The 65,004-nt window shown below is 40.9% G+C and overlaps 1 protein-coding gene across 1 annotated transcript; it reads right to left on the minus strand.

Moving 5' to 3' along the window:
* Positions 1–23,571: 23,571 nt before the first annotated feature.
* Positions 23,572–60,349, minus strand: PDXK (pyridoxal kinase). The gene is made up of 11 exons (XM_065741627.1): positions 60,189–60,349; positions 44,823–44,877; positions 38,120–38,224; positions 35,214–35,297; positions 33,422–33,468; positions 31,176–31,261; positions 30,445–30,490; positions 27,715–27,826; positions 26,285–26,421; positions 25,696–25,762; positions 23,572–24,927 (listed from the first exon to the last, which is right to left on the minus strand). The coding sequence occupies exons 1-11, from the start codon at positions 60,279–60,281 to the stop codon at positions 24,815–24,817; spliced, it is 945 nt and encodes a 314-aa protein (XP_065597699.1). The 5' UTR covers positions 60,282–60,349; the 3' UTR covers positions 23,572–24,814.
* Between the last annotated feature and the right edge of the window lie 4,655 nt (positions 60,350–65,004).

Consider the following 65,004-nt stretch of genomic DNA (forward strand, 5'->3'; position numbering starts at 1 on the left):
AAAGGCAAGGGGAAATCCCATCTGGGATGAAGGAGACAAATCTGGAGCAAATAAAATATATATATACTTTAAAAAATCCAGAATCAAGGAAAAGAAGGAGGAAAAGACTTTTAGAAGGTGGCAAATAAAGAAATGTGTAAGCATGGTGCAATTATTAAACTATTCAATGAAATAGTATTGTTTTTCCAAGACCAAATAGTATTTTGTTCAATTTAAGTAGCAGTAACAAACAAACAAACAAATAATAAAACCTCTCTGATCTTCCCTCCACTTTAAGCTTGGTTTGGCTATTTACATCATATTTTCAACACTGCACCTATTACAGCAGTTCTGCCACAGCCTTCCTATTCCAGTGAAGCCCTGAAGAAGGGAAGCTGGCCAAAAGGGAGAGTAATAAAACCCATATCTTCTGTTTAACCTTATTATTGGTGGGTCTATTTCACATCATTACTATTCAGAGGTAGAGAGCCAAGTTCCCTTTCTCATTTTTTTCCAGGCCCCTATTCCTTGAGACTGCAAACTTGACCAGGGCAAGGTCACTACACTCTAGACTGCCTCCAGACTTAACCTCTTTTGATGAGCTCTTCCACACTGGCAAGCAGCAGGTCCAGCTTCACCTCTATTTGGGCCATCAGTATCTGGATTAGGAAGTTATCCTCAACAGACTCCAGGAGTCTGCTGGATTGCTTTCAGCTCACTGTGTTGTTTTCCTAGCAGATATTTGGGTGGTTGAAATCCCCCATCAGGATGAGAGTCTATGAGTGCACCACCTCTTACAGTTGAAGCAAGGTCTTGTCAACGGGCTTCCTTTGATCATGCAGACTGTAGTAGACCTTGACCACCAGATGTCCTTTTTTAGACTGATCCCTGATTTTAAGCCACAGGCTCCCAACCTGGTCATGGCTGTTTCTCAGAGGCAGCTCTTTGCAATCTATTTACTTTGCAACAGAGAGGGCAAGTCTCCTGCCCCCACTGCCTTGCCCACCCCTTCCAAAAAGCTTGTAGCCCGCAAATGTAGTTTTCCAGTTGTATGATTCACCCCACCATGTCTCTGTGATAGCAATTACTGCATAGTTTTCTATTTGCACCATATTTTCCACCTCCTTCTGCTCATTTCCAATGCTGCATTATGGGATGAATAAGATTATTATATAAATAAATAGATAAGAATGTTAGCACAGTGTCTTGACTGAGGACAAGCACTGTCTCTCTCCTACTTACAGTGACTAGAGCACCCCCAGAACTGATTGGGCATCTCCAGTCTTCCTGACAGAAAATAGCTCTCCCAGGGAATGCCTAGTAAAATGAAAACCTGTGAAGACAAACTGTGAAGTATGCAGAAATAGTTCTTCAGATGTAATATTTGGCAACAGACTTTTTTAGAGTTTCAGTTCAATTTCAGCCCAGAAAAAACTGTGTATTTCTTTCACCAAGTAATAGTCGTTTTGATATTCTTATGCTTACTTCATTGAGCATTCTGTGTGCTATTCATGATAGAAAGATATTTTTTTTGCTCTTGGCAGATGGAGAATCCTGAAGCCGAATACTTCTGGGTGTTATCCCAGGCCTTTTTTTCTCCCTTTCTCATTCCCCTTCTATCCTACATCTCCCTCAGACTGAAGCAAGCTTTGCACAGATGTGGAGGATTTTTGATTTCACAGTGTGTTTGAAAAATAAGGGTGACTTGGGGGATACAAAACATACAGTATGAAGCAGTGTCTTCAGCTATGAAAATAAGAAAGCCAATGCCTTCTTATGGAGAGTCTACATTCATTTGGTTCAACAAGCTACCAGTTGTGTCTGTATTACAGTTACTCTTGCAGATGCAATCTTATCATAACACCCAAGAAAGAATAAAAGTAAACAAATTCATTTTCAGTTATTCCATATTCTACTTTTCCTAAAATGTCTTGTAGTTCCACCTCTCACCTTCACTGCTCTAATGGCTAGCAGGACTACCTTTGGGCTTGGATTTAAGCTTGATTTTCCAGACTCTGTTTTCTAGATTGGCGTAAATTCATATAAGCGTAGTACACACTACAGATACATGAAATAGTGAGTTAAAAACAAAAGCCAGAGTTCTATTCTTGCTGTGGTGATGATGGCTCTAACTTCTTCCTTTAATACCTTTTGCACTAGGATCCAGCTTCACATCTCTTGCAAAGGTATATATCTCTTTCCATGACTCAATGGAAAGAGCCTGATTTGTCCCAGTAATCAGCTAGTCCTGCATTTTATGGTTCAGTGAAATTACACCTTCCTCAGCTATTCCCCTCATTCCCTTTTGTTTATATACATTTCCTCCTGTCAAACATTTTCTCACATTTTTAGAGCAACTCAACATCTTACACATCTTATCAACATCTTATCAAATGTATCTGTGCTCACCTCAGATTTCTCAAGCTCACTTCCTCAGGCATTCCTTCTGAATGTACGAATTCTGTGCACATTCTAAAATTAAAAATAAAAAAATAGCAAGAAACAGTTTTCCCATCACCTCAACATACTGCATTTAGTGCCCTATTTGCTCAGTTCACTAAGGCAAATATTCACTTCAAAATTCCTTAAGAGCTACAGGGGACAAATGATTTTTTTCTCCAGGTTAACAGACTCTGAAACTAACAGCATTTGCTTTCACTTTTTGTTACAGAGAAAAGCCATGAGATATCAATCCAACTACAGAAAAATAAAAGCAAGTAAGTGAGAGGAAGGGAGAGGATGTCAGGACAAGGAGCCAAGAACTTTCTACTTGAAAACAGGAGATATTTAGTGATGTGTTACAGCTGTTCAGGAGCTTTAAGTGGAGTTCCATCACTGAGGAATTACACTGTGCCATGTTTGAATTTCCAGTGAGTCCAAGTCCATTGTCTGCACTGGGAATCTTTCATAGCCAGTCTTTCACCCAGGCAGCCTGACTATCCAGGCAGTGTACACGCAGTGACCCTCTGCTGTCTTAGACTCTTCTCCACATCTTGAATGTCACCTATTTCTCCAGCCCCTTGAGAAGAAGTCCCACAGACTGTCTGCATGCAACAAACTGAATCTCAGAAGCCTCCCAGACATTATTTCAGTGGTGCTCAATTATCTGCCCCCAGTGATGGTTGATCAAATCTGACTACAGGCTGAATTTTGACCATCTGGCTTGCGTGACATGATCATAACATTGTTTTTAGCTATTAAAATCATGCTGTGTTGATATTGAAAACAATCCTATCAGCATACACAGTACACTCTGCAGGCGCATTCTGATTACCACCACCAACCTTCTCTTACATCCCATACCTCTCAAAATCCTAAAAATAAAAGGCGTGTAGAGTGAAATGAGTACTGTAACATTATTTACAAGGAGGTACTCCCACATACTCATGCAGTTTCTTCCATCAGAAAAATGATTTCTGTGAAAGGGTTCTCCCAGTTGCCCTACAAACCAAGGGTAACCAAGATTCTAGCTTGTGGATTTTGTTCTTTCCTTTTCTCCTTGGTTCTCCCTAACCAGTTAGATCCCTTTTCTTCTCTTTTTTCTTTTTCTCATTGGTTATGAATACACTGTAACAAGAACAGAAACCAGAACAGGCAGCAAAGAAAAGCTACCGCATATCACAGTCCCATCCATGCCTTTCTGGAGCTGTACCAGGTGTAGAAGCAAGGATAAAAGGAAAAAGAAGAAAAGGCAGTGATTCAGAGGTTATCAGTGACCATCACCTGAGGGAGCATAGGGAAATACAGAGAAGACTGCTGCTCTTCAGAAGCATACTTCTTAAGTGTACTGGAGTACGTGCACAGCTTAAATGTGTACAAAAGGTTATTAAAGAGAAGAGGCCTGGAAGGAGGACACTATAAGGGCAAGCAATTACTATGCTTTATGGGGAGAGAAAATAAAACCCACAAGTTTTCCTCTCTATTTACAAATGTTGTACTCAGTAGCCTACAGTTTAAAGAGGAATCTTGCCTTCCTTTACCATTTTTGTAGCCCTCCTTTGTTTGCTCTTTAGTAGCTTTATGCTTTCTTATATTACTGCACCCAAACCTGCACCTGCACCCAGTGCTCAAGGTGAGGTTGCACAGCACAGAGCTGAGTAGTTTCGGAGTCAGAGGAAATGTACAGGTGGCATACACTTATTATAGGAAGATACTGAGCAAAGAAGCATATTCAGAAAGGCAGCCTAAGCCCAGCAGTCAGAGTTGTGAATGAAAGGGGTGCATTATCCAGCTCCCTGCACTCAGCCGTGGCACGCTGGCTCAGAGCAGAAGGAATAATTCATTCATTTATAGAAAGATAATGTGGGTCCAAGTTGGGGAAAGGATGTCTAGAAAATAACCTGTAGCTATTTTAAGCCTAACAGTTGTTTCTCTGCTGGCTGAGTAGCACACTGATGAGATTGACCTTACGCCAACTGCCTTCCGCCCACCAAGAAGCACAGCAGGGGAACTTCTAAGACCAAGTAATTGTTTCCTTCGGTTCAGTGTTTCATGTTCAAAAGCAGCAACTTTAAAACCATTTTGTAAACCTCCTACTTATTCCTCCCTTTTAAGTTTAACCAAGTATCTCTACCGGCAGCTACTCCATTGATGTTGATGCTGGGGAAAGAGGTTGGAAGAACACCACGAGGGAAAAACGTACTCAGCGTGTCTGGAAAGCAGTTCCTGAGGAGTCCTTCCTTTCAAAACAAGATAAGTGGCCTTCCCCAGAGATGAATAGGAGACAGCAGAGCTAATGAGGGTAGCTCGCTCCCTCTGATCACATGCTCCTTGACTTCCTTCCTGAGATTAAAACGAAGAATGGCTTGGCAACTCTGATAATTGTGTTCCTCATGCTGCCTCATTTGCTGATGGTAAAATACAAGAAGCTCAGCTGCTGGAGCTTGCTGTAATTCCAGGAGGGCAGGTTCTGGGTGTTTGGCTTTTTGGTTGTTTTTGTTTGTTTTTTGTTTGTTTGTTTTTGTTTGTTTGATTTCTTTTGCTACCAGGCCACTCCAATTTATTATTTTCTTATAACAGCGTGTGAGACTTCTAGGAGCCATCTGACATGCATATGGCTTCCACTTCACCTAGCTAAGCATTGTAATAATGGTATCAGGAAAGAACTCAGTCTAATACTTGATAGAATTCTCACAGTTACTGACATAAACAGCCCTGTGCCTGATCATTCAGTCCTGACCATTGTTTCAACCATCTTACACCAAAATCCCTCAGTTACACGGGAGCACCACCACAGCTGTGCCTTTGCCTGTAGCTGTAGATAGTGATGCTTGTGCAGAGGTTCACAATTAAGGCCTGGAGAAATTATCTCCTTGAGAAAACAAAAATCAGACATTTAGAAATGTTTTTGAAAAAGTACTGTGATTTTTCATTTTTCTATCTTTAAAAAGTTACCTCTGCTGATATGTATCTTTTAATCAGAGAAGCACTGTTACCTTTTCTGCTGGTTATTACTTACCAGCCCTGAATTTGACCTGATAAGAACAGGATGCACCATTTGATACCAGCTTACAATATGGTTGAAGGATCAGCTGCCAAAATGATCTACATATGCACATGTGATTTGATCATCTTTCAGTTTGGAAGAAGGTAGTACCTATTTTTTGTAATTCTTTTGCTAGTTGCATAGAACTGTCATATACTTTACCTTATTTCAACAGTATTTGAATAATGGTTATGCCTGACTGGATAAAAGGTGACTCTTTCAATATTAATATTATCTAGACAGCATTTTCCATTAAGCACTCCAATCCACTCTTTGTTTTGTATTGAGAACAATTGCTTTTTCCACACAAAAAAGAATATCCTTATGAAAATAATGGTTTCTGTAAAATGTTTTGATTTACAGGTTTCATTTCATAGAAATGTGCACATATGGAAGATTAATGCACTGAAATGAATACAGCTTTTAAAACCAATAGAGCAAGAATCAGGAAACATCCTGTAAGCTGCACGCTGGCATCACTGTAGTCTTTTAGGAAATATAGGAGGAAGTTACATAAATTACTTTAAAACTGGCATGACTACATAGAGAATAATCCAATTTTTGCACCTCTCAACCAGCCTAAAGGAGCAAGGGTGTACTTAGCAATCAGTATATGACATAAAGCATTTCTGTTAGTAGGTAACTCTGTTTTGTAGGTTGATATTGCTTTATTGCTTTGATTTATTGTTTTATTTCTTTCCGTTAGCTCTCCTGATAAAGAAAAATCATTTTGTTCATTGAAATACTTCAACGCTATTCAAATATAGACCAGTATTCCAGCCCTGCTGAATCCAATGGCAGAATCCCTAATTAGATTACAGTAGGACCAATATGTTATTTATAGGTGGAAAATAAAGCCTCTCTTTAGTGTCTGACATTTTTATGGAGCTAGAAGATAAAAAGAGACCTGAGAAGGATAACAGTGAATCAGATCTATCCTGTGTGGCAGAGCAACAAGCAAAACCCATGAGCTCCAGGCTGTGTGTGAGGCTTGGGGCAGTGTGGGTGATGCTTACTCACCTTGCTGCTTGGATCCCAAAGTAAGGGATTCTCAGGGGAGTCATGCAGGAGACCAGGGATGTAGCATGTGAAGGTGTAAAATTCAACAGCTATTGTAGTGAGAGAGGGTAATTGCCCATTTTATATCAAAGGATGGAGCATCAGCAACCTCAGTAATCATAACCAGAGTGAAACCTGCAGGCTCCCTGTGGAGCTGTTTAGAAATAGATTCCTCAGAAGTTATGCAAAGCAGGTCTAGGCATGGTATATCAGTATCACAGCTTTGGCCACTTGAGTGTCTGCTGGGGAAGAGAAGGGAAGAGGAATGTATTTGTCAGGGGAGAAGTAACCTGGATGAAGCCATCTCATTTCCTAGCAAGCCATGACTGTTCAGCCTTTTTTTTTGCCTGGACTGCACTGAGTGAAGAGGAATTGGCTTGGGCCATAAGCACGTAGACTGCTCCAGAACTAATGGCACCTATTTATAGCCATGGTAACTACAACAGATACGAGGAGAAAAATAATACTATTTGATAGAGCGAATTCTCAGCTACAAAACACTATTTTTCATCATAGTCACTACTACTAGCTCTGCATTTTTGCTGGCAAGGAACAAGAGCCTGAATGTCCTGCTCGTAAACATCTACACCAGAGGAGGTGACCCACTGTCACCACTACTGAAATGCATCATTCAGTGCCTCATTGTGCTCACACCTGCCATTTGGTCTCCATCATTCAGAAAGCATCAGTGAATGCCAACAGGTGTCATTTTTTCTGCACGGAGGAATTCAGTGACACACCTTTGCTTCATATGAACTTCTGTGTCAGATGCCACCGTGTCAGACTGCCCCTCTGCTGCCATCTGTCACACAAAAACATGTAATGGGATACTGGCAGGAAGGTTCAACCTCTACTGGCATCCCATCAACATCCACCTCTGGCATTGTGGGTAAATATTGTAACAATGGAGGAATTGCTTGTGGAGCAGTCTCCATAAAGTATACAATATAGTTAATGTGCTTAATCCTTGAAGACAATTGTTCACAAATGTACATACTGCTGAAAAGAGATGTTATGAATAAGGCATGACTGTGAAGTGAGAGGTATTTCTCTTTGGTAAGAGAGGGCTTATAAAGTCTGGTAAGGAGGTACAATCACATATTTGAGTTGAATATCTTATTGCAACTCCATGCATTCCATTTGAAAATTCACAGGTAATTTGTTTATGTCAATTGACAATTTTTTTGGCCACCTTGAAACCTGTTCTCAAGTGCAGCCCATGAGCAGAGGGTCAGGCATGCCTGTAAGTCAGCAGTCTTCTGCAGCATTCTGCCTTGTTACAGTTTCCTCTCAGTGCAAATGTTCAGGCTGGGCATTCAGAGGGAAAACACTTACGAGCATGTGGAGTAGAAAATGTTACTAAAATAGCACTGGAGGTCACAGGAAAAGCCATTTCTAAGCTAATCAGACTGCCCTGTTGCAAAAGTTGTCAGGTTTTGTAGCAATGACCAAGGTATTGCTGGAAACTGTGGTCTGTGGAGCTAGTTGTGAGCAGCTTGGCAATGCCGTGCAGTTTCTGGCAGCTGGACAAAACGTTCACGGTTGGCAGAACCTCGCAAGAACATGGAAGGAAAGGATATAAAAAGAACACTGTTTTTGGATTACCCAGAGAGACGGGCTGCACTGGCTGGTCACTGCACAGTGCAGGAAAGAGTGGGCTGAGCTCCATCATTCACCACATCCGCTGCTTCTGTGGAGCCAGAAGAAGGCAATCGAGGGCTGCTACCAGGAGAGCAGAAGGTTTACATGAATCTTCCAAAGTAGAAAAAGTAGGGAAAGTGCATTCATTTTATTTTTTATTTTTTTTATTTTTTTATGCCAGCCACCATTGGAGCAGGCTGCCCAGGGAGATGGTGGAGTCACTGTCCCTGGAGGTGATCAAGAGCCGTGTGGATGTGGCACCAAGTGACATGGTCAGTGGGCATGGTGGGGGTGGGCTAACAGTTGGACTTAATGATCTTAGGGGTCTTTTCCAACCTTAGTGATTCTATGAACCCACAATCAGTTAATGGCAGACCAGATTCTCAGTTTAAGAACTCCACCTGAACACCCCAGGACTCTAATTTCCCCATGAAAGAGATACATCATTGTTTCTTTAATGAACATCAGAAGCAAGGCTTGGTTTTTCGTTGCTGATTAAAGCAGAGCTCTATTGGCTTTTGGATTATCTGTTTTCCCAGTCTTTTTATTTGTTACGCTTTTTGACTGATGTGCTCAGGCTATTCTAGCTGTGAGAAGAAAGGGGAAACAGCAGCAGATGACTTTGCTGTCAGGTTATTATTTGTCGACAAGACCACAGAAAGCCCGTCTTTCCTGGAGAAATTGAATTTCGCTGACAGCCAGGCTAAATGCTTCCAGTCAGTATCCTTCCATCTCCAAGCTGATAGGATCTTAGGTTAGCAAAAGCTCTTTCAGTCTCCATCAAACTCTTTCATACGCTCATGCGAGTATACTTACACATTCCATTCCCCAAATAATATTAATTAAAAAAAATCTATCCAAAGCATTAGATTACACTTGGTGGTGTGCAGCGATAGGACAAGGAGTAATGGCCTAAAATTTGAACATAGGGAGCTCCATAACTAATAGCAGAAGAATTTCTTTAAGGTAACGATGATGCAGCATTGGAAAAGGTTGCTCAGAGGTTGTGGAGTCTCCTATGGAGATATTCAGCACTCATCTGGATGTCTGCCTGTGCAACCTATTGTAGAGTACCTGCTTTAGCAGGGGGTTGGACTTGATATCTCTTGAGGTCCCTTCCAGCCCCTGTGATTCCCAAGCATTTGTCTTTAGTGAATTAAAATTACCAAAACAATTTCGCATGGTAAACTCTGAAGAGCAGTGTTGAATTCAGTCAGAAAAGTGTTCAATCTGTAATAATACTTTGAAGGCAAAAGGCCTCTACTCTCCTACTCTCCTCTGTATGTCTCTGCTAATGAGCACATGCATCAAGAAGCAGAGCAGTGGCCATGCTATCTGCCCAACTGATTGCTGTTGCTAATGAACTGCCCTTATTAAAAGCTGTTCTCTCCATAGTGGTGCTCTGAAGGAAGATCCAGTAGTAAATGAGATCATCAGTGAAATGTTCATTAGTGTGGCTGGATTGTTAAAACCTGTCTGAAACCTGCTATAATGGGGCTAGAGTTGAAAGTACTTTAAATTAATTTGGTGTCAAATAGTCCTTGCGATGTGAAAGTGATCTGTCACTATCCCCCCAAAATTATACATCCATGACAAGGGCATGAGGGATGTCAGGACTGATTCAACAACAAATGGCAGGAGGTAATTAGCTGCTCAAATTCTAAGGAAGAGGTGGCAGACAGTACTGTGAATGTGAGTGTGCAGAAGGCACACAAACAATCCATGGCCTGCCACTGCTCAGGGTCCCACAGACCTGGTTCAAGGCATGTGAGTGCCTTTTGGGGTGCCAGGTGTCTCTCAGGGGCTTGGATTGTCTACCAGCCTCTTCCATTGACAAAAAATTGCTAGGCAACAGAGGGAACTAATGAGCTCCATAGCAGCATAAGGGAGAGAGAAAGAACAGAGGCTATGGCTAACCTTATATTCCCCAGTTTGCCCAACACAATCCCATTTTGCCACGTGGGTGGCTTGTGATGAGCTGGTATGGTCTCCAGGAAAGCTCCTTGAGAACCATGTATGTCTGAGATCTGAGGGAAGCATAATCAAAAGCACAGATCTGAAGGAAACAGGAAATTTTATGTGCCGAGATATCCCCTGGGTTGTAATGGAGGAGTCTACTAGCCTGCATGAATGGACAGCAGAGCATTGCACTGAAGAATGAGGAAATAGTAATGTGTGAGTCCCCTTGCCTCAAAGGAGGCACCTCTGTCCTGCAGTCCTTTACCCAGGTAGCCAATCAGTCCTTCTAGTTTTGCAGAACAGCAGGAATTAACTTGCCTTGCACTAATTATCTGAATATGTTAACACATTCCCTGCCAGGCTTGACATTGTAGGAAGCCTCTAAGACCTTCAGAACTGCATCTATATAACAGATGCTTGGTTAATGAGGCCTTCAAGAAGCCCAGCTGACAGTCATTAAACAGAAAACAAGATTAACATTTAAGTGCACCAATTACTGATTTACTTCTTTAACAAATTGTTAATAAATCAGAAATTCTCATTGCTTTCTCTGTTCTTTTTTAAACTCAAAGTCACATCTGGGGGAAAAATAAGAAAAAGTAGATCACAGAGGCCACTGGAGCAAGCATCGGATCCTGGCATGGTATCTCCCATCTCCAGCTGCTTTCTAAACTCTCCTACTGCACAACAAGGCTGCTACAACCATCACCAGGCATACTATAACTGCATGTTCAGGCTGTATGGCCACCAGCAGCTGGTTGTTTGAAGGAGGGACTTGACTCTAAGCCACAAAAAAGAATACAGAACTAATTTTTTCATACTACTTCACTGATGCTGCAGCTTTTGTCTGGTACTGAAAAGCACAGAGCCACGCAGGCAACCACCAGTATGTACAAACCAGAAGACAATTTATCTGAAGGGGGTGTCAGCAGGTAAGCAGAAAGCCTGACTCAGATAAGACTGTGGATAGGATTCCACTGCTAAAATGTTCTCTGGACATGCTTCAGGGACTTGACATCTTTCTTGTAGTGAGGGGCCCAAAACTGAACACAGCACTGGAGGTATGGCCTCAAGCAGTTTTACCCTGCAGTCTTCCATTACCCAAGTTATTGTTTAGCCCGCTCCTGGCCCCCAGAGTGAGCACAGGACAAAGTGTCTGCTTCACCTCACCACACACTGTGAAAGGTCGGTGAGGTAGAGAGCTGCAGGCCTAAGCTCAGGGTGAAACTGCACCTCAACCAGTTGCACATCTTCAAAAGTTTCCATGAACAGGGCACTGAGACAGAATGCTAGTCCAGCATGGTGGAGAGCTTTGCAGACCTGCTAGCCTACAAGATAAAAGAGATTTCTCCACATTGGGCAACATATGGGAAGCAACTGAGCAGAGCTGGCTGGCTATGGCTGCAGCACTTTTCAGAGGCAGCACTGCAAGGTGATGCATGCTGTGACCATTCCTGTTAGTTTCATCTTCCCACCCCATGGCCCATAAAAGGATTTCCCCAGGCTGATCTCACCATACTGAGGTGAAGCGAGAGCCTTCAAGAGAAAGGCAAAAAATGACATCAGTCATTTAACAACAAATTAAGACCAAAAATAACTTGCAATCATTGAGTTCAAGATTTAATGCCTTGGATTATGTGTCACCTCATTTTAAAACAAAAGGATTAGAGAATCACTAAGGTTGGAAAAGACCTCTAAGATCATCTAGTTCAATCATCAGCCCATGCCTGTGACCACTCCAAATCATGTCGCTCAGTGCTACGTCCACATGGCTCTTGAACACCTCCAGGGATGGTGACTCCCCCATCTCCCGGGGCAGCCTGTGCCACTGCCTCAATGCTCTGAGAATGAATGTTTCCTAATATCCAACTTGAAATCAACTTACAGCTCTTCTCTCTCAGTCTTGCCTTGGCCCTTTCCAAGCCACACAGCACAGTACCTGATTAAAACAGCACATTGAGAGGCAGAAAGGGTCAAAGGATACGCTAAAAGTCAAGCTATGTCTCCTGTACCACCTGCACTGCATTTTCTGCATTAGGTAGAGCACATGGGGTCATGTGGTGACCATGTCAAAGGCATATCAAAGCCAGCACTTCAGAATGAAGTTCATGAAATGCTAAGCCACAATCCAAATTCCTCAACACACAGCACCCTTAGGTATGTGCTCCTGGACTGTCATGGCAGATTCCACATGAGCTTCCCACACAGGATTAATTTTCAGGCAACTAAACATATGCTTTACACCTCAATTTTATAGATACTTATAGACATTCAGCTATCTTACAGATAAATAAGGCCTGAAACAGTCAGGCAGCCACTCACTCATGGGCTCCAAATTAACAAACATGAAGGACAGCACCCCAACCATACCCTGATACTCCATATTCATCCTGTTGTCTGCCACATGCTTGCAAATCCTTCTGTGGTATTTGAGTGTTTTGCATCGAAGTGAGCTTACATAGCTTTTCTTTACAACACAGAAATGCTATACCCTGTTCAAGGGGGCAGAAGTATGGTACACAGAGATGGCACTGACTGTGAAAGAACACAAAAATATGCTGCTTTCCTCTACCAGAATACCTGCCTCTGGGAATCACAGAATCACAGAACTGTAGGAGTTGGAAGGGACCTCCAGAGACCATGGAGTCCAACCCCCTGCCAAAGCAGCTCCCTAGCCCAGGTTGCACAGGTAGGCGTCCAGGCGGGTCTGGAACGTCTCCAGAGAAGGAGACTCCACCACCTCTCTGTGCAGCTGTGCCACTGCTCCGTCACTGCACTGGGAAGAAGTTCCCATGCACATTTGTGTAGAACTTCCTATGCATCAGTTTGTGACTATTTCCTCTCGTCCTATCACCATACTCTGCTGAGAAGAGTCCAACCTCATCCCTTTGCCTCCAGCTCCTTAGATATTTATAGCTGTGGATCAGATCCTCTTGGAGTCTTCTTTTTTCAAGACTGAACAGACCCAGGTCTCAGCTTTTCCTCATAAAGGAGGCATTCAACGACCTTTATCATCTTCGTAGCCCTCCACAGGACTCTTTCAAGGAGATTCCTGTCTTAAAGGAAGGAGCACAAAGATGCCAAAAATCCTTCCATCATATTCTGAATGCTGTGTAGATAGCTTATATCATATAAGCTCACAAGTGCGTGACTTCCAGCAGAAAAGAACAATTAACTTATCAAGGGAACAGCTCATCAGCTTCAGTTCATGCATGCTGTTTTTATGAGACTTTGGGAGGGATGTTCAGTCAGAACAGCAGCACTGCCACCAAGTGCTGAGCCTGATCACACTGCCTGCTCTGCTTGGACCAAAAAGGTTCTAGCCCACGAGCAAGAGCATCAATGCCCTAATAGGCCAAGACAACACAAACTAGCTCATCTGTGGTATTTTCCAAACTATTCCAATAGATACACCATAACAGCCATTTCCTTTTGAACACTTGAGAACAAAGCTTGGAGTTTTTCAGAACTTATTTTAAGACTTTTTTTTTTCCCCTTTTGGTTGTGTTTTTGTCTGTTTATCACTGCAGAGATTTTTATTTTCCATTTTCTTTTCCATTCCCAGTACCCTCATTGACTTGCTTGTACAAAGCAGAGGAGGGGAGGGTCTTACTGTGAATGCTGCCATGGAATGCATTCCATCTTCTGAAGAGAGCCTTTCTGTTGAGAGCTGAACTTATGGCCAGGTCTGTGTGGATGGAGACTCCTCCACTTCCCTCGACAGACCACTCCAAGACTTGACCATGCACTCTGTAAAGAAATTCTTCCTGATATCCACTGTAAACCTCCTCTGGTACAACTTAAGTCCACTACCGCTCATCCTATCACTGTTACCTGGGGAAAGAGACTGAATCTTTTTGGTTGCAGCCTCCTTTCAGGTGGTTGCAGAAGTGATGAGTCCTCCCCTGAGCCTCCTCTTCTCCAGATAATACTACCTCAGTCCCCCCAGCTGCTCCTCATAAGCTGTTTTCTACTCCCAAACAGCCCAAGTCTCCAGAATTGCTCAAGTCCAGAGAACAATGCTGGTGACCCCCAAAAGCAGGCTGTGGATTACTGTGCTGTGTTTGCTCTTCTGACAAGGACAGCAGTTCTTCCACAGCAGCAATTTAGCCAAATTTGGTTTAAACATTAATCACAACTCTTAACGTTGCCAGATTTAGTTGCTGCTGCACTCGGGCTGCCTGCTGGATCAGCGGAAAGCTCACAAGTCAGCCATGGGGTCAGCTCTGCCTCACCACACTCAGGCCCTGCATGCACTGCCCTCACAGCCTACCCACCATGACAGACCAGATGCACAATGCTGGTGAAGAGGCTGTTGTTGTCCTGATCAACTTCCCTGCAGTTAATGTGTTCCCAAAGGCAGGAGATAGGATAAGGGGAAACGGCCTCAAACTAAAAGAGGGGAAAATTAGGCTGGATATAAGGAAAACGTTTTTTACAGTCAGGGTGGTGAGGCACTGGCACAGGTTGCCCAGAGAGGTGGTGGATTCCCCATCCCTGGAAACACTCAAGGTCAGGCTGGATGGGGCTGTGAGCATCTGATGAAGCTGTAGATGTCCCTGTTCACCGCAGGGGAGTCAGACCAGATGGCCTTAAATGTTCTCTCCAACTCAAACCATTCTAAGATTCTATGAGATTTGCCTTTATCTTGGCAGGCCCAGCTTTCTGGCCCTTTTGAGTCCACTCACAGTTCCTTTACTCATATTTCAGTTCAATTCAGGCAAACTTACTCACTTTTCAACTCGCCAGGATGATCTGCGGAAGAATTTCACTGCACTGGTAACCTCCTGAGCATGCACATAGGAGGGAAATACTCTTTTTGAGGACGCTTATGAAAGCTGAGGGCCTCAAACAGGGTACACAAGTCCCCCAGAGGCAGGGAACTCCCCACAGATCCCAAAACTGGCACAAGGGGATGGTGGGACTTCACAAGAGAGGGATAGCTACAGACATGGTGCAAAACACCCCTCATCTCCTGCAGAAGTGGAAGCTGTGGCAACTCTGCTGGATTGCCACAGAAGGCACCATGCCAATGAAGTCCCTTATTTATGTTTCTATTAGGCAAATTACAAAGGACACAATGAATATAAAAATGTCACTGCCCATGAAAGGAAAGAGCCCCAACTGGTGCAGTGAGGACAAGAGGGTTCTGAAAAGGATACCAGCTTAAGGTTGCCTTAAATTGTACCAAGGGACATTTAGGCTGGATATTGGGAAGAATTTCTTCTCAGAAGCGGTGAGGCAGTGGCACAGGCTGCCCAGGGAGGTGGTGGAGTCACCATCCCTGGAAGTGTTCAAGAACCATCTGGATGTGGCACTGAGGGACGTGGCCAGTGGGCATGGATGGACTGACAGTCAGATTTAATGACCTTAGAGATCTTTTCCAGTCTTAATAATTCTATAATTCTGAGTATCTTTTCCATCCCTTCCCTGGTTCTCCACCTCTGCTGCTCTCTGGAGTCAAAAGGTGGCAACTGAAACCAGGCTGTGCTCCCTTCCCCTCCAGGCTCCCAGCTGCAGCCAGTCCCCAGATGCTGTCAGCTGAAGGATGCAGCCATGCATCTTCAGAAGAGGTGCTGAGAGGCCACTGCCATAAGTCACATCCATGCTGGAGTGTGGGCTGGGAGAAGGAGAGCTGTCACCCTGCTGTCAGGCAAAGGTGACAACAGCTCCTGCAAGGCAAAAGGTGAACAGGTCAGCAGTAACGCTTGGCTGAACAGGCACAAGGCTCAACTCTGGGTAACAAAAGGGGTATCTGTGAGAGGTGGGGGGGAAATGCCAGCACATCCACCATCATGACCTCCAGTACAGCTGAGTGCTCTCAGTTAACTGGAGAAAGAGAAACATCAGCAAGGAAAAAAGAAAACATTTAGGAAAGGAAATTTATTTTATTGAAAAAAAAAAATTCACTTGTACACCATGAAAATATTTAGTTGTGTTATTCTCAAAAGAAGAGGTTAAGACTTCCACAAGAAAACCACATTCTTTATTACAGCATTACTCTACGAGATGAGGCTCTGGTGGTGTCTGCACTGGGCATTTTTCACTAAACAGTAGCGCAGCGCTAAATGTGCTTTGGATAAAAACCCTAAATATTGCCCTCTTCCAGGTGCTACTCCTTCTTGAAGACATGACACTTATTCTTGATTTCTGAATTAGACACAATTGTTCTCTGCTCCCATAGATCTTATGGAAACTCACAGCTATCCTTCTCCACTTTTAAATCTTGATTCATATTTCCCATTCAGCCAACTAGAAGCTGGTTAAAGTGGCATACACAATGTCATGCCCCCTCTTCTGGTAAGAAAACAAGACTGAAATGGCTACGTGACACTAACAATCTCAATCACTGACAATGAATTATGGTATCAATGGATGGAACTGAATTTTCCAGGACTTCCTTATGTCACTGCAACTCCAGCAACAAACCCTACAGCTTCCTTCCCTATCGAGGCATGTATTCACAGTGGCTGTCAGCATGGGAATACATGTGCTTTGCTCAATGCACAGCACAGAACAGGAGCACCTGTCTGTGAGTGGTATCCCTGTGCTGTTCACAACAGTCATATGGCAAGCACTGCACTGTGCTCCCATCACATGTATCACACTTCTTGGCAAGGTATCTTCTGAAGACTCCTTATGAGCCAGAGTCCTTTGGCATCATCACAGCCTTATTATATGCTGCTTTCTACTCTGCTAGGCACAAGCATTATATAGACTACATGAACAGTCACAGTAACTCTTGTTAGTAGTGTAATGTTTGTACTGGTTTTGCAGCTAGATAGAACACTAAACTCGGATTCCTACATATGTAGCTCTTCTTTCAAGTACTTAGTTGACCAGGATTATTTTCATTACTGCTAACAGCGCAGCTCTGCAATTTGGCTCTGCTTGCCCATCCTCTCACTGCCTGGAGAATCCCAAGCTCCCAAACCCTAGCCTGGTTACACCTTCCCAACCCCCCTCCCCTATAGCAGTACTCTTATCTGCTCCCTGCATGAGAATGTTGAAGGAGATAAGGAGCTGAAAACTTAGGTGTTCTGGAACAGATGAGTTTCCCACTGGATTAATTCCCCCAGTGCACTTGGTATAGGGTCAGGCAAGAAGCAGGGCCAGCACAAGCGATGGATGAGGAAGGTTATATTTTTATGGTGTAGCTGAAATCTACCACAGCAGCTGATAATTCTGTACTTTTCCAGAGGACAAGAATCTAGCATGCAAACAACTCACTTGTAGTGTCTCTTTCTATCCACGAATTGCAGAGGAAGTCTAGGGAAACCTCATGGCAAAACAAAGTTCTTAGGGGGGAGGGAATGAGCGTCCTGCTGCCATAAATCCAAGCTAGGACAGCAGTGTGCTGCTCATTGCATGCTTTAACTTCAAGGCGAATAGAGCTGTGCTAAATCAAAGTTTCAGTACTGCATTTAGGAAGGGACAAGCTCACAGAACCCTCAGCATGCACTCACTTAGGGCCACTCTTCTGTGTTTCCCCAGGGGAGGTGCATTCTGTCACTGCCATGGCCACCATGCATCCACAGGTCCCCAGGGCAGGAAATCACAACACAGCCAAGCAATGCAAATGCTGCTGCTTTCCTGAATTTCTCTCCCATCAATACATTACTCACCTAAGTGATACTTTTTATTTTTTGCTAATTCAGCAAAGCGGAATCCAGAACTCAGAAGATCTTGACAGGAAAACTGACAAATTCTCCCCTACTTTTTTTGCAGGAGTGATTTATTCAGGAGTGTTGCAAGGACGCTGCCTTGTTTCTCAAAAAGAGACAAGATGAATAATGTTCACAGACCCTCCAGATCACTAGCTATTGTGGTAGGAGCACAGCATACAGCAGAGGGCCTTGCCCTGCAAACTGATTTATGCCGCAGACCCTCTCAGACTTCCTACAAAATTCCCAAATGACCAAAGAAAAGGAAAACAAGAAAGAAAACAAGACTGAAGGACTTGAGCCCGTCTCCCAGCCATAAGAAAAAATAAAAGACTATAGTGAGCTAAAAAAGAAAATCACATTCTTGTTTTCAAACATGCCAGCAGCTTGCATTGTGACTGAATGGGATTTTGTTGGTAACTCAACTCTTTCGAAAGCCAATGTATGTATTGAATTTAAATACAGCTCTTGAAATTCTTCACAGTGCCACAACTGACAGACTGGAGGGAAAAAAAAACAGCATTTTCTCCCACTTAGCCCACTCATCTCTCTGTTGCACTCATTCAGTGCAAACAATGAAGTTAGCTTGGCCAGCGAGTGCTGATTCAGTCTCTGGGCTTCTTTGCTTACACGGTGCTGTTAAGGACTGATGAGATCCTCCAGTCTTTTTTTCATTAAATAAACAAATCCTTTACCTGTTTTTATCTTTCCCTGGATGCATTTGGTATTTTATTCCACTTTAAAGTCTAAATTCTAGGCTTATGTCACCACTTACCTGATTTTGTCATGGATAAGGTAGCAATATTTAGGGTTTTCTGTTTATACAATGATGTCTACCATCCTATTGCCCCTCTCTACAATCAAATGCACAAGCCTTACTGCAGAAAGAATACAGCTCATAACTGGCAACCAGAAAACACACAAGCAACTACAAAAGCCTACTATTTCATCAGAAATAAATCATTTGCTATTACACAGAACTCCAATGTTTTTCTGGCATAAAATTCATTGAGCTACTACATATGTCTCAAAGACAATCATCGAGGTGTGTAAACATAGAATAGGTCCACCTAGTCAGTACAAAGCACCACACAAACTTTAAGTACATAGAAAGTTTGCTCATAAATATTTGTTTAACAGTTTAGCACTAAAAAAATATTACTTAAAAAGGCATCTTTTATTTAAGTTATTTTATTTTGTCCAGGGCTGGTGGGGTTGTACCGTCCCTACTTTATTACAGCCACCTGACTCTATTTCCATACCACTTTACTTTTCTGGAAGAAAAGCCTAGGTGTGGCTGGGACCCAAAGCTTTGTCACAGTCTATAAAAATATAATTCTTTAAGACTTTCTGCATACATCCTGAAGGCCTGCACAGCCAGCCCCCAAAATTTTGTTTCCTGCCCCCACCACGTTGCAAATAAAGCCTCAACATACACACACACATACACACAGAATACACATATTACACTCTTCTACACACTGATTTTTCTAAATAGCAATGCAACCACGAGAGCAATAAAGGAGTACACATGATTTCTGTGGTAACATATGGCACAGCCTTCTCATATTGCTGGTATTCTCTGTCTTCATAATGTGCTGCCTTATTCACTACTCTGCAAAAGGTGTATTTATTAATATTATTTGCATTGTTGAGGCACTAACTCGGGAATGCTTATATAGGAACATATGCAGGAGCATCCCATTTGCCTCGAGATCTGTTGCTGCTGGAGCAGCAAGCACCACATGGGTGGCTGGTGGTTTTGGGGCTGCCACCTGGTACTGGTCTCGGTAAAGCTGATAAGAGCATTCCTGGGCTGCTGGAAACTAAGCCCCTTTCTTTTCCTTCCCGGAAAATGTGAGAACTGGCTTGGGCTCTCCTAAAAAACACGTACTGACACAACAGCTACCTGGCATCCTGCATTCAGTGCCCTACCTGGCAGTTTAGGGATCACTCCAAGTTTCTAACTGAACTTTGTGGATTTAGCTTCACTCTGGTCCTGCATGCAAGCAAAAATTCTGTTCTACAAGCTCATATAAAAAAAACTAGAGCTATTTTCAGGCTTGTGATTGAACATGTCAAAGCTTACTTTCCACAGTTTACACGTATTTAATTGATATGTTTTAGAATGCCAGCGGGCTACAAAACCACTCAGCAGCAGGCTTTCAATCACCAAAAGCACATCTTTCAAAAAGGACAGCTATTCTCCGAGTTATTTCTCTTGAGACTCTAACAGTTGAATGCCTAATCAAGGACTAATTGCAATATAAAAGAATGGGTTGTTTTTTCAGTTCATGGAGAAATACTTTGGATTCAGTGACCAAAATCTGTAACATTCACGTCTCAACTTCTAGTGGGCAAAGACAGAGCTGTCTGTCCATGATACAAGCCTAACTTCTTCAGTCAGCATAAGAATCTTTGCCAGTAAACAGTGCTCTCCTTAAATTGGATACCTGTTTTCCTCCTCCTGCAAACTGGCACAGCACATACAACACAGAGTGCTGACAGAAGCACTTGTTCTGACACGTAGAAACAGTTTCCCACTGTACAGTCCTGTATGCTCTGCAGTAAGATAAAAATGACTCTGCATGAAGGGGGGTTCAGCTAGACATAGTGCAAGAAACAGAGCTGAGAGTGAATAGCGATCCTTACTTCAAGCCTCTCTTCTCACCTTCTTTGCAGAAATAAGGAGCACATCATGGGGAGGTCCTACACATGCAAGTACAAGGCATACAATAGCAGTGGAGCAGATGTCAGTGGTTGTCTTCTTGATTTTCTCCTGAGAAGCTGCATGGGAAGACAAGGATGTTTTTATCCTCTAGAGACCTATTTCCTTGCAACAAGAGGACTGTGGAGCACAAAAGTACCTTTCTTCATTAACTCTCCATTCTCTATACCAGGATATATCTAATTAAACCTTTAATTACATCCACTTACCCAGCAAGACTATCAAACTGTTCTTGATCTGTTTAATTCTGAAATGATTAGCATATTCAAAAATAGGATCTAACAATTTGTGTGTACAGTGTATTAAATGTAGATGCTTTTATTACAATCTTCCTTGCCACATAGTTTAAAATAAAATATATCAATACAATCACCAGAACAATCTCAGACAATGAAAGAACACCATCCAATCAAGATACAGTAAGATACTCAAAAAGGCAGTTTGAGTAGCTGGAAACCTTGGTCCTCTGATTATTTTGTATAGCGCATCCATTAGAGATTCTTCAAAATAAATTAGCGAACATTGAAAGTTAACAATTCCATACTGCAGATTCTTTAAATGTTGATATCGAGTGTGAACAGTATTGATTCCAGCACGATGTCGTTATGCACGTGTCTCTCAAAGAGGTAAAAGGGAATTTTAAGTATGTAGTAACTATTACCCAGGCCAAGAAACGAGTAAATCATTTGTAAACAAGTTTTGGTCCTTCCCTGTACAACAGCTCCACAAATGAGTGCAGTAATCAAAATGGCTGAGCGCACACACTGAACAGATCATCCCAGAAAAGCAGATCCAATACAAATCACTTCCAAGTAAGTGAAGAACGGTGAAGAAGTCAACCGGACTCAAACACAAAATGCTCACCATTCCCATGAGGACGTGCACTTCAGTATTAGATGTGTACTTCACTGTTAACTTCGCACGTACACGTGCCCTCCACAAATGCAGTGGGGAGTATGCATGGCAGTGAAGCTGGCATTCTCCAACAAGCCTTAAACAAGCAGGGGTCCTGGACTAGTGGGCTACAGCCACCTTTTGTGCTGTTAGGACAGCCATGAAAGACGGCCATGAAAGACTGCCATGAAATATTCCTCATTAGTTATTGACTCCACTTTTCTGTGCTAAAGTGCTTTTTCCTCTGTAATCATTTGGGATCTAACCTGGTTTAGGTTAACCATTTTTCTTTACCTAGGCAACTGCAAGTGGATCAGACAACTCTAATGAGTTTCCTCCCAAGTCTGTAGGTAGTGGGCTGTCTAATACTGAGATACTTTCAAGAAGCTTTCAAGAAGCAGCCAGACAGCAGTAATTTGTATTTTTTACAGATATTATCTGTGGGAGGAAAGGCAAGACAAATGGCTGGATATGAATGCAATGAGACTTCGAATTTTGTTCTACAGACATCATGAAAAAGTGCTCTATAACTGTGAATCAACAAAAATGCATTTAAGTATTACATACGTTTACCTTGACATTCAAAAATACCTGTTCACCCGCTGCAACTTCAAAACATCAGCTACAGAATATATTTACAGATGATTGCTGATGCTTGTTCCAGGCAAGGGATGTTAAGCACAATTATTCCCAGAATACATAAGCCCAAACTAACTTAGATCAGAGCAGTGGGAGTTTAAAAGAGGTACTATATGAGCAGCTCCCAAGGACTCAAGCAGAAGCAGCAAGCAGCCAACTGTTACATAGCCTACCCAGTACAAAATAGGATCTCCTGCAAATTGAGCTCATTAGTAACATTACCTTCTTCCTTTTTTTTTTTTCCCCTGAAGCTCCCCTCACTGTGTCCATCCCTTGTACAGCATGGCTGCTGGAGCAATTGCCCTTTCTTTGAAGTGGGAGAGATCACATCTGCCAGGTGTAAGCTGCTCCAGCAAACACCTCACTTTCTCTTTTATGGTAAGATCAAGGTTGACTGTGGTTAACAGATAAAACCTTCTTTGTAAGATACCTTTATGTTTCCTAAAGTCCAAGCTTATTTCAGAGAAATAAAAATCTGCCTTTCCTCTCAATTTTATGAAGTCAAGAACTTCATAATCTCAGTGTTGGAATCTCTCTCAAGGATGGTGACTCCACAACATCTCTGGGAAACTTGCTTCAGTGTTCATTCACAGCCTTTTTTTTTCCCCCCCTGTATTTCAGTTTCTGCCCATTGACTCTCACCTTCCCACCGGACACCACTGAGAAGAGCACAGCTCCCTCGTCTTCACTCCTTCTCATCAGATTTATACACACGGGTAAGACAGTTCACTCCTTTCTACATACTGGACATCTGCCATGAATTCGTTTCCATTACTGACTGCTAATTTTAGTGACTATTTACATCACTACAATTATTATTGCTAGAAAGTTATTTCGTGGCAGTGGTTACTATCAACCATGGCAGCAGAGTCACATTTTGTAGTTCATTTCTGTGTGTTTACTTTTTTTTCTTAAAATTCTCATCTCTTTTAATTTTTTATGTCAAAACATATGAGAGAAAATAGAAGTATTAGTTGTGGAGAGTAAAAACCCAGACTCTGCCTCTTATATTTATTGCAAAGTATGTTCATCTGTTAAATTTTGTTTGCTTCAGAGATACTGAAAATGATTTCAGAAGTACATTAATTATGAAATCTTACTCTACTAAAGAAAAAAAACCAAACCCTTCAGTTAAAAGTAACTTTAAGAACAATTTACTTTTCTAAGTGAAACCAATCAACTTCCACAATGGCAGAAAATCCAGAAAATTGTGGGATAAACGAAGCCCCCAGTGGTAAAAGTCATCTCCAGACCAGCTCTGCTGGGGACACCCAAGTCATGCAAGTGACACCCAGTTAAGCAGGTGTAATGAAGAACAGGAAGGAAAAGTATCTGGCAGACATCCAACAGTGAGTTTCCTGAGCATACTCACATCATCAAGAAAAGCCCCGAGCTGCTCCTTCCTCTATTGGGAATTTGCTTTATGAAGAAATCTGCTCCAAGTGGAAGAGAAATTTTTATCTGCCTACTATGCCATCCAAGGAAAAAATATCAACCAAATTTGGATTTAAAAACATATTAAATCTCCTCTTGGGAGAAGCAAGAACTTCAGTCCCATACAGAAATAGACAGGAATTATGAGTGGTCAGTACTTGTCAGCCTATCTCCCTCCTGGCATAATACGTGGCTGTGATATATAGGACTCTGAAATCAGTAAAAATTCCAATTTGAAGGCTAATGAAGCCAACTTTTGAAATTAAAAATGTTTAGGAGATAAATAATAACGCATTTCTGTGACCTCATAGAATTACATTACAAACAAATTGTGTGTTGTCTTGAATTTGGAAAACATGCAATTTCTTAAGCCACGTGTATTACTGTTACCACACTGCTTTGTTGACAAGTTGCCAATAGCACTCACTAGTGCTAAGTGGAAATGCTCTACACAGTGTAAACAACTATAAAGAAAGGATTGCTGTCAGCCTTCAGAGTTGGAGCTGCTTTCTCTTCTGTCCTTAAATAACATTTTCCTTCATTTAAAAAAAAAAAACAATAAAAAAAAGCATCAAGCCTGGCTTCAGAGGTAAATCTACAAACCTGCAGTCAGTGCTACTGAATAAATATATTCTCTTATTAATGGAAGTGCTTCTGGAGCAGAGTTTTGGAAGAAAAACATGAGGGCACCCGTGGACATTAGAAATTAGCAGCCAGTACTTGCAAAAACTGAAAATGTGCAGCTGTTCATTAGACAAGAAACAGGAGCAGTTATCAGTAACAATAATGACAAGACACCTCAAGGTCACTTCAGAGTACTTAAATGCCAAACATCTTCAAAGTACTTCTACACACATCCAGAGCTTTGTGTGTAGTTTTAACCCTGCTTAGTTTTGTAGCAGCTGAGATCCTGAATACCAGAGTGGGTAACCACATCTCTCCAGGAAAAGGGAGCTTGTAGCCAGCTCCATTGGCACTAGATTCCACCTTGAAATATATTCTCCAGTCAGTCAACCATTCCATTAGCAAATTCACATCTGAAGTCTTTGGCAAGGCAGGAACATTGTACTCTCTTGCCCTGGGTAATTATACACATTAAGTGAATTTGACAGCCATTTTGATACCTGGTAATATGCTTTAATGCACACTGACTCTGTTTTGTTTTTAAAACCGAGCAAGGCCAGCACATATGTTTGAGAGTGGATATCTGCCTATGCTGGGCACTATTTCATGAAAGTCAGGTTTCTGTCACAGATCTAAGGCAAATATTACAATTTACAGGAAAGAAATGAGGACATCAATACATTGTGCGTTATTGGAGACATACAGCCTTTATAACACAGTAGCTTTCACTATGATCTCTGGGTTTTCTATGTCCTTTTTGCTTTGGACCATTCTCAGTTCCAGATTGGCTGAGTTTGGTTTGTTTCCTTCTCCAGCTTGTGCTAAAAAGATGACATCAGAAGGTCAATAAAAACAGCATTTTATAAGTAAACAAGTTGTAATATGTGATACCCCATTATATCTTTTCTATCTCCTCCCACTTCCTTTTCTATCCTCACTAAAGGGTTCTGAAGCAGAAGATACAGATCAGCACTGTATTTTCTCAGTGCCTCAGCTCTGCAGCACCTCTCTCCAGAAAAAAGGAAACAAAAAACAGCTCTACTGTCAATTAGAAAGACACAAAGACATGCTTTGAGTACCCACTGTTCCCATCTGGAGCTCCTTAAAAGTTGATAGACATGGGAACTCAAAAGTACAAGAAGGTTAAAAAAGATCATTCTTCACATGGCCAATACAGCAAACAGACTGTTTATTACTGGTTGACAAACCCTACTCAATACCAAGCACATGCACTAAAAGCTGAAGTGAGTGAGCTATATTTAAAGCAGAATCTCCTCTGCACATCAAGCTCAGCATTTCCTCAAGTTCTTCCACCACTGCTCTGCAAAGCAGTCGAGCACTGTCAGCACACTGTAGTCCCAATATAAGCTGAACAGTGACACCTTCAGTCTGGTGTTTTCAAAACTAGGGTTGGAAGACACAGTAAGGAACATACACTGGCAGGACTACCTAGCTCTCATTCTCTAAATTCTCTGAGTGCTTCTGCACTGAAAGCTACCCTTTTGTAACAGGAAACCCAGAAAGCTTTGTAAATGTTCCTTCTGATGCAAATCTAGACTGAGCAAGGGAACAAGATTTGAACAAGTTACCTTTTGCACTCTTAATGGTCCTTTGCAGAACATGTTGCATGGCTGACACAGTCTTTTCACATGCCACCTGCACATTACCATAAGATATTTAGGTTGTTGTAAAACTTCAGCTGCTCAGTTTAATATTAGTAATACTACTACTCAGGCAAACACAGCTTGCAAGACACAAACAGGGTGACAACGAGGTAAAGTAGTTTGGAAAAACAGTCTTAGATTCTCTCAGCCTCCCCAGGCAAGTATTACAAACCATACACACGTATCAAGGACTCCACATGCAAAAGAAAGAAAAATAATAGATAAATGGTTTTCAGTGCTTATTATAAAGTAATGACAAAATATTTACAAACATACATGAAAACTCTCCCTAGAGAGAGCATCATATTTGACAAAATTATACAATACTGAAAGTGATCATGCAAAGCTGTACAAGCTAAAAACTTGTAGGAAAAGGGACACTGCTTTTTTTGCTCTGAAGTGAGGAAAAAAAATTCTAATCAGATTGAGAGTCCATAAATAATATAGTAATTAAAACTAATATAAAAAGAGACAAACTCTGAGTTTGCAGACAGGTGAAAAACCTCTCCCGTACCTTCAAATTGTTTGGATGTTTATGTGTCCACGCCAAAAGCATAGCAGCAAACAAGTCTCCTGTTCCAACAAAGACAGCATCCACTTTAGGAGATTCCACTCGAATTCTCTGTGTTATCTTGGTACCATCGGAATTAGCTGCAACACAGATAGACACATTAAGTAACAAACCCAGCAATTAATATAACAGTACTTACTATAATTTAAAAATGATAACCAGATATGAATTCCTTTGTTGTTACGAAAGTAAAGATGCCAAGAAGTAGTGTAAGCTTTGTACCTGTTCTTATTCAGTTCAGTCCCAAAACTTTGCTGAGTGATAGCATTTACAACTTCTGTACTGTACGAACTTAAGTGGAAAAAAGACAGCTACCACTATTACTTTCATCAAGAAGTGGGAGCCTAAATTTAATTTAGCAGTTTGCTCAGATGCTCAGCAAGGGAGTCTGCTGAATCCTAGGTTAAGCACACCCAGAGTCTAGCGAACCTCTAGAGTAGAAACAGCTACAGACATCAGCAGAGAATATCTGATCCGAGCACTGTATTGTTATTACCTCTGGAATCATATGACTTACTCAAGTGGTTCTTAGTGGAGTCTAGATGAAATAGCAGTGCTTTTTTTTGTTGTTTCTCAGTCCAGAATGTGGCACCTAGACTGAGGTCACACAGCTGAACAAAAAACTGAGATTATCTACCACCTCAATAACTATGTCCTTCTCATGTAGGAAACATCCTGCAGCAATCCAAATATACAGTGAATGTTCATGATGATACAGAAGGTGATAGAAAGAAGAAGCAAAAGGGTGTTTTACAACCAAACATTAGGGAAGAACAATCTGTTAACAAAACACTGAAACTTTTCATGAGAGCCATTAAGCCATCCAAAAGTTCTCTTCCACACTGCTTTTCAGGACCACTGTTACGGGTTTCAACAGCATTGATCACCCTCACACAGATCACCCACCCACGTGGCCTTCTGCCCACTGGTCCAGATGCTGCATAGAAGCTCAGGCATAAGCATCCTTGCCCAAGCTATATGGTAGGTGTACCTGCATCCAGTCCTGCTGTCCTAACTTGCTGATTGGATTCTGCAGACCAACCTCTGACCTAAATTGTCTCCTCCCTCTCTGCCAATGGGACCTGTCTACCATTACCATTCTGTTCTGCTCACCTTACTCAGACATGATACAGTCATCCCCAGCTTCTGGCTCGTCCTCCCTCAATGAGCAGCCCTGTTCTTGCTGCTCCCTGGCATTACTGAACGAGTTCACTTAGGAAATTAAGCTCCCTGAGCTACAGGTGGATCTGATGAAATCATTTCCTCAGAAAGTGACTGAAAGCATACAACTAGTTTAAAAAAATACTGAAACAAAACAAAACAAAAAACAAAACAGGAGAGCAAACATACTAAAGAAGCAGTTTGCAACTTACTTTTTCTATAGCTTCCCAGAGCAATCAGGTAGTCATTTCCTAGCTGTGACTGCAGATCGGAGCTTGTGATCACCACAGTCTCTGGTCCCATGGCATGGAGCATATCCATTACCTTCCCGTGTGCAAAAAGGAAGGAGTCAGTGACTGCAATGTATGTTGATTAAACCTTGCATCATCCACAACAATTTTTCACAAGCACCTTATTTTGGCATCTTTCATGAAGAGAATGAACTTTTTTACTCAGATAATTCACTTGAATTAGTTGGATTAATTAGAAATAGGGAATCATTCATATTTAATGCATATGCTTGTTAAAATATCCGAGCACATCTCTGTTATCTTTGGATTCTCCCTTGAAAAGAACATTCTGTTTCAGCTATGACCAAAACTTTTGTCTGCATCATGTTTCCAGAACATACTAACAAAAGAAGAGAACAAGTAGAGAGATATGCATCTGAGCTGGTATCTTTAAACACATACTACAAAGGTAAGAAATCCAGGCCAGGAAGTACTGTTTAGGAGTTAGCAAAAACAAAGACTTAAAGAGCTAAGCTGGAGGCATAACTGTGTCAATCTCCATCTTCCGTTCCTATTCTGTTACAAATCCAAAATCTTCACCAGTAAATTATGTACCTTTCCAGATATGTTTTCTCTCAATGTGTCCCTCGCTTAAAATCATTAATGCTCTACTTTTGACATTACAACCAGTTGATACAAAACTGATTTTGATTTCACAGAAGAAAGAACAACTTCAGTAATGAGTTTAGCATAAAATACATAAAATATTAATTCCTCCAGAAGTGTTTAACTAAAAATCCTCCCAGGCTAGCTATGACTCATGAACAGTTAAATACTAAGGATTTATATATGCTTTTTTAAAATTCCCTAATGCTTTTTTTGTGTGTGTCTAATAAGCCTCTGAGTTTCTTCAGCTGTCACAACTCTACACAGACAGTAGCTGGGTTTTAAAGAAGCAGTGACTTCATTTGACTTCAGATGACAAGTTTCTGATGACACCATCAGCCTCTGAATAACATACTAGATTTCACTTCTCATCCATGATTCAGCAAGGATCGAATCTACTTCTGGTTGTAGGACTCAGCCTCCTTTACACTAAAATTAGGCTATACTTAATGTTTTGTTAAAAAAACTCCATTGTCACCACTGGCCCTGCTTGAAGTCATCAATGAAAGCATGCCACCTTGGGAATAGATGGCAGAATTCCTGCCACCACCAAAGGAGACAAATTCCAGCATGAATTATTACTTGGAAGGAGAGACCCGTATGCAATATGCAGCTCAATGAGACAGACATACTAAAATGCAATATCCTGCAAGCAACTTTTCAAAAATGTTTCCATTCCTAAGTATAATTCCATCCTCACAGGAGATTTTTAAAACCCATCAGAAAGAACTAGCACCCATGAGCTGGAGAGAATGGCAGATAACTTGTAATCTTTTTGCACACGAAACTATCATTTGCTGCTGCAACACGCAAACCAAAAGCCAACAGGTGCTCAGCCAGCTCTCAAGACCTTGGTTCCACTTGGGAGGATGAGAACAGAAGAAATAAGTAACAGTTTGCAGCTAGTAGCATTCAGCACCCTCATCCATCACAGCGCAGTCATATAAAACTGGTGTGGAAGGAAGAAATTAAAAGAACTCAGATCTTTGGAGCTGATTTTTGCTGCAAAGAGATGATAGTCAGCTGACATTGCATGATGTTGCTGGAGGAAAAAAACCAATAAACATTAGGGCTGACAGAGCCCAGCTGCTCTCCAGGGTGCCTCTGCAGCTGCTGTTTGTTTGAAGATTTTGTGTTCCTTTGAAGTTCCAAATCAAACTGGAATTCATAACATCAGTCAATTATGAAAGCACTTGTCTTGTCAACAAAACAACCTTTATATAAAAAAAAACAAACAAAGCCACATTCCTATTTTGTCCTCCATCACCATACCCTGTTGATTTTTTAAAGTATTCAGCTTGTGCAAAAGGGAATACCTAAATTCCTAAGGGAACTCCTTACACCTCAACGCAATATTGTATGCAGATTATTGTAGGATCATGACAGCAGTGGCCAGTAGTCCAAATCTGCTCGCCTTTTACCTGAGGATCATCACTCCCAATCTAGTTTCTCATCTATGCACTACTTTTGCAATGCAGGTCTCATGTCCTGAAAGTCAATTTCCAAAAAAAAGGAACAAAACAACAGTAAACACTGTCAATCTGTATACGGTCAATCCTCTTAAAGTTTCTTAGTAAGCTCTCTTCCTAGCAAATTGTGTCAACGGGAGAATGAGAAATGGCCGACCCATCACTCAGCATTGCTGCTGCACGACCAGCATGTGGGCAGCAGAGGGAGTGACTTATGCAGGCTTCTAAAGATCAGAATCACTCGGGGTTTTCATCACTGCTGATGACAATGGAACCACACTGTCAGCAGTAAGGAAATGCACGTGTGCCACTGCTTCTCTTCCTACACTGCAGAAGCTCACAGTGATCTGCTCATTACCACTACAGTGTCTTTATTTGTAGTCCTTTCAGGAAGTTTCTTCAGAAGTCTGCCACAAGAACAGAATGTATTTTGCACACTGACAATACAAGGCTTTAATGATTGATGGAGAGAAAGGACATTGAAGCAGAAGTGATTTCAAAGTTAATGACAAATGGCAAACATTGCAGGTAGAATTGCAGAATAAGATCTTGCACACCCTATCCTTTATCTGCTTACCTCTAAAGCATCCTTTTCTGTGTAAATCTTCCTCCCAGTAAGCAACCTGAAAATGAAACAAAAACCTTGAAAGAATACACAAAACAGAAACATTGAAGGAGCACACATCTCCCAGGCAATAACAGCTTTGTTTACTCTTTGAAAGGATGAAAGCTTGGACTGCACAATACAGGCTTAAACAATTTGTTCATTACACAGTCTGCTGTACCAAGCTGCCATCTTTAGAAGTTACAGGCACAGATAAACAGCTTCAGCAGCACGACTTACTCAATCTTACTCAATCAAATCTTACTCAAATTCTGTACCCCAACATTACTTCACAAGCATTTCCTCTCCATCTCCCACATAGCTGCTCCATTCCTTTTTTGGGGACAGTCTGTTTTGATTCATTATATACTATTTCCTGACCAAAAAGTCATGGCTATGTAGACAGGGTAGGCGTGAGGCAAATTCTTACCACATATGAGATGTTGTCATGGTGGCATTACTAAATCAAAACGCAGGAGTTTGAGTCAAACTATTTCAGTTTTATATTATGACATATAATACAAACTTCCTCAGGAATGGATAAAACAGGAGAGGTTTCAGTGTGGAACAGTAGGCTTGCAGAAGAGCATTATTAAAACAACAGCTAAAATCCAAAACCCAACAAACATACAGCAATGTACACAGTAAAACAAAAGAACGACTACCAGGGTTTACCCAGCTATAAAAAGAAATGGAGTACTCACTCAGCTTCAAACTGGTTAGGAGTAATTATATCAGCAACAGGGACAACTTTGTCTCTGTAGACTGGGAGGAGATCTTTAGGCACATACTAGGGGAGAAAAGATGGCATCAGATGTCATCAGCCATTTCAGATATGGGAGTTACATGCTCATTCCCTGTAACTGCTATTCACGCTGACACTTAGTAAACTTTAAGCTCCCAGCATACTGTTAGGTAACAGGAATTAAAGTGGTTGTGCATCCTCCAGTTGGTGACAGTGGGAGGTGCTGGGAAGCATCTGGGAAGCACATCCTAAAGTGCATTAAAAGGAAACAGTGCCTGGATGAAGAGTTTTTGGGTTCTCCCTTACCAAGATGACATAGCAGTATAAGAAAAAAGGAAACCCTTTTTCTTGTCATACCTCCAAAATAAACTACTTTGCTGTTGTATCAGTGGTACAGAGGCTCTTTGCTGCCTCACTGCAACGCATTGGTTATATCACATTGCAGAGCTTGAGGCACAAGCAATATTCATGTTGTGTTATTTTGTCTTCTCTTTCCAGTGCAACATTTCTAGGGTGTTCTGTACTCATACTCATGAATAGGAATCACATCTGTAACTTGTTCAATTCAACTTAATTTACTGTAAATTACTTACTGTAAAATATAAAAACTGGGGTTGCATTAAAAATCTACCAAACCACTTACATACTTTCTTAACTACAAGTAACAAGGACCAATGCTCTCCCTTCTGCATTACTGTTCTACCTCTATCCCATCTTCTTTAGCTACACACAGCTAATTAGCAAAGGCAGACCAGGTGCCTAGCAGGTGACATACACCAAGATGCAGTAGGAACCTTCAAGATTAAGTCCTTCAGACTTCCAAGAGAACTGAAAAGTATCAGCTCTTTTGGTACACTGTGGAGTTCAGCTAGAAGCTGGAGGTAAACTGCAGGCCACACCTCACCCTCCTGCATCCCGCTGCAGCTTCATTTAACAAAATCTATATAAAAGTTCTTGTTTACTATTAGCTTTTCTTCATCATCACCCTGTTTCCTAAATCAAGATTAATCTTTCCTTTTTCCTGTATTATTTTCCTCTGTTAGGCACATCAGCTGTGTATGGCAAGGTGTACATATAGATGAGTTCATCTGTTTGCTTCCCATTTCAGCTGTATTAGCGACAGATAAACCTCACTATGTTATTGACCACTATGTGCTACCAGGATACCCATCATCTCGGGACTGAGCTCACTCATGTTGTCTTGATGAAGCAACTGGTACTCTGCTTTGGAATGCAAGACTAGATTACATCTAAATCAAGACCTCTTAAATAATGATTTTATTACTTTTTAAATCAGGAAAGAGTTGGTGGATTGTGTGCTAAATTCTCATATCTCCTATCTATGCTGTCTTCTACCCAAAAGATATGGGTAGATCCATGGTTATGACTTCTCCCAAGAGCTTTGAAAAGTCACTCTACAGCTAGTATATCTCTGCCATGTTAGAAAAAGCCAAGGACAATAAATATTGCAATAGACATAAAATGAAAGAATGAGACCACAAAAGCAATGGCAAATTTATTACTGCTATTTCACGTGATTTTTTAGGAGAAGGTAAGCTGTAAAAAGGTGCAAGGACAAAGAAAAATTCATAGTGCGTGACCAGCTAAGGCAGAAGAAAACAGAAAGAAAACATTATTGCTGATCTTTTCCCACATTGCACTTTTACTGAAACAATCTGCTAGTGTTGATTAAAAATGAAAGGTCTCTTTGTTACAATGCAGTCAATCTGGTACTGGCACACCAAGCATTTCAGTCACTGTAACAGCCCAGTGCCTAACAACTGTCAGAACTTACACGCTAAGAGTCATCTTCATTTAGGTTCAAGTGGTATGCCAGTTCATAAAAATCACAATGTGAGCAAGGTTACCAGCCAGAACTGCTTTCCTAATAGAAAATTAAAAAGAGCCACAGGGAAGTCAGGAAAAACGGGGATATTTTCCTTTGGACAGGGTATGTAGTCTATCTGTTCTCTTGGCAGGGAGTTAAGAATAAGTCCCAGGGCTATGCAGCGATTATTCTTCCCTTATACTAAACTCAAGCAAATACAGTAGCTGAAGTACAAATGTAGATGATGCTAGGATTCAAAGCCACTCTTGAAGAAAATGGCTTAGTCTTTGGGTTTAAAAAACTAATACACTTCTATGCATACGTATTTATACAGCAAATATTCACTTCACAAAGAAAATAAACAGATAAATACTAACCATGGAGCCTTCTCCATTCCATTTGTCTCCCATCACTGGATCGCACACTATAACAGAATAAATATAGTTTTAGAAATGGGGTGCTTGTTTTTACTACAGTGCAAAAATATACTTGCCCAACATACACACCAAAATGCTGTATCGTGAACATTAAAATTATGTGTATTAAAAAGAAACAAAATATCCAGGCCAAAAGACATAAAATCAAATTTAGTGTAATAACAATAACACACATTTGGCATGTGTCTTCAATCTTCAGCAATGTTAATGTATTTTAAGTGACCTCAGCTCCAAGTAAGAATGGAAACAGCCTAGCCTTGTACTTGAAAAAGGTATTCATAGTATCAAGAGAGCTTTCAGCAAGATAAAAAAGAGCAATACAAATCGCAAAGCATCAAATTAATGTTGAATTAGTTATACGTAGAAGCTTCCTTAAAAACAAGTGTCATTTGTTTTACATTTTGATTTTCCTTGAATGAATACACTGATGAATATGAGAAGAATGTGATCTCACTATTAGATATAAGGGATCTCAGAAGCCTGTGTTCTCTCTACCTGACCTCTTCTTTGCTATTCTATGTTTCTTTCTGTTCACACCTCAATACAGTCCCTTAGCTTTCACAGTATCAATGCAATGAAAAATCAAGCTCACAGAGATCTGTAGAGTGAACACCCCCCAAAAGAACAGTACCTACACAAAATAATGAAGGTGGATGGTATATTTTTTTACGGCTTATCCAGATGGTATAAAGACAACCAGTAAATAAGGAAAGGCTCACTTATCACTGACAGTTGCGGCTCATCCAAAATTCCACAGGGGAGGGATCTCCAACAGGAGATCCTTCTCCAGTGGTGGTCAGCCCTGAAATGGGGTCTGGGAGAGGTGGAGCCAGACTGCACCCCTTCCGGTCACACAGTGCATTGCCTTCACCTGTGCTCCTGCGGCTGACTCAGTGCTCACCTCAGCTGATCCAGCAGTGCTTCAGGCCAGGATTCAACAGTTCCCATACAAGATCTCTTCACTACACATTCAGAACAAGAATTGTGCTTTGTTAACTCTAAACCTGCCATCAGACTATGCAGTACCACACCCTGTAAATCCTCCTAACCATCCTAGATTCCTGACAACACAGTTTGCTGAACCTGAAGATGGTTCAGCAGTTATTCCCAGTTCTTTATCCCAGTAAAACCCCACTGACTTTGATTTGTTGTTGTGAACACTGCTCAATTGAAGGCTGTGCTGGTTTAGTTCTTAAGTCCTGAAACACTCAAGGAATCTTTTCTCACAGGTCTGTTCCTCTTCAAGAATTCATAGGCAATCTTAGTGGAGGGGAAGCTAAATTATTAAGCTTATAAGGCACAGTAAGATAGCTGCGGGACATATCAAGAAACCACATCAGGGCAGTATGGGAGAGTCTATCCTACTTTTGATTGACTTGGAAATCAAGAAGAGGCTTCAGCCATTGGTGCTCCCAGTCTATGCTTATGAATACAAACAGCAACAGCCATCTGGGATTTTACAGAACTTCCTTTCATACAATTACTCCTTAATACACACTCTTCTTTGGATGGCATAATGTATGAAACATATCAAAAGGCATAATATCATAAAGATTAAATCCAATTTCAGCAATGCTGAAATTTACTGGAGCCTCCGCTGGTCCCAGTCAGATCAGAGCACAAGATGACAGTGAAATGCTGGGTAGCATCAAAACGACATTTTTGTCTGAAACATGAAAATGAAGGGTACATATAACAATGAAGCAGAAAGAATTATAACTCACATCCTTACCATATACTAGATTTGAATTCTGTTGCTTCAACTCTTGGACAATATCCACCACCATTGCAAGAAATGATGTATCTCTTGTATATCCTTGGAGGAAGAAAAAAAAATAGATATTTTGAAATAGATTTTCAGAAAAGCTTTTCTTTCTTCCTTTTTTATTTTTTTGCATAGAATGCTAAACACTTCTAATTCCTTAGATCAATAAATATTAAAAAAAGACATTTTAGTATTTTATTCAGAAATAACAGGTGGAAGACAAGTCAAGGTGGCCTCTACTCACCAACAAATTCAACTTCATAAATTCATTTGCTATGTACATTATACATTAATTGCTCATGTGACTTCAAAATGTTTGGACACACGTACAAAAAGGTCTGGACAAAAGGAAAAAAAACCCATCCCTTTCTCCAAAACACCAGTCTGAGCCAGCACTATTTTGCACACTGTATCTGAACAAAATATTCTAAGTTCTATATACTTTTCTCATATTTTGGTTAGGAACAGTGGTGGCTTTTTTTTTGTTTGTTTTTCTTCCAACATACTAATACAATTGGAAAATTAATCTTGACCATTTCAGAGCAATGGTCAATACACCAGTAAAATTCCTAATTTTATGCTTAGAGGTGAAATAAGTTGTAAAATGGTTTTATTACATCTCAAGGCCCTAACCCCAATGTTAGGTCTACAATATTCATATTCAGTTATTAATTTATAATATCTGTTTCTTCATTTATATATTTACTGATTACGTTTGTTTTTATATATTCAATTTATTTCTAACAATTACTAATTAGCAATGTCATTTTCATTTACTTTAGTTCATGTAATAGCACTATTCTAGCAAGGTAGTATCTTCAAATATTTACCTTGGAAATGCTCATTCCAATAAAATGTATTTTTAGATTTTTTTTTTAAGTTGTAGAATTATTGTAGAATTGTTCAAATTCTTACACACTGAGGAGAAATGGAAGAGACTTCCAAGATTTTGGGGGTAAAATGCTTTGTTCAAAGGTCTTGTTCACGTCATAATAAAAAACAAAAGTTAACATCAGTGATAGAGGCATTCCAAAGTCATTACAGAGAATCTGAGTTTATCTGGTACTCTGAATGCTTTACTGCAAATGAAACAAATAGATGAAGGTCCACAAGTAAGTGACAATCAGAAAAGCTAATGAAGTGTCACTTTATGTAATCAGACTGAAGAAAATCATTTCCGTTTCAGCCATGATAACTACAGTAATTAGACATGCAGTTACAGTCAAATACTATCTGCTGACAAATTAATTTAAGTGTTTGATAAATCATTTCCAGGTCATTGGAGGTAGCAAGCTATGGCTGTGCAACACAGTGTATCACTGTTTCTGTTTGAGAAGTCTTCTGACCCTGGATGAAGAAAGCTAGGTTATTAAGTTCAGCTATAAATCAGCTCAACACTAAAACAGATTAGATCACAGGAAGTGAGTGCCATTTTCACCCACTTCTCTTTGTCTATACTGAAACACACTGAACAAGACTTTTAAAGAAATTTGAACAAAACACAGACCTATCTATCTATACACCTATACCCAAAATCATATTTTAAAAGGCATGTGAATAGTTTTTCCTCAAAATGTCTTCTATTGTTGAAGTGAAGATTTCTAATCTATTACACCCATTTTTGCCAGTAGAAGACACCAAAAGAAAAGGAGTTGGGGCAACTTTCAAGAGGGAAAAGTAAAACAAACAAAAAAGGAACATCCCAGCAAAAAGAATACTCAAACATCACTTGTTGCATACTAAAATCTCCTGAAAACTCCTGCAGTACAACATGCTCTTCTGGCTAATGTCCTCTGTATGTCTTCTTTCAAGAAAAGAAAGGACATTCTTTTATTTTTCAATCTCAATAAACCCATTTATGCTGAAATTAATTTCTTAACTTTAACTCAGTCTATTTTCTATTTAGTCTGCTTTAATTTGGAAAGATTTCCTGAAACAGAGGGAAATATAGCTTTTCAGATAGACCATATCCTTCAATCCAGAATGTCTGCTCTGGGGTTGAATCCATTCAGCTAAAGTCTCCAGTTTTCCTTGTGTACAAAGAAAGCACCCTCCTACATGAGGAAACTGTGAAGTTAATTAAAACAGGCAATTTAATTCTATTTACCTTTAAAAAGAGGCTGCTCACTGCAATAAAAAATGATATTGTAATATAAACCAGAAACATAGCTTTTACTGAGGTGAAACCCCATCAGTACACTCTAAAGAAACAGGAATTTGATGAGAAGCAACTTGTAATTAAAAACACTCATATAATCTCTGTTTCTATAAAGCATTATAGAAGAAGTTCTCTTTGCAGTATTTATAAATGCTTTCCACATAGCGATGCATAAAATTACGATGCCCTGCACATCTACCTGGAGAAAATGAAAGAGCTTACAAGAACAAAACATCCAGAATTATGACATCCTAGAAAACAAAATCTGTATCAAAACCAGATGAAAATCAGTTGGATAAAAAACAGACAAACAACCACATATAAAAGTTACGTTACTGTACCACAGAGAGCTGCTAATAAGAATTTAAGAGAGCCTTCAGAATGAATTTTAAAATAATATTCTGACATTCCTCATTTATTTATTTTTGTAGTTCATATTTTGTGAATGACTACATCTGTACACGACTGGCCTGTACAAGTCTGTAAACTATACAAGAGGATATTTATCCATTCAACAACAGCTTTTTTTTTTTTTTTGGAAAAGACTGTTTCAAACTACATATTATACACAGTTATGACTACAATATACAACTGAAATTGCAGGAGGAGTTTAAGGAAAAACATGTAATTTCTTGGTTTGGAATAAGGAGAGATTTGTATATCTCTATGCTCATTTATATTTCATGTGAACTCCAAAGAAACAAGTTACTTTTACCTGTGAGTACATAATCATACTGGTTGACCTTATTCAGCTTAAGTCCTTCATACAGTTCATGAAGTTCATCAGAATTTAACACCTGACCCTTCCAGTGGGCATAACCTGCAAAAGAAAAGCCAGGTAATTTTACAAAGGCTAGATTTTCTAATCAGGATCACAGAGTTAAAACTCTTGGAAGAACAGTATCAGACAGCACCAGCAGAAGATATTTCTGTTTCTCTAATGCACTATTGCTGAATTAACTGCTGTCAGAATTGTTCCATCCTTAAACACCTCTGTTTCCCCAAGGAATTAGTAACACTTAGAAAGACACTAAAGATCAAAAAGACAATATCCATATCCTTGAATGAAGGATTATAGTAATTATAAGCAAGTATTTTGCTTAGTTGAGAAGTGAAAAAGAGAACACTTCCAACCTTTGTTAAGTTTAGGGTTTGTTAAAAAGCTCATCTTTTTATTAATTGGGATTAAGAAAAGTGAAATGTTACACCAGTATCTTCTTCCGCACCACCCCTGAGAAGAGATAATGGTATTTTGTCCTAACTCCTGATCTTGGATTTGAAAATTCTGTGATAAAAACTCTTGGCCTTGATTATCGCCTTAAACTGTGTTATTAAAGTAATTGCCAAAAGATGCCCAGAGACTAGGATAAACACATTTTTTAGTTTCTCTTCTTATAAATGCAAAAATACCCACAGCAGGGTGAGCAGATGGATCATTTTGCTCTCCTAGTCTCATGAAGGCCTGGTCCCTAAACCATGACTCTATGCCAGCTGGCAAAGGGACTAGGATGATCTCCTTAGCAAATGGTTTTTAAAAGTCTTAGTGAAGAAATTGAGTAAGTAGGACATTCACACATGTAAGGACAGTCTACTTTCCACTGCAGCAAACAGAGATATTCAAAGTGGCAACACCTAGGCATGCCTCCAGTTCCAAGTATAAGAGGAACCCCTGGCTACAGTTGTCTCAAGCATCTGACTACATTTATACAACTTCTTGTTCTGCCACATCACAGCTTTAGAGAGAAATAACCTACCCTCTCCTTTTTCCCCAATCTAAATTTCTATTGGCACTCCAAAGCCAGTTTGGATAGAGACAAGAAGCAATCATTTGTATTCCACTGTGTAAAGAATTCATCATTGAAGTTCAGCTCATTCCTCCAAACATGGTAACTCATTGGGCACATGAGGAGAATGCCCTCCTCTGTGGAGGAACTCAGGGAAGCCCCAGCTCCTTAGACAGAAGAAATCAGGCAATGCCTTCAGAGGATCTGCATGGAACTGGGATTTCACTGGGAGCTGAACTTCAGTGAGAAGAAATAAAAATCAATGCTGATGGTGACAGGCAAACCACCCTAAGCCCTTTCCCTGTGGTATCTTCAGATGGCATAACAAATTAAGTGCATTATACCACGACCCTGGCTTTATCCTACTCTCCAGCCAAAAAATGGCTTCTATAGAGAGACTGAAAAAGAAAAAAAAAAAAAGGAAAAAAAGGCAGTTACTGTCATTTAGAAAGGGCCTTGGGGTCCCAGGAAAATGTAGAGAACTGCTGTGCAACTGGAAAAACATGGGTTAGTTCTAGTAAAAATATAGATAGATACTGGGAGGACAAAAATGCACAGTGCTGCCACAGCTAGCAAGGAATGCCAACAGCAAACTTAAACATTTAAAGGCCCTATGGCCTTTAAACACCAGAATTAAGGACAATAAAGAGGAATCACTTTACTTCTTGGCTGGACACGAATACTTGTCAAGCAATGAGTGCAGCTGAAGGCCCAGACTTGCACTGCATGCCTTGCAATACATAAAGGAAAATCAGCATCCTAGAAATGTTACTCCAATACCTACACCACTAACTAGAGTTACTGGAATAAGGGAAGAGAAAAAATTAAAGTCTCATTTTTAACTGCCACTTACTAAAGAGTCTCCCTCTGCAATAGTATCAGAGTGGGACTGAGCAATACAAAAGCTCAGTCTCACAGTATCTGCCTATCTGCATGCACTGTACAAAAATTACTTAATAATGAGCTCCAAGTTAGTACTTGGCAAAAAACCCAACTTTGTCCCATTTGGAAATTCCAACGGTGGGTAGGCACGGTAGAAAGATTAATAAATTTATCCTACATGTTGGATGTTAATTTCTGATTTTGACTTGTGCCTTCCACAAAGAAAGAAAGATGGGTCTTACTTCTTCAGTCACAAAAACCACTGAATAACTCCACTCAGTGTCAGACTAAGAGAGCAGAGGAATGCTGCCAGTCATTATATGGCTTCCCAAAGCTGCATTTAGCTCAAGCTGACTGCATTAGTCTCCTGGATTAATAAGACATTTTAAACAGCTGAATATAAACTATAAAACATCTTATCCGTATTATAGCTTTTTACTGCAGTTAAATGTTATATATATTTCCTAAGCAGTTGAGGGAATAAAAATGTGAGATACAATGCTTCTTGCCTCTCATCCCTCTAAAATGATGAACCTGTTCATTAGCCTCCTGGCAAACTTTTTGTTCACCTGCTAGTAGTACACCAGTATGCCCAAGAGGAATTTGTGCGTTTTTCATTATAACCTTCCTCTACTGGTACATTTTTCTTTCCCTTGGAATGTATTTATAAGCTTCTCAGTTACTTCCAAGAACAAAGAGAACAAGGATAAAAATCCTAAGCATATCAGAGGAAAAACAAAACAAAAACTAAGTCACCATTAAAGTATAGCAAAGCATGTAAGATTTCTTTGTTTCCAGTGAGAAACATTCTGTTCTGTGGTTTGAACTTCCTCTGTTGTGCTCTCTGAAATAATGTTCCAACTGTCCAGTTCTGAGCTCCCAAGACCAAAAAAGACAGGGATCTCCAAGAAGGAGTCCACTGGAGGGCCACAAAGATGATAAAGGGACTGGAGCATCTCCTGTACGAGGAAGAACTGAGTAACCTGAATCTGTTCATCCTGGGGAAAAGAAGGCTGGGAGGGGATCTGATAAATGTCTATAAACATCTAAAGGGAGGTGGGAGGCAAATGGATGAAGCCTGACTCTTCTTGGTGCTGTGTAGCGACAGGACAAGGAGTAACAGCCTAAAATTTGAACATAAGGAGTTCCATACTAACATGCTGAAGAACTTCTTAACAGCAAGGGTGATGGAGCACTGGAATGGTCTCCCTAAGGAGGCTGTGGAATCTCCTTCTAGAGATGTTTAAGACTCATCTGGACACGTACCTGCATGACCTATTGTGTGGTACTTGCTTTAGCAGGGGGTTGGACTCAGTGATCCCTTGAGGTCCCTTCCAACCCTTGTGATTATGTGATTCTGTGAAACTTGTCAATAAGCAACTATTTGAGATGAGGAAAAGGAAGAAAGCTGTTTAAGGCATGCAATGGACAAGCAGCCTGGTCTCAGCTGCACCAAAAAAATTCACATGCAAACACCGTAGACAACCTTACCTGAAAGCATTACTTAATCTTCAGCTATAAGAAAGGCTTCAATTAGAAATGCTCATTGTGGGAGTAAAATATTGCCACTGCTAGGCACAAGTGGGGATTTTTTCTTTCTGTCCCACACTCTATAGTTGTGAATGACTGTGTATAGGTGGCAGACTGTGAAGAATCACGCTGACAAGGAATAACTATGATTTCTCATGTATCAGAACTACCAGTCAACCCAGCTGCCCACACACACCAAGTAGAAGTGCTTTGCTTTAGAAAGAAAAAAAAGTAAGAAAAACATACAACACCAAATTTGTTCTGGAACAGCTTCAAAGGTAGAACTTGGACGGCAAAGGAAGCACACTGTGTGCTTACCATTAACTCATCAATTAAAAACAAAACCACAAATTAGGGAAAAATTAAAAGCGTGCCCCAAATAATATTGATAGTCAAAATAAAACAAGACTACATTTTCAATTTTGCACCTTAGACAAGTAGATGCTTTTGTACACAATAATGTAATAAGGAATTAAAAGCCCAAAATCGTAGGTTGCCTGACAGATTCTTTTATTCCCACAAGAAGCGGGATGGCATTCAAGGGTGAGTCACTCTAATCATAGCATAACAATTCCTCACGGAGCAACATGACTCTGTTTCCCAGGGGGGCTGATTTAAAACACATTTTCCAAATTTCAGGATTATTAGAGACTAATGGAAGCTGAATTTTCTAAGCAGGAGTCAGCAGAAATAGGTCCATGGTATACTAATCATTTATTAAGGCAATAACGGTTCGCTAAAGAAGGTCTCCTAGTCATGGATTCTCCCTGGGTTTTATCTTTTACTGACAATATAAAGTTTAAAGATGGAGATAGGAAAGAAAAAATGTCGTGTTCAACTGTCATGTCATACACTTTGCTACTCATACCCCCTCCAGCATGTTCCATTCTTTTAGAAACTGTGTTCACAGCTACACTTTGAAGCAGAAATTTAATCTTGACTACAGCAAGGTTTCTCATAAGATGCTGTTCTCATAGGAAAATCAGTTTTCATCCCAGTTCAGCCAGATCCCTGTGTACTGTGGCACTGCTCCAGACACAAGACACAGCCTGATACCATGCTTCATGTTCACTAATCCCTGCAGTAGCACAGACCTCACGTACATTACCTTGTGTGCAGGCATGCAGAAATGAATTGCAAAAGTCTCTACATGAGAACACCGCTCGATGCTCTCTCTTGAAGCAGAAGTTCTAAGCCGACTGGCTTTGCAAAACTAGGCTTAGAATCTTTCCTTCAGCTTAAGGTCAGAAAGGTTTCAGAAGAACTGTTGTCAGAAAACCAGACTCATCAAAAAAGGGAATACGACCCCTTCCTTTCTTCTCCATTCCTTCATTTTGCAGCTAAATGAACAACACTTCAAGAAGCAACCTCCCTTTACTTTTCACTAGTGCTGAAGGACCTACCATACTCCAATTTGCTTTCCAACAGCTGTTTGCCAAAGTCATGAGACTGCACACCAGTCTTCAAGGGTTTTCAACATATTTATTTACCAAGACAATAAACATTAAATAAAAAAAAAACCAAACAACTAATGATGTGACTACTGAATATGAGAAGACAAAATACTGGAGCAGGCTACCCAGAGAGGTTGTGGAGTCTCCTCCTGTGGAGATATTCAAGACCCATCTGGACACCTATGCGATCTTTTGTAGGGTACCTGCTTCAACAGTTGGTTAAATTCAGTGATCTCTTGAGGTCCCTTCCAACCCCTGTGATTCTGTGATAAGCTCAAAATATTTTAAAGAACTATGATCTCAGAAACATTCTGTTTTAAGAATCCGGTCATTCTATTGGTAATGTAATTTGCCTACCTACCTTCAGATGCATTCAGTTTATGGTCTAACAAAAGCTCTTTTAAACTCTTTTAGCACCACATAAAATTGATTTATTCTTAACACTAAAAGCTCAGAAGTGACAGTACAAATGCTGATCCATTCTGAGCATTTTGTTATTATTTCAGATTGAAAAATTGCTTAATTTCTGGAAGATTCTAACAGTTTCACCTAGCTATTTAAAATGAAACAGCAACAAAAAAAATTGCTAATTCCTAAACTAAATACATTAAAGTTGCATCAAAACATCTGTTAAAACATAAGCAAACCTTTGTACTGTGCCAAAGGTTACAGGCAGAATAAATAGTTTTTTGCCTGAGCCAAGAGAGATCCCACAGTCCTTGTTTAATTATTACTTCTTTTGTGTTTTTCATCTACTCCCACTGAATCTTTTAAATGATAGGAACATCTTATAAACTGAAAGCTGCCTGGGGCTGAACATGCTAGGAGAGGACAGAGGCCTGCTGGTTCATTCTCTGTTTTGAAAATTAAGCAGATGATTTAATAAAGATGTATCTCTGAGATGCCAGTAAACTATCTAAGTACTTTCCTCTCAATCTCCCTCTCTTCTTTCTTTTTTTTTTTTTTTTTTTTGTCAGAAACCATTTTCACTCTTTTCTAAGACCCTGAAGTCAAGATTTCATCCCGGATACTTCCTACTGTACATCTCTCAAGCAACTTGCCACAACCATTATACTAGATGCAACTCTATTGATTCAGAAACAACAACTCGGAGCATTTTTAAGGGTGAAAGGTATTATTAAATAAACAAATTTCATCTTTATCTTTTCAAAAATCAACTTCTAGCACTGAGCAGGTTAGGAAGTCTGGAAGTATGATCTGAATATATGATATTTTGTTCACATTGAGGCTCTGAATGCAAATAAAAATACACCTAAATGTATTAACACCCTCATTCCCTCTTACTCCCCCTCCAGAATGCAATTTTAGGATAACTCCTTGCCTTCTGGGTAGGCATACATGCATAGAAATGTCTAGCTTAAATGTTAGGGGTTGCTAATGTGATTGTGAGTGTCATAGGGCCATATCATACAGAAAACAGCACTGAAGACTCCCTCATTCACAGGACTACTTGTGTAGATGGCCATACTCTCATTATTTCATAGTCTGAATACGTTACTGCCTAATAATAAAAGAACTCACATTCTGAAATATCAGGTCAGAACATCTTCATGTCACATCATGTACTAATTCCAAACCTGTAGATTTTTGATAGGCTCGAAAACTACAATTATGTCTGATGTCCTGAAAACAGGAGTGAAACCATAAAACAGAACTCCTTTCCACTGTTACTTGCTGAGCTGAGACATATGTTGAGTACAGCTCATCCCTGAGGGGCAGCATCTTAAGATACACATACATTTTTTACCTGTGTGGTTTGAAAATTGGACAGAATTCACTGTGTCAACTTCAAATCCCAAAACCTGTAAGAAAACACATAAGCATTTCTTTTACTAATACAGCTTTGTCAATATTACAACACCACAAAACACAGGGCAGCATTCTTACTTCCTAGTGCATATTTAAAAATCTTCTAGTGCAGTCTCAAAGTCAAAGGTGAGTCAACATGCATGCAACATAAACAAACAATGCAGTATTTTGGTATACAAGAGGATACGGAAGAACACTGACAATGGCAGCAATATCAGCAAAGCAGAGTTCTGAATCCTCAGGCAAGAGTTCATCTGGGGATAAGGACAGAGAAGTTGTCCCAGTCAGCGGCAGTCGTGGGAGCTCTGAGGAAAGCCTTGGCTGGTCTTCCTTGCTAAGAAAAGCAGTCTGAATTTCAAAGTACTAAGGGAATGCAAAATATGAAGGGAAGATGCTGTTTGTATTTCAGAAAGCCTATCTTTCTAAAAGGAGGATGGAAGAATCCTACAACAGATCAATGTGATGAGCCACAGTTAGATTTCACAAACAGGCTCTTTACAGGTTAGTGCTAAGAGAATAGAAAGAAATCCCGGATATTTAATTTGGAGACCAATTAGGCAATCAGAGAGAATAAGCTTTCAAAAAGAAAAACTGAAAAGAAGGCATGCATCAAACCCATCTGCTACCTTGCATTACCAGCAAGCCAAATTCTGAAGTAATTTGGTAGTGCAATTAAAAAACATTCAAGTTGCTCCAGAAGAGATAAACATTATGAAAACAGGAGCACGAAATCAGGAGAAAGCTAGCAAGGATTGTTAATCTGATGATACCTGTTTAATAGAGATAGGGTCTACTCCCTATGAAGCAATTTTTAGACATTGTTATCCGCAACGAGAGACATTCTAATGCAGCAGTGACATAACAGACTGACATTTTGTATTTGCTTGCACAGCCCACTTGCTCTGAGTAAGAATTCTCCTCAAAAGAAGAGCTGCTATATACAGCTCAGTGAGTCATACTGGGAGATAATAGTAATGACGCAGCGCTGCTTCTGATCCATTTTCAGGCAATTTGCTGAGGAGGGGGAGTGAACGGAGGAGGCTTTTGCCAGTCACGTTTTTCACTCCGCAGCACATCTTTCCCTTTTCATCACAAAGGCAACCCCTTCACATGCAATAAAAGTCTCTGGGTGGACTGTACTAGAAATGAGATTTCCTCAGTGCACGTACTTTCTTTTTCACGTAAAGCCATTAAGTAACAACCCTTTCAAAACCTGCACCATTACACAGAGATAGAGGTACATACTGCCATGAAGAGCTCCTGCCTGCAGGCACCTCATTTCTGCCACACTGCAGCTCAGAGCATGTGCAGGTCTTCACAGAGTAAGTCCCCTATTCCAATATTTCATCAAGGTTTCTGTTCATTCTTAACTAAACAACTAAGTAATCTTGCATTAATGATATTCAGAGTGGTGGGCTGTCCTGGCCTGATCAAGTTAAAATTTTTCTCTGCTTCTGCTCTTCTTCAATTCCTTGTTTCTTCTTGGTGGATTTATTTTAAGTACATAGAAAGTAACTGGATGAGAACATGGCAAGATCGTTAGGATCTTAACCCTGATGTCCGCACAACGACATGAATGAGGCAGTTGCCTCTACAAACATCAATTTCCCCTGTAAAGAATAGACCTAAGAAGTTCTAATTGCCTTCCATCATCTTGGCAATAACAGCAAATTAAGCCATTCCCATGCAGTATTTATATAACGTATCTCCAACTACTTAACATCTGGCACTTCAGAACAGACTAACTAAGATTTATGAGGGAACTGGATGTAGATGATCTTTAAGTTCACCTCCAGCCTAAGCCATTCTATGATTTACTAACCCACAGACTGGATGGCAAATAACTATAAAGGTAGATCCATACAGTACTTCTACAGTGTTCAGTGAGCAGAGAACAAATTCAAGCTGGTAATGGTTTATCACGGTTCACTGAAGAGCACAGTTGCCTCTGTGCTTGGATTGACAAATACAGCAAAAGCCACACGTGCCACTCGGCCAGTTCCACCAGGGCGACAAATGGCTTCACTGAGATACTGACAGTTTCAACTCATACCCACTGGGACATCACATTCCACTGTTCCCTGAATTTGTCTGTGCATCAATCTTACATTCACAAACCAACCCAACTGTTGGGCCGTAAAATTGTCACTCTTCTCTGTGTGTGCATTCACACATACGTTCCTCCCACTTCGGTGTACATAAACTGAAGGAAATTACTCAATGTCTATTTAGGCTACATCTGAACTAACAGGTACCACTCTTCAGTTACCATTCGATTAGGGTAGCAAATGAACTTACTAAGAAACAGAACAGAGAAGCAATAAATTAAGCATTATGCTAGCCTGTAAGTAGTCCATACCTGCTGCTGCTTCCCGTGGCCCCCTGTAAGAAAGGTCCTGAGGTGACAGTCCTGCCTGAGGTTTTGGAAATCATAGAACCATAGAAGATCATCAAGTTACAACCCCGCGCCGTGGGCAGGGCTGCCCACCACCAGCTCAGTCTGCCCAGGGCCCCATCCCCTTCCTCCTGCTGTCTGTGTATCGTTTGCCCACAGAGCTCCAAATCCTCAGCAAATCTAAACCCAAAGCCTGTTTGCGTAAAGATGATAAGCATACTTTAAGGGAAGAAGATAACTGACATCATCCCAGACTAAGCAGACGTCAAACAGGGTTCTTCTTAAGACCCAAACTAACACTGACTCTATCACATCATCTAGAAGCCTCAGAAGAAAATGGGCAATTCCAACTGTTTTTAAGTATCTTCACCAAAGGAGGCAGAACTGCTATATTTCTAAAAATTAATCACAAAACACCAAAAATAGAGCAGTTTTGCATTTGGAAGGCACGGCTGGCAAATCTGTGTGACAGATTTCAGGAAAATATTTGGAAGATTAACTCAAAATACATACACTGAAGTAGAACGCATCAGAAGAAACAGCTGCCATGAAACATACTCCAACATTTTGCATGAGATCAAATGAGGCTGAGCTCTTTCTCATAATCTTTTGGATTTGCCAACATCCACGCATTTCTTGGTTGAGTTACAAGTTAGAGCTTTGTTTAAATAGTACCTTCTGCCTTCCTTTCCCTGTCAGAAAAGATTTCAGTCACATACACACTGAAACATGCTAGTCCTTCTCTGCCGAAGGAAAATCATGACTTTAACAACAGAGAAAGCTTTTGAAGCAAACACAGCATCTTAAATTCTGTTTTAATAATTGCTAAACTTTATTTACTATTTGTATATATGTACAGATGGTCTAACGACAAATAAAAGCAACCATTTTAAGCTCCTAATCCTATTTGCTATATGATCGTTAATACCACTTGAGACAGAAAACTGTTAGCTTCCAAGATCAGCTTTGTCACAGAGTAAAGACTAATTTAGATTCTCATTTAATAATTTTATTTACTCTGAAAAATGCTTTTGAGAAATGCTAAGAGCTGTTACTGTAGCTGATTCTACATACAATGTGTTCTCCAACATGATTGGGCTTATCTAGAGGAAAAAAAAAAGTGTACTCAAAAGTATCACACTTCAAAGTATTTAAATGTCCTTTTTTTTTTTTTTTAACTGAATACAAAAAAGGAAAAAGTTAAATCTGATCAATCTCTGAAGCATTAAAAAAGAAACCTGCCATGTGATTTACTTCTAACCTGACCTAAGTTTGATTGCTTCCCTGGGTACAAAACATTGGAAAAATAGCAAAACAAACTATTCCCAATGCATTCCATGCCCATACCAAGAGAATGAGAGCTCTACAGGTGGCTGAGAGAGATGCTGTGGAACTGCTTTCCTTGAAGGACTACAAGAGGACTAGCACTGACCAACACAGTCTGTACACAAAAAGCTTAACCCATTGTAGATCTCCACCTGGAAATTACCCAAAATACCACCACCTACTTGCCATCTTCAAGCTTTGACTATAAGAATAAAGCCAGTGGCACAGTATATTTATACTACTAGCCATGCAGGCTTTGTCACTAAAGACACTGTGTCCTTTGTTGTTAAATGAGCAACTGACAAATTAAACTTGAATGCTTTAATTAGTACTTAATTTAGGCAATTTTAGAGAATAATGACCTAGTTCTGCTAGATTGAAATTCAATTAAAAATACCTCTCTACTCTGCTGTATCATCTGTACATATCACCAGCCCTGGCCAACGGGTTTATGCCTCCAGTAGCATCTCATTCTAAGGTTTGAAACTGCAGACACAAAGCAGCACTGCAGCTTGTGTGAAAGGAAAAATCCAGAACAATAAGTGAAAGGCACAATAAGAAAGAAAAACAGTGTGAAGGGAAAGAAAAAAGATTATATAAGATTATGTAGACATGATTTGTCTTGACAAATGTTCACAGGTTGTCGCCTATATTTCACGAAGCAAAACACACAGACCTCCATTCACTGTCTCAAGTTTCCTCAAAGCTCCTGGCTTTGGAACATATAAACCAGAATGTAGCAAAACCACTTAAAACAAGTATCAATCCCATAAACCACAAATCCAGAGAAAACATCTAAGTCAGGGCTGTAAATGAAGCTCAAACCTCATGCAAATGGGAACACAAAGTATCTCATTTCCTTTATGCATAATTAAGAGATTTACATTCAGATCTGAGCTTGAAATGCGCCACAGGTGAAAATCATACTATGCAAACTGTTTGTTCACATCTCTAAAAGATGAGTTTATTTCCAAGGGGAATGCAATTTAACAAGAAAATCGCACTGGCTAAGAAGGAAGGAGAAGACTGTGCAAACTAGGAGAATTCTAATGGTTCTATGATTCTATGAATTCTGCTAGCTAGGTTCTCTGAACCAGATCCTCAAACAAAGAGAAACCCCTGGACTCCACTTTTGAAAGAAGGGTTTGACTTGAATGCATCCAGTTCTCCCCATATTAAATGCAGCATTATTATATAATACTTAACTATCTTGCACCTTAACTCTTCTGCTTAGCAAGATATTTAGTTTATAAGTGAAGCCTATGGAAAAAAAAAAGTGACTTTTCCAACCAACATTTAAATGATGAGCCACCAAAGCAAATATTCTGTCACTTGTGCCAATGGGTGGTGACAGTCTGATTGATGAGTTAGATCCAAGCCATAGTACTGAGAACAGTAAGAAGGTTAACACAGATGAGACAAGTGAATCAAACCCATCCAAATAGGTCCTACAAAGGTAGTGGTAAATTAAGTGCAGAATTCTTAATAATGGATTCAGTTGCGTATACTCAATCATACTATTGATTTATCTTCCTGTACTGGGAAAGATCATAGAATGTTCTGGCTTGGAAGGGACCTTTAAGATCATCTAGTCCACATGCAGGCCCATTTTCAGAAACAGTCACTAATTTCATCTACTTTCCATCCAAGACTAAAAGACCACGATGCCTAGGATGGCTCACCAAATCATGAAACCCATTTAGATTGCACTGCTTTCACTTAGAAGTGATGGGGAGATAACTATATTGCATGTTAGCAAGCAGTCTGACCCACCACGATCCACAAACATTGCTTGCCTGATTGGGTCTGAAGAATAAACATTCTTGTAGAGAGGCTGAGAAGCCAGGAACCATGACAGAAGCTGGGATGTGGTTTTAAACCAGTTCTAAAAGAGTACAGTGTGTTCAGACATCTTTGTGTATGCCCTCCTCCTCGTGGTCCAAACAAACTCCTCGTACTGTTGGAGGGTTTCTCAGCTAGCTGGGCCCCTCATGCAGATAGGCGAGTTGTAAAGCAAAACAAGATCATCACAATTAACCTCTAAATCAATCTGTATTTCCAAACCCTTTCTAACCACTGTGCTGTCTTTTAGAGATGTGGAAGACATCTGGAGGACACAACTATCATCGTGATATCTTGAACACAGTGCTACTAAAGACTTCAGTGACAGAAGCTGCAACAAATAAATGCTGTTCCAAACACCGAACATTTCCTTCCTCAAAGCATTAGATGAATGGGATGAGTGTTACGCTCAGCTGAGACAATGTTATCTGCCAACAGTGAATGAGAAATGGCACCATCGTTTTACAAGCTTGTCTGTTTAGGTCGGCGTCACTTGACCTCAGATGTGATAAGCCAACACACTCTGTTCCTCCCACACCAAGAAAATAGCTTGGAACAAAACTCTGTCCCCTTCTGTGCCACCAAAGAACAGCCTGCACTGTGCATCCTCCATCTGTGAGTTGCAATGTCTGCACAGGGCCATATCATACCTATGATATTGCACTTAACTTTCCAGCCACCTGCAGCAGCAGCAACTACATCAAACTCAACAATCTTCTATTTTTCCACAGAAACCATTGGCTTTTAATAAAATCTTTCCACTATATTCAGAAGAAAACATAGCCTTAGTTTTCAGTAGGTAATGGAAGTACATGACAAGCCCATGGGCTCTACAGGAAGGGAAAAAAACGTACTCAAATTCAGAACCAGTTAAACTTTCAAAGTAATGGGGGGTAATACTTCTCTTTGTATTATTTGATGTGCAGAATGGCATTTAAAAAAAAAAACAAACATGAATACGTAAGAGGGAATCCTACATATCAAATATATATACAAATACAAACATATTCACACATTTTTATTAAGGATACGAATGTGAAGTTTATGCCAACTCAAATATGTTAACTATGGCTACAAAGTTTAATTAACAAATATTTAATAAGTGCCTAATTACAGTCTTCTCTGCCTCCACAAGTACAGTTAACATAAGGAAATTCAACAGCGAGAAGTGGCACTTGAACAAACGGTTTTGGGCCACACAAGAAACAAAAGGAGATGGGTGCATTAACAGAATGGTCTGCTCTCCACGCAAGTGAAAAGCATCTTGAAAATAATAATAATCCACCAGCCCATCAGAACCAAAATATAGGTAATAAATGCAAAAGCTGCCTCGCTCAGGACTGCACATCTGATTAAATGCAGGTGGCCTTTATTGCAGATAGACCAGAAAAGTAACCAAAATCTCAAAGAGCTCCTCTATATGGTCGTGTCTTCTTCCAGAGGACCTCTCCCTCAATCCATTTTAGATCACAGCTGGTTTTACTGCTGATAACAGGATACACGTATGGTGGGTTTATGAAGTTAGAGATGTTCTATAAAGGTGTTATAGCATAAAGGCACACTTAAAAAAAAATGAGTTACAGACACTGAGGTAGACAGAATTAATGGAGAATTTTCAAGAAATGTGGTTAAGTGCCCAGACTGCTGAGTTAGCAGAGTATATGTATAAACCACCAGCTGAATTAGTCAGTAATAACTGTTTGTTTACAAAACCTCAATACCATATAAATCAAAATCATCCCATCTTTATTTTTTTTTAGATATATTAAAACTGAGTTTAATTTAAAGTAATTACGAGCATTAATATTAACGCCACAGTTAAAATTACCCTGTCAAACAGGCCGAGTTGGCCAGGTTGCTTGTCTTTTCTTTCTGCTAAGCAGTGGCAGCACTATTTTCTGGTAAGAAAGCCTCTGCATCAGGACACGATGCACTCTCAAGTACCCACTGTCTAACAAGTGGTTTGCACATATGTGCTTATGTACTAGATGAGGCATGCCCAACATGCTGCCCACAGGCCACACACAGCCCAGCCCAGCACAACCCACACTGTGGCCACACCCTGCCCCATGCCATCATGGTGGCTGTGTGACAGTGGGTCATGACAACTGGTGCATATTTTTACAAGCACAGCATAGAGGCTTTTGTTCACTGCTGGCAAAAAAAAAAAAAAAAAGCATAGAGCTAACAGCAGTGACTATGACAAAAATATTGTTTTGTAGCTGAGAATTTGCTCCATCAAACAGAGTTACTGGGCTCTTTGTATCAGTTGTGTTTTCCACGGAGATAAATAGGAGGCATTACTTCTGGTGCAACCTACATATATACAGCCCAAGACAATCTCTCTTCACTCGGCGCAGCCCAGGCAAGTCAAAAGGTTGGACACCCATGTATAAGCTTCTGGAAATTTATCTTTTATAGCCATAGCTGTCATTGTAGTGAACATCACTTCTTGGAACATAAAGCTTAAAAGGCTGAGTTTCTGTAATCAAATTAATTCAGAACAGGAGGAAGTTTTTTCCTGTTGTGGCTTGCACTTCTCACTGGCTGCGTGCCAGCTCCTTCTCTTAATTGCTCTCTTTACATTTGCTACAGAATCACAAAACATACATTGTACTGGATAGAGAAAATGAGAACACAAGTTGAGTTTGGGAAAAGGAACCTGGGGAAAAGAAAAGGCAACTAGTGAAGCAGGCACAATGGCTGGCGTGGGTTGATAAACCAAACTAAAATTACTATTGACTAACCCAATCTTCTTTTCTCTCTCTGAGCTTACCGAGTAGATAACAAGAACTCTGCAGTTCAGAGCTGTATTTTAGTACAGCATTTGACAAGGCACTGCAAAGACAAATCATTAAGACACTAGTGATATTTTGCCAGGAGAAAAATACAAAAGCACATAAACTGGCTTAGAAACAGAGGTGCTGAGGGTAATTGTTGATGATTCATTAATGCAGAGCCAGGTACCAAACAAGCCACTTCACATTCTAGTTAGGAACAGATCATTAAATAACAGATAATAATAATAAAAAAAAAACAACAATGTTCAGCAGATGACCTTAAGAAAAAGTTATTTCATCAAGGCAGGTGCCAGAAACACAGGAAAGGCTGTAACAGATACAAAAAATAGCATTTGAATAATTCCTGATACTTACTGAAAAAGAGACAACTTAAAAAAAAAAAACATACAAAACTCACAATACAAAGCCTAACAATACAAAAATCATGAATATATGTTACCTACTTAGAACTGCTCACCCTCGCAGCAAGAGTCTGGCCCATGGAAAAATTCTTAAAGAAAGAGGCCCAGTAATATGATGTCCAGTCCTTACAGGTCTAATATGGTCTTCATGAGTTTCACAAATGAAACACTCTCCGCAGACTTCATTGCAATTTCCAGGAAAGAGCCAGGTTTAAAGCCATTATCCTTGAGGTCACTCTATTAGTTCTCAAGGCTCTTCAGGAGCAACAAGGACCATATTGTTGACAAGAAGTATTGTGAGCGAGCTGCCTGTTCACATATTCCAGAAAGTTTCATTCAAGGTTACTCAAACAAATAGCCTCCCATGCCTTCAAGACATATGAGCCCATCAATGTTACTCTATGCATTATACCAGTTCAGTTTGGGATCAGCCCAATTCAGAGTCAAAGGATCCGTAGCACAGACGCACAATTAAACTTCCCATGTGCAGGAGGTCATCCAGTCCATCAGATGGGGTCAAGTGATGGATCAGCAAGACAGTGATTTTATGAGGGCTAATGTAATGAAAGACAATGAAATATTAGTCTGTCTCCTCCCTTTATTCTTTCCAGTAAAGAACAAATATAAGAAAGAAAAAGAAGGTGGTATTTTAAATAGCTGACTGCCTTCCCCCCACGAAATACATTTTCCCTTCCACATCCTGAGCCTCTCTTTACTTACTGGGTAGCAGAAAATTTTGAAACTGACTTCAGCTGGAGAAGTTGCAGTTCATCTACAAGTCACAACACAAGAGGAAACAATTTTAAACTTAAGAGTAGATTTAAGTTAGGTATTAGGAGGAAATTCTTTACAATGAGGGTGGTGAGGTTGCCCAGAGAAGCAGAGGATGCCCTGTACCTGGAGGTCTTCAAAGCCAAGTTGGATGGGGATTTGGGAGACATGGTTAACAAGGTTAACAGAAGTTAACCTTGCCTGTGGCAGAGGTCTGCAATGAGGTGATCTTCAAGGTCTTTTCCAAACCGAATCATTCTGTGATTCTATGATCCATGTTTTTGAAGAATAATAAAATCTGCAGGTTCACTGTGTGGTTCAGATTCCATTTTCATGCTACTTCCTTCTACACTTGGATGCAATTTGACTAAAACATCATACTTGTTACTGCAAATTCTTGCCAACTGGAATCATGCACAGTGTGCTACACAAATAAGTTTACAAAAACTAATTAGGAAAGGCAGACACACGGCAGCAACAGTGCTGAAGCATGCACTTAATCTCACCTTTATTTTTGGTGAATCGGACCGTAAAGGAGGGAGGAAAAATTCAACAACATATTATTTCCCCTGATTTTTACTTTATTTTTACTCCTACTGCTACTACTAGATAGCTTGTTCTTTAGCTGCCACTCCATTACAATGCCTGACAAGCATGTTATGTGCTTTCAAGGTAAAGCTATCCTGCAAAAAAAGAGATTTGTTTTATCCAGCATGTATGCTACATTTGGCATTATAAGGTAGGCTCTCACTCTCCTACTACTGCTTTAGACGTTAAACTGCAAGATAACAAATGCCTGTAAGAACAGAACAGGACAACTTCCTGAAAGAGGCGTCACATTTGTAAAGATCACAGCCAGGCCACCATGGGGAATGTCTGAAGTTTCTATAAGAACAGTTAAACACATCACCAGTTCCCTCAGAACAAGCAGATGTCTTAGATAAGAGCATGCTTTGAGGAATGTTTCCTTTGGAGTCAATACCAGGTGCAGCAGCCTGGGGCTTGCTCTCCCCCTGAGCCACAGTTAGGCCAAAAAGAACTGTCTGTGGGGCTGTGCAGTGAACTGGGTCAGAAAACTGACTCATGAGATAAATAACACGACAATGAAGAAGAAAAAAAAAAGGTTATTTATAACCTGGATGGCTTTTTGAAGCAGTTAACCACATGGCCTCACAAAACAACTTTCCTTGAAGAATTAATATGGACAGAGAAATAACACATGTGGAAAGTTGGAAGAACCAGCTGGTTCAGGGAATGAAGACTGCTGAAAAATACATGGAGACACCATTTTAGAAATAAATATATAACTTCATGAGGTTTAGAACAAACTTTGCTAAATGCATCACTGTAAACTCAGACATATAATTCTGCAAAAACAGTATCAAATTTTGAGAATGTATCCAAAATTGATACCAGTTGATACGCTCAAAATGTCCTTAGGTTGACAGAAGGTGAAGCCAGCTGTTTTTGCAATGAATCATGTAAGAGGTTTTTGTAACAAAGTTGTTCCTCCAGCTCTAATTTTAATTGTTACAGATGTTAAGAGACGTGGAGCTCAGAGTCACAGATCAATTAGCACCAACAAAAATAAGTCTTGAACAGAGACCTGGAAAACATCAGGTAGTTCAGCATAGCCAAATTTCAGCTCAGTAACACCTTTCTGCTATGACAAGTTACACCACTGCTGCCAATCTACAAGATGATATGCTAGTCTGGCTGTCTGGCTTCCACAGGGGCACGCGTTACCCATCAAGTGATTCCTCCTGGCACACTACCAGTGTAAAGCACATCAATAAACTTACATGGTTGGAGGCTCCTCAAGGAAAGCTGATCAGTATTTTGGGATGTAAATATAAAACATAAAAAGAGAAAACAATTCACTGAAGGGGAGATTTTAGAGAAGTATCAGTAACTTTTTATGTCACTTGTCTTTCTACCATGTACCACAGAATCACTAAGGCTGGAAAAGACCTCTAAGATCAGCCAGTCCAACCATCAGCCCATCCCCTCCATGCTCACTGACCACGTCCCTCAGTGACACATTCACACGGCTCTTGAACACCTCCAGGGACGGTGACACCACCACCTCCCTGGGCAGCCTGTGCCACTGCCTCACCAATCCTGAGAAGAAATGGTTTTAAATATAGAATGTGAACCTCTCCTGGCAAAACTTGAGGCCATTCCTTCTCATCCTATTGCTGTTACCTGGAAGAAGAGGCTGACCCACACCTCTCCACACCCTCCTTTCAGGTGGCTGCAGTGAGCAATAAGGTTTCCCCTGAGCCTCCCCTTCTCCAGACTGAACAATCCCACTTCCTTAGCTCCCCATCAGACTTGTGCTCCAGACCACTCACAGCTTCATTGCCTTTCTCTGGACACACTTCAGGGCCTCAGTGCCTTTCTTGTAGTGAGGAGCCATAATATGAATCTAAAGCCCCAATTTTTGTTTCAGATGTGTAATTGAGGACAATCATTGGACATTACATTCAGAAAATGTATTCTTTTCTCTTTGAATTTTTTAAGGTTTTTTTCTTTTTTTCAGCCTTTGATCTATAACAAAACAGGTTGGCCAGTAAATACACTTCCTATTATTCTCTAAGGGCTTTTGATTGATTCATCCTTCTTCTGACTCATATAATCAATGCTATAGAAGTACTTTTTGAAAAGCAGAACAAGCAGTCATCTTAAATAAGAGATACTCCTATTCTTACTCTTTCCCTGTACGATAATTGGCACATTTAACTACATTGCCTGAAACAAAAGATTAAGGAACAACAACAACAAAAATGCAAGCCTGAAACTTTTTTTGTTGCTGTGGCACCAGATAATTATTCTGAAATAGGTATACAATGATTTGGATCTGAGGACATGCAAGGAAATTCTATCTGTGTCTGAACAACACAGTTCAAAACTACCCTTAAATACCACAGAAATTACCATATATGCTGACACAAGCTGTTTTACCATTTCTTCTTACATTAAAGAACGAATTAGAAACACAGACCTACTGTCTGTGGAGGAAAATCACTGAGGTCTAAGAAGCATGAAAATCGCCTGTCTTTATGAATAGCCAAACAGATAGCTATTTTCATTCTTCATAAATAAATTTAGAAAACAAAACACTGAACAAATTTCCAAAGGGTTTCTTATTCTGTACGAGAGGAGCTGTTGCAGTGATGTCATATAATGCAAGGAAAACAATTTCAGATGCAAGAGCCAAATAACACATGGTATTTCTCCATGCTTTTAGCTCCATCTCCAAGGTAAAGAGATATGGAAAAGGAAGTCAGTAACTAAATCAAAATAAGGACATTATCTCAGATTCTGTGAATGATAGGGCAGATAAAAAAAAAACAAACAAAAAAAGAAGTGCCATCATGTTCCATTAGCATCATCAAACACAGAGTAAGAAAGCAAAGTACATTCAGCTGTTACCTACACATGAAAAAAAAATTACAGCCTCTGGCTTGCAGATATTATCCTGGTGGACCAAATGTGAACGTCCATTGCTCATGACAAATCAGCTGAGATCTTCTCTTGTGCTTTTCATGTCCTTTCAACCTTCTCCACTGGAAACTCACAGTGACCCGAAGGACTGAACATACAAATTAAAATACTCAGAAGAGCTGTTTTCTGATGGTGCCCTATACGAACCTCAAATCCATCTACTGACAGAGATGTTCCTGGTGACTAGGATAAGGTACCTCTGTAAAACAGAAACATGTTTGTCCTTGTATATTCACCCTGTGGTTTGTGGAGGCCTCTCACTCTCTGCTCACCAGCACTGCAGCCTCTGCTTATTGCCATATTTACCCATATTCCTTCCCATCTGGAACATAAAGTAGTAAAGGGGAGTCAAAATGATCTTTAAAATTAACAAACAAGAGATCCCTCTGGGGAAGAAAGCATATATGGTAAAATAATGTTGAATGTTTTGGTGAATATGCACATTTTTATATCATATCACGAGTTCACTTGTTGGCAACTTGCTATTCTGCTGTTCCACTGATACCAAGGTGAAAATAACTTCCTAGCAAGTACAACTTCATGAGAGGCTGCACATTTCTAAGTGTGGCCTATAGAGACAGGAGAGTTGTTTCCCAGCTAGCTTTTTCCTCCATCCCAGCAACTCTATCTATGCAACATACTGAGGAATGACACACAGTGTAATTCTGAAAACCTCCCATGCAGAACCAGCTCTAAGTCACTTTTTAACCACCATAGTATTTAATTGCATTGTAGCCCAGGAACAAAAGACACTTTCAAGGACCAGCTTGTCAAGTCATACAGAGACTCATATGCCAGAGAAAGTTTGAGTAACAGAACAGTAAAGAGATCCTTTATAAAAATCAAAATTAAAAAGAAGCCAACAGTTGAAAAGCCTCACGATTTCTGGAACAAGGATTCTTGCAAAGCTTTTTGTTGTCACAAAAAAAAAGGAAAAAAAAAAGGCTTGGAAGTTGGAGTACAATTTAGAACTTATTAACTGGGAAAAGATGGACAGACAACTGGTTTGCAGATCATGACAGTCTGGCAGGCATGGTCTCCACATACACACATTTCTCTACTATATGTTGATTTCATGGGTACATCACTCCAACCACATATTAATTTTCAGAAGACATGTTTCTGTTTTAACTGGCTGCTGCTGCTAAGGGTTGTAGAGGGGTGGGCAGCAGACAAGGTGGGGTGATTATCGCCTTCTGCTCTGATCTTGTGAGGTACTGCATCCTGGAGTACTGCATCCAGACCTGGGGTCCCCAGCACAAGGAGTAGAACTGTTGGAACAGGTCTAGAGGAGGACATGAAGATGATAAGAGGGCTGCAGCACCTCTCCTATGGAGAGGGGCTGAGGAAGCCAAGCTTTCCAGTCTGGAGAAGGGAGGGTTCACTGGGGACCTCATTTGGGCCTTCAAATACTTGAAGAGAGCTTACAAACAGGAGTAAAATCAACTTTTTAGAAAGGTAAATAGTAATGGGATAAGGGGGAATTACTTTAAACTAAAAGGGAAGATCTAGGTCAGTTGTCAAAGGGATATGCCTTCCCAGAGGGCAGTGATGCGCTGGCACAGAGAAGCTGTGGTGCCCCATCCCTGGAGGTGCTGAGAGCCAGGTTGGATGGGGCCCTGGGCAGCCTGAGCTGTTGGGGCAGCCCTGCCCATGGCACGGGTTGGGGTGTGTGGGCTTCGAGGTCCCTTCCAACCCCAACCATTCTGTGATACTATGGTGCGTGATTCATTGCAGGCCTGGTCTCAAGCATTCCATTTATCAGCACATACCATCTCCAGTCCCTAGTCAAGTGAGATTACAGCACCGTTTGTTAAGTACGGATAACCCATGTCACAACACTCTGTTCCAGCAATGAGATTCTTAAACATCAAGCTTCGCGTATCCCATCAGCGCAAAGATCTCCTCACGATAAGGAGCCAGATCGTACCCCGAAGGCATTTCGCAAGAACCGTACCAAAGCTCACCCCAAAGCACACCAACCGCCACGCAGACCTTAGCAGGAAGTCGGCACATGACAGCCATAAAGGACAAGATTCACTACACACCCACGCAAGCCTCAGCAGCCCTTCCACTCCAGCGAGAGGCGAGGCTTTGCCAAACCCCTCCACTGCGGGGCTCAGCCTCCGGCCGGCGCAGCTCAGAGCGCGGGACCCCACACCCGGCGCCCCGCAGCCGCCCACGGCGAGGAGCTCCACCGTCCCCCGACCTTAACCCTCCGCCCTCGGCAGGACGAGGCCGCCCCGCGCCGCCTCACCCACCTGCAGGGGGAAGGTGGCCGCCTTGTTGCCCACGTAGCCGCGCACGACGTGGCTCTGGATGGAGAGCACCCTGCACTCGCGCTCCGGCTCCATGGCTGCAGCTCCGCCGCCAGCCCGCGCTGGGCCGACGCGGCGGAGGCGCCGGGGACGGCAGAAGCAGCAGCGGGAGGCGGGGCGCGGGCGTCACGCGCTCGCCCGCCCCTCCTGTCACCCTCGGTAGGGGAGGGAGGCGGGGAGCAGGAGGTTGGTGTTGCCGCGCTGAGCCGCGGCCGGCAGGCGATCGGTGGAAGCCATTCTGCCCTTCACGCTGCGTGCCCACTGTTTGCGATCAGCACCTCCACGCAGCTCGAGGCCTGGTGCTCCACCAGTACACTGCCATGGCAAGGACAGTGTACACTGTTAGGGTTGGAAAAGACCTCTAAGGTCACCGAGTCCAACCATCAGCCCATCCCCTCCATGCTCACTGACCAGGTCCCTCAGTGACACATCCACACGGCTCTTGAACACCTCCAGGGATGGTGACACCACCTCCCCTGGGCAGCCTGTGCTGCTGCCTCACTGCTCCTTTGAGAAAAAATGGTTTTTAATATGGAATGTGAACCTCTCCTGGCAGAACTTGAGGTCATTCCTTCTCATCCTATCACTGTTACCTGGAAGAAGAGGCTGACCCGCGCCCCTCCACATCCTCCTTTCAGGTGGCTGCAGAGAGCAATAAGGTCTCCTCTGAGCCTCTTTTCCAGACTGAACAATCCCACTTCCCTCCACTGCTCCCCATCAGACTTGTGCTCCAGACCACTCACAGCTTCATTGCCCTTCTCTGGGCACACTACAGAACCTCAGTCTTTCCCCTCATGAGAAGCCCAAGTCTGTACACAGTGTATCCCACCTGTCCCACAGCTCCTCAGGCACCCAGAGAAGGTGCTGTGAAGCAACACCAACCAACAAACACCATCTGCAGTCACACACACTGCTCACTCTGTAGCTGCCCACCAGCTTGCTGCACTGACAGGCCACACTGCTTGCCAACAGATTTGTAAGTGAGTGCGATTGTATGTTATTGACACACACACACAACAATCCCTTCAGAGTACTGTCAAAGAGTAAAAGATGCGTTGGCTGGCAAGTGCTGCAATACATCAGGACCCTGCTGAGATCGGATTTGATTAAATACTTGGGAGCTTCATCTTCCTCTGCCCATTCGTCATTACTGACCATCGCAGGCTCAGTCAAAGATCATGTCACAACGAGAAATCATGCCTGATGCCCCTTGCTCTTCTTAATGGTCAGCTTTAAATCAAGTCTGAAATAGCAAGATTATTTCTCAGAAATATTACATTTTCTCATGTTATCTAGTGGTAAATGAAGGAACATTCAATTCCTTTCTCTGTCATCACTCCAGTTGCAAAACAAAGCTTGCTGTAGGCTGGTTGTACAACATAACAGGTTCTGCTTTTGTTTGCAGCACTTAATGTTTGACAACATGGTAAAACAACCCCTACAAAATCTTACATTTTTCCCTTTGTACTGGCTACTGACACTTGCATTATTTGTCAAATTAATAGTGTTAATCTTAAAGGGGTTGGATTTACCACAGAGAAAGAAAAAGTGCTGTGTTTCTAAAGGTTTAATTAGTGTTTCATCACTTATATTCCAGTGCAGTTAAGGCTGAGGCTTATACTTCCATCATCTATAAATGTAGGTATTTTCTAATTTTATAAACTGGTGCTTATCCTTGGAGTGTAAGGTCAGAACAGTGATTCAAGTTCATAACTATCTGTGTCATGTATGCTCAAGATGCAGCAATCTGGGAAAACGTAACAAAACAGCATTTCACATGATGAGGTTGTCTCAATGGGACACAGGTCTGTGTGGGAGGGTAAGGGTATATACTGGCTTTAAACTAAAAGAGAGAAGGTTTACACTGGATGTCAGGGAAATTCTTTCTTCAGAGAGTGGTGAGGTGCTGGCACAGACTGCCCAGAGAAGACCCACCCCTGGAGGTGATCAAGGCCAGGTTGGCTGGGGCCCTTGGCAGCCTGAGCTGGTGAGTGGCAGCCCTGCCCATGACGTGGGGTTGTAACTTGATGATCTTTGAGGTCCCTTCCAACCAAAACCACTCTGTGGTTCTATTATACAGTTTCTGGTTATGTATCTCCACTCTGCACCACCAGTCTCCCTGTTCATTTTTCTCCACTCAGTCCCACTTCCTCACTCTGCAGGGCTCAACTTTCTCAATTTTCTCTCCTGCTTCTCCCTCTCGTCCCAGTCCCACCTGTGCTCTCAACAACTTATCAGACAGAATCTCTCCATGCTTGTGCTTTCTTTTTTTTTTTTTTTCTCTCCAAGGCTTACAGAGCTGCATTAGAATTCGGGCTATTTTTCCTAAGATGAGCAAAATACACATTCTCGACATGAAAGCATCATCTTTCCTCAAGTAAGCGATTCTATACTCCAAAGCATAAGGTGCCAGCTTATTTTTAAAGAAAGAAGAGTAAGGTATCTTTTGCCTTCTTCCAGCTTTATGGGCAATTGTTGGAGTACAGATGTTGTCCTTTTTTTCTGCTTTTTCTCCCTTCCCTAGCACTACAATATATTCCTTTTGGGCACAACTCAAATAACGTATCTGATGGGCTCCACAGTATTGCTGGGACAGACTGGGCTTCTCAGAAGGCAGCTGTGCACTGACATTTCTGGTTTGTTTCTGTCCTTTTAGACTCTGCCCTGACTGTATAGTTCCCTTCCTGATAGTGATACACTGCCCTCAGAAGATGCCAGAAAGTGTTCTAAAAACAGCCTGAGCACGTCTGACATTCTCACCAGAGCAAATTCCTCCCCCAAGAAGGAAAGTACACCTCACTCATTTACTAAAGCCTGCCTGTGGGGTTTGTATGGCAGCTATTTGACCACGTAGGCAAAGCAAGGAGTATGCCTAGGGAAGTCTGATATAGCAAAGCACAGCTGATATCAGACAGCTTGTACACGTGAGCAGGGGAACTACCGCGTGGGTAGCAGTGCTGAAGCCCTCAGTAGGAAGACAGTTAACGTGCAGATGCAGAGCTCTGCTTTCCTCTGCAGCTGCTGGCAGTGTTCCTTACAGGGGAACAAACACATGCTGTTTCTCCAGGCAAATGGAGAAACCCTTTCTGTGCAGGATTACTGCAATCTTCTTAATATTCTGCGAGGAGTCCTCCAACCTAACAGTCTTTATGCTTACCCAGTAGGAATAGCTGAAGCCTCCCTTTGTGCTCTGAGCAATGTATGTATATGTAGAGGATTAAGCAGTGGAACTTGCATGCGCAACCAAACGTAAGCAAGGGGATGACTCAACAGCAGCTGAATATCAAGCACCACAATTTTTCAAAATATGGGTGAATTTATGCATCTACTTATTAAAGAAGTTGCCTCAAGCACAGCAAAGCTCACAAATCAGTTCTCCTTCACTTCCTGAAAGCAGTTCATCTAAGTGTGAGCACCCAGTTTCTGAGCAGTGGTTTTCTGCAGATTTTCCTGTATTTATTGCTTAAGAAGTAGTCCCCTTTGTCAGGAAAACGAATGTGTCAGAGGAAGTAAAGCTAGACTGAAACTCCACAGTCACTGTGCATTCTTCTATGCTATCCTCAACCTTGCTTTCTCTGAAAAACAAACAAACAAACAAACAACAGCAAGCAACTCACCGATACTCTGCCAAACCTAGGGGTTACTAGGACTATGCAGAGAGCAATAGCCATTCAATATGTGACAGGGATCTTCATTAGAAGAGGAAAAAAAACCTCCATGTTAGGTGAAATGTAGGTAAACAAGGAAGCTTTCCAAGGCTTCCCACTACAGCTGCTGCCATGGTACTTGCTGGGATGACACCTCAAGCTCCTGACCTGTCACTGAGCTCTGCGTGGAGTTTTATGCACGGAGGTTTTCATTTTTTGTTTTGTTTTGTTTTGTTTTGCTTTTAAGGTAGCCGATCCCTTTGAACCAGTTCTCTCTGGTGAGAGCAGAATATTGTCCAGAAACAAAAAATAAAACTGTGAGTAGGCAGTCATAATCTGATGAAGAGAGGATAGTCCAGAAGACAACAGTTTACCAACAAATGGCTGTGTTCCACAGATGTGTTCTGTTCTTCCTATACTCTCCTTCTACATCTCTCCTTAATCCCCTGTCACTGCACCATACAGCAAAACATCCCATGACAGACCTGGAGCAATACAGATAATTGGCCAGCCAGCAGTCCACATCTTTTTCTACCTTATCTTTGCTCCTGAACAGACAGAACATTTTTATTGGCCATTTGCTGTGTGAGCTGTGCCTTCCAAGGTCTGTCTTGCTACCCTTTGGAATTCCAGCCAACAGAGCATGAAGAAGGTGTGAGGTTACATTGAACAATAAGCTAAGCATGAGGCAACAGTGTCACAGAATTGCACTGAAAGTAATCAACTTTTAAACTGCATAAACAGAAATACAGTCTGCAAATCATATAAAGATTTTGTATCTTGTTTATGGATTCTCCAGATCATCATAGGTGCTGACAAAAGATAAAAGATCAAGACTATATAGAAGTCCTACCAGAAGCTTTTCCTCTTCTCAGTAAGCCTCCAAGGCAGCAGATTGACCCAGCACAGAATATCACTGTGCACTTACTAGCAAAAAGACCATATGTATTTAAAGATACTGTTTTTTGCTGGTCAGCTGAATATTAGATAAGATTGTAAAGTAGCAGTTTATTATGAGGAAACATTTCTTCTCAGAAAGAGCAGTGAGGCAGTGGCACAGGCTGCCCAGGGAGGTGGTGCAGTCACCGTTCCTGGAGGTGTTAAAAGAACTG

The sequence above is a fragment of the Cyrtonyx montezumae genome, unplaced genomic scaffold (genome assembly GCF_038088225.1).
Source record: "Cyrtonyx montezumae isolate F1298 unplaced genomic scaffold, pur_monq_1.0 scaffold_3, whole genome shotgun sequence".
Lineage (NCBI taxonomy): Eukaryota > Metazoa > Chordata > Aves > Galliformes > Odontophoridae > Cyrtonyx > Cyrtonyx montezumae.

Bases quoted from the DNA above. Each gene is read 5' to 3' on its own strand.
- PDXK (XM_065741627.1), bottom strand. From the start codon at position 60,281: ATGGAGCCGGAGCGCGAGTGCAGGGTGCTCTCCATCCAGAGCCACGTC. The intron at 31,262-33,421 runs GTTAGTATTTAT...TTTCTCCCCTAG, and splicing joins GGAATGGAGAAGGCTCCATG to TATGTGCCTAAAGATCTCCT. The intron at 24,928-25,695 runs GTAACTTGTTCA...TCATCTTTTTAG, and splicing joins GACCATTAAGAGTGCAAAAG to CACAAGCTGGAGAAGGAAAC.